This window comes from Camellia sinensis, chromosome 12 (genome assembly GCF_055761805.1).
Source record: "Camellia sinensis isolate YWXY chromosome 12, ASM5576180v1, whole genome shotgun sequence".
Taxonomy (NCBI): Eukaryota; Viridiplantae; Streptophyta; class Magnoliopsida; order Ericales; family Theaceae; genus Camellia; species Camellia sinensis.
This window is the reverse complement of record NC_138972.1, coordinates 78,429,085-78,501,173: the sequence shown is the minus strand read 5'-3', so window position 1 is coordinate 78,501,173 and position 72,089 is coordinate 78,429,085. Positions and strand designations below refer to the sequence as shown.

At 39.1% G+C, this 72,089-nt stretch overlaps 2 protein-coding genes and 1 long non-coding RNA gene across 4 annotated transcripts in view; all 3 read right to left on the bottom strand.

Annotated features, from left to right (window-relative positions):
* Positions 1-35,395: 35,395 nt before the first annotated feature.
* LOC145803688 (uncharacterized) lies at positions 35,396-54,116 on the bottom strand. Its single transcript, XM_082897003.1, has 4 exons — positions 53,926-54,116; positions 36,320-36,467; positions 36,132-36,230; positions 35,396-35,849 (listed from the first exon to the last, which is right to left on the bottom strand). The coding sequence occupies exons 1-4, from the start codon at positions 54,114-54,116 to the stop codon at positions 35,550-35,552; spliced, it is 738 nt and encodes a 245-aa protein (XP_082753129.1). The 3' UTR covers positions 35,396-35,549.
* An 11,099-nt stretch (positions 54,117-65,215) lies between these two features.
* Positions 65,216-66,886, bottom strand: LOC114260751 (uncharacterized). Of its 2 annotated transcripts, none has more exons than XR_014345615.1 (3): positions 66,722-66,886; positions 66,444-66,524; positions 65,216-65,779 (listed from the first exon to the last, which is right to left on the bottom strand). It is a non-coding gene; the product is annotated as an uncharacterized LOC114260751 (long non-coding RNA). The 2 variants fall into 2 exon arrangements; XR_014345614.1 differs by having other exon boundaries at positions 66,719-66,860.
* Positions 66,887-70,114: 3,228 nt separating this feature from the next.
* Positions 70,115-72,089, bottom strand: part of LOC145804590 (GRF-interacting factor 1-like) — a 4,523-nt gene continuing 2,548 nt past the window's right edge. The window contains exon 4 of the mRNA XM_082899020.1: positions 70,115-70,595. The gene's annotated coding sequence lies outside the window, so the exon portion shown is untranslated. The remainder of the gene's footprint in view (positions 70,596-72,089) is intronic.

Here is a 72,089-nt window from a genome sequence, read left to right as displayed (position 1 = left end):
AAAGTAATATATTCCCTCCGTCTTAATGAGTAGTCTTTTTTTGGAATTTAAATTTTAAAAAAATCACTCACTTCGTTTGATTAGAGTTTTTTAAAAAATTTTGTTTTCTTATTTTTTATATTTTTTTGTTTTTATTGAATTTTTTTAATATTTTAAGTAATTTTTTTTTACTTTTTAGACCTACTTAACATAAATATACTTAAAAAGTAAAAAAATTGTGAAAAAAATTCACTAAATATCAAAAATAAAAAAAAATATAAGAATTCAGTATATTTTTTATATTTTTATATATTTATTAATTTTTTAAAAATATTTTTCACAATTTTTTTATTTTTTAGATACATCTAAGTAAGGTGCATCTAAAACAGGAAAAAAAATGTTTAAAATTTTAAAAAAATTCACTAAAAACAAAAAAAAAATACGAAACCAAAAAATTCAATTTTCAAAAAACTTAATTAAAAAAACTCAAATTAAACACACTTATTATTATTGTAATATTATATTTCCAAATTTTTAAATTTACCCCTAATAATTGCTCTACTCAGGGTGGCAGGAAATCAATTCTAACATTTAAAACTATCAATGTGTAATTTGATTTGACCCATTGTAATTTAATTTTTTAACTTATTATTTTAATTCCAAAAAAAAGGAGCAAAATGGAAAAATCACGAAGTTTTATTTATTGATTTTTCAAAATGAAAGTTCATTTTAGAACATTCAAAAAATAAAATAAAATAAAATAAAAAGTGAAATAACAAAATGAGATTGATGAAGTATATAGTAGTAACACATTTATAAATGGATAAGAGTGATATAGCCAAAGTAAGTATAGAGCATTAGATATGTGAAGGAAGGAGCGAGGGGGGGCCAACATTGGTCCCGTTTAGTAAAGTTATGGAAAAGTAATTACAGATTATAACTAACAGATTATGACTTATAATTGTGAACATAAGCTGTTAACCTATTAGGTGTAGCTATGAGATTATAAATTTAAGCAACAGAGTAATGTTTAGTTAATAAGCTGTAAAATAGTTTTTTACTGTATAATTGTCATTTCTACTCTTATATGATATAAAAATGATTATTTTGTTATTTTTTTTTAGTTTTAATTTTCATTAATAAAAGTTAATATAATTAGTATTAATTAGTATCAATTAATATAAAAATTGATACATTTCCTAAAAATGAATGGAAGTATTATTGTCACAATTATTTTCCGTTATAAATTAATTAGTATTAATTAATTGCTTAATTAGTATCAATTAATGGCTTAATTAGTCTCAATTAATACTAAAATTATTAATTAGTATAAATTAATATTAATATTTAATTTTTATTAGTATCAATTAATATTAACAATCAACAATTGTTATTAATTAGTATCAATTAATAATTAATTCATTACAAAAGTATACATTATAATTTATTAATAATTAATACCAATTAATATTGATTTTTTTTCTTTTTCTTCAGAAATATACAATTTTTTATTTTTTAATTAATATAAAAATATACAATATGAATTTATTAATAATTAATACCAATTAATTTTTCAATTAATATTGATTTTTTTCTTTTTCTTCAAAAATATACAAATTTTTATTTTTTAATTAATATTAATATTTGTGTATTGGCGAGGACATTTAAGTAATTTTAACCCCCTCACACAAGCTGCGCACTGAAATAAAAAAATTACGCACCCCCTGATCAGCTTTTGAGATAAGCTGAGAAATAACTTGATTTAAGCTATAAACTGGCTAACTTAAGCTGCACCAAATATAATATTTTAGTTTAAATTAAGCTAAAAATTGAAATAAGTAGCTTATAAGCTCTACCAAACAAGTCTATTAGCCTATAAGACCGCGTAAGTTGTGCACCACTTTTGATCATCTAAACTTGAGAGGGTTAAATTTGTTGGGTCCATTTTGAAAGTGAATGATTTGAACTGGTAACTTTTTTATATTCGTTTAGTAGAATATTCATACAAAAAATTAAGATAATTAGACATTTGAATCATATTTATATTACAAAAATAGATAATTACTTTTAAAATTATAATTATCGTTCATTTTTTAAAAACGAATTTGATTTAAACATTTAATTACTGATATCTGATCAGTTTTATTTTTTATATAAATATTCTACTTATCGAGTCTTACAAAGTAAACGGTTCAAATTATCGAGATCACTCTAAAATAGGTCTACTAAATGCAAACGCTTTTTAAAATTAAATAACCAACTTGAGATTAGGGGTGTGCATAATACCGCCGAAACCGCCGAAACCGCACCGAACCGCACCGCCAAGGCAAATTCGTTATTATTTGCCAATCGAACCGCCGGTTTTTTGTAAGAAAAATGGTAAATTCTAGTGACACTTTTATCAATTCACCGGTTTCTATTTTTCTTCCAAATCGCACCAACCTACACCGCTATTAAATCATATTTTATAAGATTCTAAAAATTCTTTTTTACTTAAGTTTTCTTGTTGTTCTATACCTTAGAATATAATATTTCATTACTGCTCGAGGGGAATTCAAGATGTCAGTAATCCAAAATAAAGTTGAATTCCAATTCACTTTTCAATCTTATTTTTTTCTGGCCATGTTGCAAACTTGCATCAGCTCATTTTCAATCTAAATACTTTTCAACAGTAAACATTTTCAAAATATTGTAAACCCTGAATGATATGTATTGTATTTGATCATTGTAGCTTCTACAGATGCTTATAATGAACTGATATCATAGTCGTTGATATTATCATATTGTTGCTACACTTGCTGCATCAGAAGAAAGCTTCGCAAGATGCTTAACATCACGGTATCTCTCGTCTTTTTTTTACTCTTTGATTTAAGTTTTGTAATTTGAATTATATTTTTTATAAATCGCCAATCCGCCCGAACCACCAAGGCAAATCCGCCATTATTTGCCAACCAAACCGCCGGTTTTTTATAAGGAAAATGATAAATTCTAGTGGCACTTTTATCAATCCGTCACCCGCCATACGATTTCTATTTTTCTCTGAAACCGCACCGACCCGCACCGCGCGCACCCCTACTTGAGATAATCCAATCCTTTACTAGAATATAAAGATGTGAGGATATATTTTCTGAGTACCAACACGTGGCAAGGTGACACCGACGTGTCAGCCGAGGTGCCACGTGTCCTGGTCATAACGCCGAGGTGATCTCAACAAGGCCGAGGTTATCTCCGAAGATATCGGAATCCGAGATAAGCAGATAAGAGATAAGGGACAAGAGTCTTAGAATGAAGAGGAAACTTAGCCAAAGATAAGGATAAAGCTCTTAGAGAGTTTATCTTTATCTCTTGAAGAGTCCAAAGTAAGTACTTAATTGGAGTTCATGGAAGTCAGGCTTCTGGTGGGACTGGGATTAAGTAAATTATAAAAGAGAGGCACCCCCGTGGGTCTAAGGTACGCAATTTTTATGCTTTGAGTAGTGAGTTTAGCACTTGATTATCTTTGAGAGATATACAGACTTGCTCGTCGGAGTGCCCCCGGGTAGAAGAGCCACCGCCGGAGCCTTTTCTTTCTGTTACAGGTTAGCTGAAGCCACCTATTCTGCCGGTGCTCTCTAGTTGATTACTAAATGAGCAGTGTGATCAGAAAATCACTCACACAATTTGGCGCCGTCTGTGGGAACTTAGAAGAATAGATGGCCAGTAACGGACAAAAGGAAAACATTGGGACCGACACTCCTGCTGGGAGTGGCAGACCAATTGACCTTGACGTTGAAGGAGACAACCACAATGCAGAAACTCATGACCAGGGCCACGGAGAGAAAGACGTCGGCCAGGAGGGCGACACTTCGAAGAGGACAGACCAAGGCAAGTACTATAACGAAGATAACCTTCAGGTATGGAGGGATAGGTGCCTACGGAGAGATGATGAAGTAAAAGAATTGGCAAACAAGTTGGCAGACCTATAGTTGGTCGTCAACTTCATGATGCAAAACAATGTCATGCAGCCACCATACCCGCTGCAGGATACGCCGATGCCAGCAACTAATACCCAGAAGGGAGGAAGAAAAACAATCCTCGAAGTCCCTCAGCACACCAGGAGCGGAAGGTGCTCTCACCGACCTTCCAGCAAAGTCGAACGAGAGGAGCCGAGACGAGAGGAGTCCCAAAGAACGTATCACACGAAGGACCCAGAGCCCAAAGAACATCGGCATGTTCAAGGGCAGGCGTTCTGCTTTGACACAACACATGGAGAGAGATCAAAATGAGCCCACCACGAGGCCGAAAGTAGTGTGCCAAAAACATTGAAGTCCAAAGATAGCCGAGCTCCAGGGAGGAGTAAAGAAGACTTGAGAGATTACCTCAAGAGGAAACAGAATGTTGAAGTCGAGGTAACTTCCCCGGTTAAGCCGAAGACACCATTCTTGGTGGAACTGGACAAATTTGAAGCACCAAAGAGATTTAGTATGCCGAGGTTCCAAATATATGATGGTCAGTCAGATCCCAACTTTCACATTGGACTATACCTAAATTTAGTGGCATTATATAGTGGGAACGAGCCGTTACTTTGCAAAGTATTCCCCTCATCCTTCGGAGAAATTGCATCAGATTGGTTCCATAAACTACCGAAAAGAAGCGTAAAGACTTGGGAAGGCCTGACCGAGATGTTTGTGGCCAGGTTTGGGACAAATAAACTACAGCCCTTGAGGGTCGATGCACTGATGGCTTTAAAAATCCCCAAGGATGAAGGCCTTAGGGCCTACGCAAAAAGGTACTATGAGGTGTTCCATCGAATACCCGAATGCAACCAAGAGGTAACAGTCGTGTCTTTCAAGAACGGTCTAAAAGATGATTGTCCACCACGGAAATCTTTGGCAAAGACATTGCCAAAAAGCATGGAAGAACTCATGGCGAGAATTGAGAAGTATGCCAGAGCCGAGGAGGATGCGTCGGGAAATAAAGAAACAAAGCAGGAGAAAGGAAATGGCTCGTCGAAGCGAAGCCGAGGTAACAATGGACCGACCAAACAAGAAACGGAATTTAGGGCTAAACAGGCAGTAACGACTATATTTCGAGTCTCGATCCACAAAGTCTTGGATCAAATACGAAACCAACCCTATTTTAGAGGACCGACAAGAACGCCAGGGGAATTCATGGGAAGAAACATCGGTAGGCGTTGTGCTTACCACAATGAAGAAGGGCACATAACTCAGGGTTGCAGAGCCCTAAAAGCATACTTAGAAGACTTGGTAAGGCAAGGACATCTGAGGAACCTTGTTGATGAGGCCAGGACTAGAGAAGAACAGGCAAGATTGCCTCAAGCACTAGCAGCTCCGCCTCCCCCAGCTCAACAACCACAGGCAGGAGAACCACGGGTGGTTAATGTAATTCACTCAAAAGTGAACGAAAATGACATACGAGGGGAGACCCAGAAGGTAAAACACCTACAGCACGTGAACCAGGTCGGACATAAAAGACCTCGGCCTGAAGAATGCCAGGGACCGACGATAGCCTTTACTGAAGCCGACCTAGAGATGGTCCAGCATCCACATAATGATGCCTTGGTAGTATACCTCCAGGTTGGAGAGTGCCAAGTGAAACGCATCCTGATTGATTAAGGCAGCTCTTGCGACATCATGTATGTTAGATGTTACAAAGAGCTGGGCCTTCATTCTGATGACATGGAGCAATCCAATGGCCCGATTGTCGTCTTCAATGGAACGCCGACGTGGCCACGAGGCGCAACAAGCTTGGAAGTACAAGCCGGCACTAAGAAGGTCAGGACAGAATTCATGGTGATTGACACACCTTCGCCATACAACATCATCTTGGGAAGGCCATAGTTACATGCAATGGGGGCAGTTCCCACAACGTTGCATCAACTACTACGGTTCCCAACAGAGCATGGGATTGAAGAAGTCAGAGGAGATCAATTGCAGGCAAAGAATTGCTCTATGGTAGCAATGAAATCCACCTGTAACATTCGAGAGCCAGAAAAGGTAGAAATTGGAGATGAGGACGTGGAAGTCCTAGAAGACGTCGGCAAAGAACCAGCCGAGAAGAGCGAAGAGGCGCTAAAGAAAATCCTCGTCCAAGATGGGGATGAAGAACGCTTCTTTCTTCTCGGCTCGGGCTTAGCCGAAGAAGAAGAAAAAGAGTTGGAGACTTTTTTAAGAGCAAATATTGAGATGTTCGCTTGGACACCTTACGAAATGCCTGGCATTGACCCCGAGGTCACTTGCCACAAAGTTAATGTTGACAGATCGGCCAAACTTGTAATTTAGCGAGCCAGAAGATCGACATTGATACACGTCGAAGCAGTAGAAGAAGAAGTAGTTAGACTTCTGGAGGCCAGGGCCATTAGAGAAGTACACTACCCAACGTGGCTATCCAATACAGTAGTGGTAAAGAAGAAGAACGGTAAATGGAGGGTCTGCGTAGACTTTACCAGCCTCAACAAAGCCTGTCCCAAAGACAGCTTTCCCCTGCCCAAAATTGACCAGCTAGTAGATGCCACTTCAGGGCATGGAAGAATGAGTTTTCTGGACGCCTACAGGGGGTACCATCAGATCGCCATGTACCCCTCAGACGAAGAAAAAACCGCATTCATCACCCCAAAAGGCCTGTACTGTTACAAAGTAATGTCTTTCGGGTTGAAAAATGCAGGAGCAACTTACCAAAGGCTGGTAATCAAAATGTTCAAACACCTGATTGGCCGAACAGTAGAAGTCTACATCGACGACATGGTCGTGAAAACCAAGGAACCTAAGGGTCATCTTGCCGACCTAAAAGAGGTCTTTGATATACTCAAAACATACCGGCTCTGACTCAACGCATCAAAGTGCGCGTTTGGAGTTGGATCAGGTAAGTTTCTGGGGTACCAGGTAACAAGAAAGGGCATTGAGGCCAGCCTTGATCAAATCAAGGCCATCCAAGAGTTGAAGAGTCCAACGTCGGCAAAACAGGTGCAAATGCTAACTAGAAGGGCCGCAGCCCTAAACAGATTCATCAGCAGGAGTTCAGACAAATGTAAACCTTTGTTCAACCTGGTGAAGAAGGCTACGGACTTCCTATGGACTGAGGAATGTGAGGCCGCTTTGGCCGACCTAAAAAAGTATCTGACCACGGCCCTAGTCTTCTCAACACCTGAACCTGAAGAAGAACTGTTTTTGTATTTGGCAATTTCAGAACACGCATTAAGTGCAATGCTAATCCGAGAGGAAAATGGGGAGCAAAGGGCTGTTTATTATGTAAGCAAAACCTTGGCCGATGCAGAAACAAGGTACCTACCACTGGAGAGATTAATACTGGCCTTAGTAATGGCCTCAAAAAAGTTGAACCATTACTTTCAAGCGCACAAGATTATAGTGCTAACAGAGCACCCACTGAAGTCTTTGTTACAACAAGGAGACTTAACTAGAAGAATAGCAAGATGGGCAGTGGCCTTGGGACAGTACGACCTGGAGTTCAGGCCGAGAACAACAATTAAAGGCCAAGTTTTGGCCGACTTCGTGGTCGAATTCACGTCAGAATCCATCAAACAACGGACTCCCTTGAGCCAAAATGAACGATGTCCAAGCAAACAAGGAGAAACCCAGCCAAAGGCAAAAGAATAAGGAAAGGAAAAACTTAGACCCTGCAGCATTTATATCGGCGACTCCTTTTGCCTGTTTGTCGATAAGAGTTCAAACTGGCAAGGAGCAGGGGTAGGAGTAGTGTTAATATCTCTTGATGGGGAGATATTGGAACAGTCTATTCGATTGGGGTTCAAGGCTTCAAACAATGAGGCAGAATACGAAGCACTGATTGTAGGACTAAAGCTAGCAGTGGCAGCAGAAGCAGATGAGGTAATAATTTTTTGTGATTCACAACTTATAGTAAATCAAACAACAGGAGAGTTTGCAACCCGAGATGAGAGGATGTCGGCATACGCAAAGGAAGTCATTAGGCTGGCAGCCTTGTTTCGTAATTGTCGACTTCTTCAAGTCAGCCGAGATGATAACAACCACGCCGACGCGTTGGCCAACTTAGCAAGCTCAATGCAAACTGGAAAAACAAGAACAATAATGATTGACTATCTGTCAAGCCCGAGCATAGAACAGCCGATCACAGAGCAAGAAGCAATGTGTGTGGACTTGGGACCAAGCTGGATGGATGCAATTGCTGCATTCCTGAAAGAGCGAAAGCTTCCAGAAGACCATAAGGAGGCACACAAGGTCAGATTGAAGTCGGCAAGATTCAATCTGACAGCGGACAGACATCTCTGCAGAAGGTCCTTCACTGGACCCCTTTTAAGGTGCGTACACCCTTTGCAGGTTGAAGATTTTCTATACGAAATTCATGAAGGGATTTGTGGAAGCCACGCTGGGGGCAAATCACTAGCTCACAGGGCCATTACCCAGGGGTATTGGTGGCCCTACATGCAAAAAGATGTAGAAGCCTACGTGAAGAAGTGTGAACAATGCCAAAGGTTCGCATATTTGATACACCAGCCAGCTGCTGACCTGAACCCTGTATCTAGTCCATGGCCATTTGCCCAATAGGGCATGGATCTCATTGGGTAGTTGCCCCAAGCAACTGGGCAAAGGAAGTACTTACTGGTAGCAACAGATTACTTCACGAAGTGGATAGAAGCAGAACCTCTTGCCAAAATCCGATATGTGGATGTCAAGAATTTCATATAGAGAAACATCATCACTAGATTTGGCATTTTAAGAGCAATAGTTGCCGACAACGGAACGCAGTTTGACAGCAAACTTATCAAGAACTTCTGTGCGAAATTCAAGATAAAGAATTACTTTTCAACACCAAATTTTCCCCAAAGCAATGGGCAAGCAGAAGCATCCAACAAAGTAATTCTGGACGGGATAAAGAAGAGACTGCAGGCAGCAAAAGGAAAATGGGTAGACGAGTTGCCCAATGTACTCTGGGCATATCGAACTACGCCGAGAAGATCAACAGGGGAAACCCTCTTTGCCATGGCCTATGGCACAGAAGCACTCATTCCACTGGAGATCGGCATCCCAGGGATCAAAACCCAGGGAGTAGAGAATGGGATGAATGACATACTTCTAGCTCGAGATCTGGATCTCTTAGAAGAAAGAAGGGAGAAAGCTGCAATTCAGCTCGCAGCGTACCAGCAGCAGCTTGCTAGAGCTTACAACAAGAAGGTCAATCAAAGGGATTTTCAGGTCGGCGACCTAGTTCTAAGAAAAGTTGTTGGCAACAAGAAGGATCCTAGAGAGGGCAAGCTTGGCCCAAACTAGGACGGGCCCTACAGAATCACTTCGGTATTTGGCAATAGAGCATACCGACTTGAAGACAATGAGGGTAAAGCATTGCCAAGATCCTGGAACACTTGTAATTTGAAATTTTTCTATCATCAAATGTTCCTTGTTATTTTTTACCGACATCATCAATAAAATTTTAGCAGAGTTCTCCAAAGACTTGTAAATTGATAAAAGATGCATAATGATTGTTTCTGAACAATGAGAACCCAGGTAGAACTCAGGTTCACAATGGGGGCAGAGAGAAGATAGTAATGCTTAATGCTTGTTGAAATTTGTAGCAATTTACAAGTTAAAGTTAAGCCGAGATAATTGTTTATCTTCACTTGTTGAAATTTGTAGCAATTTACAAGTTAAAGTTAAGCCGAGATAATTGTTTATCTTCACTTGTTGAAATTTGTAGCAATTTACAAGTTGAAATTAAACCAAAGTAATGCTTAACCCTTATTGAAATTTGTAGTAATTTACAAGTTGAAGTTAAGCCGAGATAATTGTTTATCTTCACTTGTTGAAATTTGTAACAATTTACAAGTTGAATTTAAGCCGAGATAATTATTTATCTTCATTTGTTAAAATTTATAACAATTTACAAGTTGAAGTTAAACCGAAGTAATGCTTAACGCTTGTTGAAATTTGTAGCAATTTACAAGTTGAAGTTAAGCCGAGATAATTGTTTATCTTCACTTGTTGAAATTTATAGCAATTTACAAGTTGAAGTTAAACCAAAGTAATGCTTAACGCTTGTTGAAATTTGTAGCAATTTACAAGTTGAAGTTAAGCCGAGATAATTGTTTATCTTCACTTGTTGAAATTTGTAGCAATTTACAAGTTGAAGTTAAGCCGAGATAATTGTTTATCTTCACTTGTTGAAATTTGTAGCAATTTACAAGTTAGAGTTAAACCAAAGACAAGAACTTGCCGAGGTATATCATCAGTTGGCATAACCGAGGTGTGTCACCCCGAGAAGGTTACACAAAGGAAGAAGAGTATACATATGCAGAATATTCTAAGTATAGAATCATGCAAAGACAAAAAAGAAAAGTTATATTCATTCACCAAGAAAAGGGCACATTGGCTATACAAAAAGCATACATTGTTCCAAAAGATAAAGAAGCAACAAAATACAAATAAGCAAAAGAAAAAAAATGAAGCTAAGACTCCTCTCTACCCGTTGGTTGAAATTGAAGATCAGATGCTGGTTGAGAAGACATCCCAGCAGCCTTATCCGCCGCTATGTCGGCATCAATTTCTTGCAGAGTTTCTTCAACATTCTTGTCTGCAGAGTAGATGTCGGCTGGTGCATTCTCGGGAACACCTTCTATGGGAACCTCATCACCTTCCTCATCCTGAGTCAAGTTTAGGACTTGCTCATTCTGAGGAGGGGACTTGGCCCCATCAGCATCCTTGGATTTTCTCACCAAGGCCTGATCCTCATCCTTATCATTTTCCTCGGATTCGGATTCGCCGAAGTCTTGGTTTGGAGGTTGAATTGGAGGAAATGGCAGAGGAATGGCATCAAGTTTTCTTAATGGCGAGTCCTCTAGGACATTAAGTTTCTTCAGAAGGGACATCCAACCAAAGGTAAAACCCTTGTTGCATGCCTCATTCACTTGCTGTTCGTAAGCGACAGTGACGTCGACCATACCTTGGGCATATGCCTTTTCATCAGCTTCTTTTATTTCGACGTCCTTGGTGGCTAGAGCCTCCTGAAGCTCGTTTTCAGCCTAGGCCATTTTTTCTTCTGCTTCTCTCTTTTGAGACTCAGCCACTTTCCTGATGGCTTCAGCGGCCTCAGCCTTCTCTTCGGCATTGGTCTGGGCTTTTATTGTAGCCTCAGCTTGGTCCTCCAATTTTTTCATCTTCGATTGAAGACCTTTGTTGGTCTTTTGGAGGGAAGAGAACTCCCTTTTTCATCTCAACAAGCCTTTCCCGATTCTCAAAAGACTGCATTGAAAATGAGTGGGCATGCTGGATGGCCTGAAAGAAAACAGAGGTGTTAAAGAATACTCAAAATATAAAATAAAAGGGAAGGAAAGAGGAAAAATACCAAATAGAAAACATTTACCTGAACAGAGTGCTGAAGCATTAGAGCATAGTTCTCATATTCACTATACTGAGCGTTTCGCTCCAGGTCGCCTGGAAGAAGCAGGGCGGTACTGAGTGCGACGCCGACGTTTATATCATCGGCACTATCACTTGCCATGACAGGCTTGTTTTCCAAAGTAATTGTGGGGGCCCAGGGGGCACCGGGCTTTTTTGATCCCGAAGTTGTTGTAGAAGAAGACCTCGGCTTTTTTGGTTGTTGAGATTCTGATGGTTGAGACTTAGAGCGCCTCTTCCTAGCAGAAGGCTGAGATTTATCACTCTCAGCCAACTTTGAAATAGACAGAGTGTCTTCAGACTCAACCTGAGCTACCTTGGCCTTTGGTTGGGCCTTTTTTATTCTTTTTGGCTTCGGTGGAGGAAGGGTTTGTGCAGGTTGATCGTCAACAGATGATGGAATGCTGGCCAGAAGATCTTTTGCAACTAGTTTTGGGCGGCCCATCTCGGCAGTAAGGACAAGTCGTCGCTGATGTTTTCGTTCTAATATCGGGACCAAATATGGAGCCGAGGTTGATGGCTGATCAGCTGGATTAGATGTTGATCCTTGATCTGTTCGTGATGTGGATACAGTCAATGGAGTTGTAGCAGAAGGTGGAGAGAGGCTTTTTTTCTTCCTTTTAGGGACGTTGGGCAAGGTTGACTTATAAGTTGGGATAAAATTAAGGAACAGAGGCTCCTTTCTTTTGTGGATTGGCAAGTTCAGAAGTTTCTTCAAATCCTTGCTGGGAACAAAGGACTGATGAAAATTTTTCGGTGGCTGACGAACAGCTGTAAGGAGAACAGACGTCAGAAACAGACAAAGTATCTAAGACTTCAAAAGAAAACAGGCAAAGCTGAATATTGGGCTTTTACCCTTGCCCTCTAAAACTGAACGAGGAAGAGAGTAGAGATGGACGTCTTCGTTTGGAGCAAACTCCCAATTTCCCGAGGTAATGAAATAGTCATCTTCAGCTCCCTTGTTGGAGTCTGGGAGGTCGACTACGATTTTGAATTCTGTAGACCTCGGCTTAAGGTAATAAATGTAGCCTTTTTCTTTCAAATTAAGGGCACACATGGTATAGCAGTACTGGATATCGGCTAGGGTGATCCTAACGTTTTCCTGTTTAGCTAAGGCAATAATGTCGTAGATCACTCGATAAGAGTTAATGGCTAGTTGCATGGGATTCAACTTGTAGTAATGAAGAATCTCGCGAAAAAGAATGTTAAGTGGAAACCAGAGTCCACACTCGATAAAGGCAACCGCAGGGAAGGGCATGGAGTTTTCGGTAGGCATGATGGAGTCATCATCCCCAACCAACCTCAGATTGACATCGGCTGGGATTTCAAACTCTTGCCTAAAAAATTCCAGCTTAGAGGGGGTGTTTACCCGATGTTCCCACATACCCATAATGTCGGGATAACTAAAGGTATTGGGTTTCAATAAGCAGATGGTTCAAATAGGGTTATTGGGATCTCGACAAAAAACCTAGGTTTTAGTTGATGAAGAAATTTGAAAGGGATGTTTAAGTTTTGCCCTAAAAATGTGGGTTCTACAAACAAATCCCAAACCTAAAGCTATGAAGATGAAGATCAAAGGCACAAATCTGGAAAAGATACAAAAAACAAAAAACAAATACGAAGTTTCAGAATCAAGAACAGAGATGGACTATCAAGAACATGAAGAATACAAAGGGTTGAAGGCCAAGAACAGTGGAAAGGCGTGCAAGAAGAACTATGAACAGTACATGTATTTAGGGCATAAGCAAAAAGCGAAATCAACACATTCAGGTGTATGAATCGCAAATCAAAAGTTTCAATAGATGCAGTAAAGGCAACATGTAATGAAGAATATTAACAGAATTGAAAACGAAAGGAACAGTAGCTTACCAGAAAAAGTGAAGTCGGTATGAAGATTGCCGAAGTCAAACGAAGGTCGCAGGAGTAACGGAGTAGCGAAAGCTTCACAAAAAGGAAGAACGGAAGACAATTGCAGAGCTTGGAGCTTGAGCAATGGCGGATTCGAAAGAAAGAGTTTTGAGAGAGGAAAAGCAAGAGAAATCAGATGCAAATGTAGAAAAATGAAGAAAGGGGTAAAGATTTTGTCAAAAATGAAAACGGCGGCAAAAAAGTAATCAATACGCCTAGAAAAGCGCATACGTCAGACGGTGCACGTGAGAAAGAGATGACTTATGGGTGCGTCATAGGCACGAGCCAGTAAAAAAGAAACGCATGATTAAAAACGGTTGAATTATGGTGTATGACAGCTCATACGCGTGGAAGGGTTCTTGAAATTCTTGTTCTTCAATAAAAGGATATCGACCAAAATAATGATCTCGGTTGAGATACTGAAAACCGACGTACTGGAAAAATGGAATGATATAGGTTCCATCACCTCAGAATGCTGAGGTAATAGAACCTAGGGGGCAATTGTGAGGATATATTTTCTGAGTACCAACACGTGGCAAGGTGATATCGACGTATCAGCCGAGGTGCCACGTGTCCTGGTCATGACGCCGAGGTGATCTCGGCAAGGCCGAGGTTATCTCCGAAGATATCGAAATCCGAGATAAGCGGATAAGAGATAAGGAACAAGAGTCCTAGAATGAAGAGGAAACTTAGCCAAAGATAAGGATAAAGCTCTTAGAGAGTATATCTTTATTTCTTGAAGAGTCCAAAATAAGTATTTAATTGGAGTCCATGGAAGTCAGGCTTCTGGTGGGATAGGGATTAAGTAAATTATAAAAGAGAGGCACCCCCGTGGATCTAAGGTACACAATTTTTATGCTTTGAGTAGTGAGTTTAGCACTTGATTATCTTTGAAAGATATACTGATTTGATCGTCGGAGTGCCCCCGGGTGGAAGAGCCACCGCCGGAGCCTTTGCTTTCTGTTACAGGTTAGCTGAAGCCATCTATTCTGCCGGTGCTTTCTAGTTGATTACTAAACGGGCAGTGTGATCAGAAAATCACTCACACAAAAGACATTGAATACAAAATAACCGTTAAAAATAATACAAAGCGATGTCACCATTTGTAGGTATACATGAAATATGTTCTCTTTAAGGCCCCATTTGTTTTAGGCTATAGGGAGAGTATTGGGACTAGTAATACCAAGGTATTACTAATGCCTTTGTTTGTTTGCAGAGATAGCCTTGGGACTATTAGTCCCTTGGTATTATTAATATCCTTGGAAGGGGGATTGGTAAGGAGGAGGTAGAGATGGTATTAGAAAATAGTGAAGAGATTAGAAATTTTTTTATTTTTTATATATTAGGAATTTTTTTTTAAATATAATATTTAATTTTTTATATATTTTTATTTTTTTATTATTTTATATAAAAATAATTTAACAATTTTTTATTATCAATTTCCTCACTAATAATCTTCTCACTATCAATTCTTTCCATTCTATCTCCTAAAACAAATGAGACCTAACGGAGTCTCGTGCCCCTCGTAAATAATAACCCGTTGTAGTAGGTACCAGCAATCTACCCTCTAAGATATAATAATAATAATAATAACTTAAAACCAATTGCCAAACAACGTGCATGTATCTTTTAGGTATGATTTATGCCGTGTCCTATAGTAATGCTTTGGATGACATGTGAATCTATATCTATATTATTTACATATATAACCAAATATAGTTGTTAAGTTAAAAAGTTTTAAAATTTGAATCATAAATTTTTATAATTTTGAAAGAAAAAAAATATTACATGACACTATCTTTCACCTCTCTTTTCGTTCTTTAAGTCTTTTCACTCTCTCTCACCCTATATAAAATATAAAATATTAAAATATTCATCCATATCCATCACCAACAATAATATTTATCTCCCAATAATAAAATATTCATCTATATCTATCACCTACAATAATATCTATCTCACTCTCAATCTCAATTTAATAAAAAAAAAAAAAAAAAAAAAAACCCGAAACTCCTATAACTTTCACGGAGACACCTCTATTCAATTTATTCCAATCAAATTCAATCATTTTCTCATCTATCCATCTTTTATTTCTCAGAATAACTCATCTTCTCCATTGTTACATTTTGTAAGTTTGATAATCTGGAAAAATCATTACAAGGTCACTGTAATATTATTTCTTATTTTATTTGTATTTTTTTAGTGTTTGTTACTTTGTGTGTATATATTTCTCTTTCTTAATATTTTTCAATTCATCTACACATCTTTTCATATTCTCCATTTTTATACTCCTAATATTATTTCTTATTTTATATGCATTTTTTAGTGTTTATTACTTTTGTATGTATATATATATATTGCCAATATTTTTCAATTTATCTACATATCTTTCATCTTTTCCATTATTACATTCAGTCATTCTCTCATCTACCTATCTTTTCTCAAAATAATTCATCTGCTCGATTGTTATATTTTGCAAGTTTGATGATCTGTGAAAATCATTACAAGGTCAATGTAATATTATTTTTTACTTTATATGTATTTTTTTAGTGTTTGTTACTTTGTGTGCATATATATTTTTTCTAATATTTTTCAATTCATCTACACATCTTTTCATTTTCTCCATTTTTATGATCCTAATATTATTTCCTACTTTATATGTATTTTTCCAATGTCTATTACTTTTATAGGTGTATATTTTTTCCTAATATTTTTCAATTCATTTACACATCTTTTCATCATCTTCATTATTACATTTTGTATGATTTGGGCTTGCTTTTAAAAAAAAAAAAAAAAATTGTGAATTGCATTTGTTCTTCAATTTAATTAGATTTGAAACTCATCAAATCTTGAATTTAATTTTTTTTTATCTCATATCTATCACACCATCTGTCATGACCCAAACCCGCCCCTATGGGTTTAGCACCGTAATCGGCCAGTAATCCGAGATTACCGAAGGCCTGCTTAATAGTAAGACAGTAATACAGAGTACAGGGGCTGGCGGAAGCCAAAACAGTAATAAAAGATGTCCAATGAGCTGTGACAGTCTGTATGCAAAAAGCTTTTTAAATATATACACATTCAAAACAAACAGTACTATACATACATATACAGAAAATTAGGTTAGGAACCAAATCCCTACCATAACAGTACAGTACGATATCATTCAGTCTATGCAGTAATTACAAAACAGATACAAAAAAAAAGAGAAAACTAAAACACCCCAAAAGCCCTAGCTTGAAGGATTTGGAATCTCTCAGTGAGGCACAGTGGTTGGCTCGACAAAACTGGAGTTTACCCTGACGCTTCTAGCAACGGTCCGGTGCCTGTACACCTACATATATATATGAGCAGTGAGCTAAAGCCCAGTGAATAACATATGCATAAAGAGGTTAAGAATGAATGTCCTTTCAGTATTAAAAACAGTCATTTGTCAGTATATCAGTCATTCAGTTTGTGGCTTATATCTCATGCCATAACAATTATTCAGAAGCTAGAATAGTCATATGTGGTACATCCAATAGCAAAACAGTACAGTAGGTCTTAACAGACTGAGCAGTCAATGATGGCCATCAGTAATGGTTCCAAACATGGAAACCAACAGAGATCTCTGTAACAGTAGCAGTAACAATTTAGTAACAGTAAATTGCTATGGATGCCATGAATACAGCTCACAAATAGGACAAACATTCATTTAGTAAACAATGTCATTTCATAAAGCAGTACAATCATTGTTCAGAAAACAATCTCAATTGAACATATCTTTACAACATTGTTACTCACAGAGTTCTGGGCTACAAATAAGCTAGTACGCGTCCTCGGATGCCAACCCTACACAATTATAGAATGAACACACACTAAGCTACACAGTTGGGAAATAATAACTTAATCCCTATCTTGACTCGGTGTGGTTCTACATCAATATCCTCATTAAGATGCCTTAAACTAGGCCTAGGAATGTCTAGGATGGAATGAGGATGCAAAGATGCACTTTAAAACACTTTTCAGAATTTTCAAAAAACAGGGGTCTTGCTCGAGTGTGGCTTTCTACGCTCGAGTGGACATGCAGACAAATGAGCTTCGCTCGAGCGTAACTTCCGTCGCTCGAGCGGTCTGCAAGCTACAGTAAAAGTACTGGATGCACAAAAATCACGCTCGACGGGCGCTCGATATACGCTCGAGCGTGAGACACAAGTCCTCGCTCGAGCGGACTGTAAACACATGCAAAGTACTGGATATACGCATTTCACGCTCGAGCGCCACTTTCCTCGCTCGTGCGGACTGCATGAACACAAGGATTACGCTCGAGCGTAGAACTGAGCGTGAGTCCAAAATCTGGAATTTCCAGATTTGAACCTCAAGCTCAAAACTCAACTCCAATGCATCAAATTCGATCCTTTTGGGCTAATTTTCTGGAAAACACTTATAAACTCATAGTATAACATGTTTTGAAGATCAATTTGAGAAATCAAAGCCCAAAGGTAGTTCAATTAAAACACAATTTGTAACAAATTCCATGAACATGATGTAAAACATAACATGTATGAATTAAATCAACTACAAAGCTTCTAATTCAAGAACAAATAAGCCAATCCTTTCAAAAACATGAGGAATTCATGGACTAAGCTCAAGATATGAACATGCATGTGGAATTTGATGAAGAACAACCTCAAAATGTAAGACTATGCACATACATGCATGAATTAAGCCTTTATTCAACAATCTACAACCAATTTATGATCTTAAGCTCCTATTTACCATGAACCATGCAACAATTAACTTGAATTCACAAACAAGAAGGTAAATGTCCTACCTTAGGTCTTGAATGCAAGCTAAGGGAGCTCAATAAGCAAATTACTCTTCAATTCCTATAATTTCCAAGCAAAACCTTCAAGTTAAACCCAATTTCTCTCACTCTCTCACTCAAGTCGGTTTTGGTTTCTCACAAATGAACAAGGATGATGTATAGCATAGATAAGTCAAGACTAAACAATTGTTTAGCAAAGCCTACTAATGGCAAAATGGCAATTAAGTCCAACTCTTGTAATTTAGCTTTATTAAATATAATTTAATCATACCAAATCACATTTCAATTAAATATACCATAAAATTACATAAATTCTAATGAGCATAAAACATTAATCAATTTCAGATTCGGCCGTTGATAAGGCCTTCAATTTGCAGTTTAAAACATAAAACACGAACAGATCATTTAATAGTCAAACAGATAGAAATACATTTAACTAACACACTCAATCAATCAGTTCAGATTTTCAGTCAATTCAATTACTTATCATGATCAGTCTCAATTTAGCAGTAATCAGTGGTGTTATCAGTAAACAATAGTGAGGGTTGTCACACCATCACACCCATTAATAGTTTCAGGTAAACTCTCGAAATCAAGAAGATCAGCTATGCATAGAGTTAATCTCACATTTGCTCCTTCAAGCTCTCCCAATCATCTACAACCAATATACATCCAGTTAAATACACACACAAAAAACAGCTTCAAAACCTTAAACACAATTTCTCAATTTTAAAATTTTTAAAAATAAAAAATATATTTGGCTTAAAGTGATATGTACATCTAACAATATTTAATTTTAAAATTTTAAAATGTTTAAATTCTATCTAAACATACCGAATTTAAATTTTTGAATTTTTAATAATATTAAAAAAAATGGTTCAAATCTATTAGTGTATTATCTAAATTTTGAATTAACCCACATGGCATAATCTTACTGGATTTAACATTTAAATTTTAAAATTAACTAAAATGTCTAATTATATGATTAGAGGAATTCCAATACTTTATTTTGAATTTTGAATTTTTTTTTTAATTTTTGCAAAATTTAATGCTAAGTGTTGATTTTTTATTGGCTATCCATGATTTTATCCAAAGTTCTTTCTGTAAGCTATAATGATAACAATTGACTACCATCAATTTTAAAATTTTCTATCAGTGTTTTTTTTTTTTTTTTGAAAAAATCATCATCAAGCTTGCAATTTAAAACTTAAATATATTTTATTCTATTACAACTTTATTAAAAAAGTAAATTTATTTTGCTACTATTCAATAAAATATATATGCCTTTATTTTGATATAACAAACAAAATTAAATTATCTTTTACTCATACGTAATCTCTCATAAATATTTTATCTTTTTAAAATTTTGATTATCAACAATCGAATTCCCACATTTCTCTTTTCTTTTTTTTGTAGGATGTTTATTTTACTTTTATCTTTACTTTTCAAATTAGATTTGATATCTATCTTTTTACCTATGTATATATCTATACTATATATATAAGCAAATATAGTGTGTTCACTAAAATTTTTAAAGTCTCCATACTCAATTCTTACGTAGAGTTAAGATTCTATTTTTTACATGTTGCTCTCTCAAAGTTATGTTTTTAATTTTTCATCCTTATTTTTCTCCAATAAGAATTATTTTTTTTCTCTTACTATTGTTTTTATTTTAAATTTTTAACTTTTAAAATCTTTTTATTATCGAAGACTCCTTATCTCTTTTTATTTATTTTTTATTTATCTTATTCTTCTCCAATATTTTCATTTTTCTTTATTTCTTATTTCTTCCTTTTTAATATGTTTTTTGGTATCCCCAATCCTATCATTATCTCCAACTTTATTTTTATTATATTTTTTGTATGATCCTTTTTTTTTAATTTATTTTAATCTCTAATCTAATAATTATCTTCAAATTCATTTCTATCTTATTTTTCAAATGCTTCACACTTTAGCTATATATTTTAACATGCCATCGAGTTTTTTTAGTGTTTGCATATTGGGTATAAAGTTTTGTTCAAACTCTACGTTTAAGATTCGAGTTACATTCAACTATCGACAACGTTATAATTGGTTAGGCAATTGTAGGATTTTAGGGTTTTGATGAATTTTATTCTCTTCGTATGCCTATATATTTATGTAGTGGGGGCATTTTTTTTGATGTTTTCTTTAAAGGGGCCTTTGAACATTTTTACATTATTTGTAGTAGTATTCATTTTTACATTTTTATATTATTTGTAATGGTATCCACTTTTACATTATTTGTTTTTAAAGCTAGAATAATGTTCGATAGAAATATAGTTCATGCTGTTACATGACCTACTTGAACTAAGATAATTTTATAATCAATGTTCCAAATGAAAAATTGATGGAAAAAATGAATGTATGAACTTAGGTATTAGATAGTTATCATATTCAAAATATTTGTTAGTTATAACTCCCTATTATATTTTAAATTTATAAGAATTTTATATTTTATAATACAAAAATCAGTATAATAAATTATTTAACTTATACATTTCCAATTTCCATGCATAACACGGGTTACCGCTAGTTTTGAAGAGAATATGAATGTGATTATGACTTCTCAAGATTTTAGTGTTTAGAAAGTATTAAATATAACGCCCGACTTTTATTACTTGGGTAATGTGTTATATATATATATATATATTAGATTAGTCCATTTCAATAATAATAAATATCAAGAATATTTAGGAAGAAATAAATTATAATATCTTCTCTTGTGTACATGTAATGAAATACAATATAGGCCCATAGGCGTTACGTCGTCAATTACAAAATAAAGAAATATATAAAACTGATTAATCCTTTTTATAACACATTGGCGTTTTGCCTGCATTGAAAACGCTCCATGGCCAACAATTAATACATTTCAAATCTCGAGCGACTCTTTACTCCATATTTGAAAAAAAATGATTAGTAACGTAGGATGAACACAAAGGTCCATTAAGAATCTCAGTAATCCTAAACAATAACAACATATATATAGATATGATCATGAATGCTCCACGTATATAAATATATATATAAGAAGTGTGACATTTCATACTTCAAAATATTCTTACATAAATACAAATTTTCAAAAAATCCTCTTTGACATAACATAAAACAAAGACCAATTCTTACCTTTAAAAACTTTTCATTTGCATTTAAAGAAATCTCAACCATTCATCACATTATCACGATCTCCTAAGATCGATCTAAGCAATATATTCGTCCTACATTCCAACTCATTACGACTACAGTGACAATTACCATATATTATGGCCTTAAGTACAAATGTAAAATGAACGTTCACAAATACATGTATATATAAGCAACCATAGATGCGTCAACAAACATTACCATATTTTAGCTCTCACAAGCACGGAAAACCAATAAAGTATTTCTTCTCATCACAACACAAGTATGAAGATACACTACGCGTAATTAACACATAACGGACCCCGGTTTTGTCAAGCCATAACCACCATAACTCACTTTACCATGCGCAAGCCAGACAGGAGAGGAACCCATTTCAAAGTGCCAAACTTCACCAGTCATTGAGCCGAAGGGGAGATGAACCCATTCACATTTTATAGGGCGTGAACCGGAGGGAAGAATAACTCATGTCAAAGAGCCAAACTTTACCAAGCGCAAATCCGAAAGGGAGAGGAACCCATATCAATGCGTACTTTCATTCAACTCAACAATTGGCACATTATTCCAAATTTCACAAATTATTCAACAACGTCAATACCATCCTCTACTGATGGCCAAGGACACAATCTCATAAACAACAGGTACCAAGTCTATCATGAATTCAATTTCATCCGCTTGATTTAGATTTTATCAACATTTATACGTTACATAATTTTCATCTTTCAACTCCAATTAATTCAACCTCCAATTCACGTCGTTTTCAAAACTCATAATTAAAGTCTCTTCCATCACTATCATCCCATCTTTAAGATTCAATTCAAAATATTCAAATTTGGTTCAACTAGTAGTAATTCGTTACGAATATAATTATTCACTTGTTTTAAAGAAAGAAAAAAAAATCGTCAACTCCTCTTACTTCTCATTTCACAAAAGTATATAAATGTTTTATTGATTTCCAAAATTTATTTTCCCTTCTCTCCAAACTCCCAATTCCCACAACAAATCATCACATCTTTCTCATTAATTATCAAAACTCAACTAGTAATTTATTTTCATAATCCAACACATATGTAACACAAATTAATCACATCTCTCAAAAAAATAAATACCCAAAGGATTTAGGATTTTTCATCACAACCCTCATAAACGAGATTAACTAATTCACAAATCTTTCAATACACAACATTTACCAATACCCTTTTTATTTCTTTGAAATTCTATTTTTTTGACAATTATTACAACCTAACAATTATAAAACCATAAATAACAATTAACAAAAATCAAATTCATGATAACTTTCTTTATTGTCTTACATACCCTTAACAATTATAAAACCATAAATAACAATTAACAAAAATCAAATTCATGATAACTTTCTTTATTTTCTTACATACCCATTTTCACATTTTTAATATACAATACCCCTTATGGTTCAAATAAAATCAAATCACCAATTTTCTCCTCTTTTTCATAACCCATAAACAATTAATTAGGGTTTTTTTACTCTAATCCTCTTAAACATATTCCTCAAACATTACAATCTCATATATTCACAATAAAACACAAGATTTAACTCTAGATCATAAAATCTTAACCCTCATTACATGCTTTTCAAAAATACCCACATGTCTATCTATAATGAGGTATTGAAAAGAAGCAAAGAAATCCTTACCTCAAACAAAAAAAAGGAAAAAACTCTAAAAATCAACTTCATCGGAATTTGATCTTCACCAGTCGAAATGTAGCCCTTGAGGCACTCATCATTTTTGTATAAGGAACTAGTATCAAAATCTTGCTTGATCTTTGTAGATCAAAGAAAATGTGAGAGTTTATATAGAAGAGAGAGAAAAGAGAAGTTAGAGAGAGAGAGAGAGAGTACTGAGAAATGGTCAAAAAGAGAGAGATGGATCTGATTTGAGTGAAAAGAGCACAAAAAACGATGTTTGGACGCGCAAAATTCGCTCATGTAGATTTTAAGACTGCTCATGTTGATCAACTCAGGGAAAAATAGCTTTCTTGCAAAATTCGCTCATGTGGAATTCAAATTTTCGTTCATGCAGATTTGACCAGACAACTTTTGCTGAGTAACTTTAAACAATCGTATCTCCTTCGTTTAAAAACAGAATATGGTCAATTTTGTGTCTAAATTGAAATCCCGGAAATAAATTTTCCAGCGGTTCTAGTCAAAACGACATCAAGATTTAAAATGTGGAGAAAGAAAAATACAAAATAGTGAACACTACTCAAAACAAATATTTGAATCTGGCATTCTTGGTCTAATCTTGCCCAACCAACAAGTTAACTCATCAATCAAGACTCCAAACAATGAGGAGGTGGTCCCAATTATAATAACTAAAAGGTCGAATGCAACCCATAACTTTTCAAAAGTCCAAAAATAAAATAAAATTGTAAGTATAGAGTAATGGTTACTACTTAACATAAACAAGTCGGGATCAAGACCCGAGACAGTACATTATAATATAAAATTTGATTAATTATTTTTATTAATAGGAATCACATTCTCAAATTATGTAAGTGATTCCTCACTTTCCATAAGAATCTCACATTGGAAAAAGGAAAATATTAAAGGACCTAAATGTGACCTTCTCTAATTTAGTTGATAATGACCCTGTTTGGTAGAGCTGTGGAAAAGCAATTATAACTTATAGCCTAACAGCTTATAGCTTATAGCTGTGAAAATAAACTGATTTTTGACTTATAAATTAAGCTTCTCCTCTCCCACTCAAAGAATAAGTTGATTTTTGACTTACAAAAAGCTATAAGTTGCATTGTTAAACTGAACCAAACACATCAAAATAGCTTAAATTAAGCTAAAAGCTGAAATAAGTCGGAAATAAGCCCTACTAAATAGGCCCAATGACATGATAAACTTATCTATAAAAAAAGAAAAGAAAAGAAAGACAAATGCTAACAAGTGTCTATTGGGTATTGTTTAATGTTAGAAAGTGTGTAAACAATCTCTTAAAATATGTAAAAATGTTAAAAAGTGTATTGACTTCAATAAAAGTTCATTAAAATTAGTGAAAATTGTATTGTATTCTATAAATATTTTGTGTTTTACTTGTGTCTTAAAGATACTTATTAGTAAGACCCTAAAAAACTTCAACTCTCCTTTCAAGTCACTATCGATAAATTTAAAAATTCTAAAAATCTCTTACATTTCACATATCTGACACCAAAATTTTGTAGCTAATAATAAAATTTTAAATAACGAGATTCTCATACCTAACATTTTGAGAAGCAAATCTAATTTTATTTTTTTTATTTTAACAACAATGAGCAAATAGAATATGTTGCTGAATAATTCTGCTGGGTCTTGGTGAGTTGGAATTGCAATGACTACGCTGTCCTTTTTTACTCTGTGTCCCCTCAATAGTGCGGTTTGGAGTTCGACTTTCCCTAATATTTTTATGAGTTTTAATTTATATCCACTGTAGACAATCCATTTTTGACCGCCCTTTCGACTTGGGCACCATCACTTGCACATCTAATGATGAATGTATACGCTTGTCAAGTGCTTGAAAGTCCTCAGCGGAATGCCACAACTCTAAACATCAAAACCCTACAAACCTTGTGCTTTGCCTTTGCACCAAAACCCTAGCCTTTCAAACCTGAAAAACTTAGGACCTACAAGCCCATTTTTGTGGGCTGCTGGCCATTCCTTTTGGCTGCCGGCCACCCTTGTGTCTTGCTGGCCAAGTGTGTGGCCTACCGGCCACAAGTGTGTTTTGCAGATATTTTATGCCAGTTGTGCTAGCTGTTTGCACAGATACTTGCATCTACTCCCACGCGTATGGATGAATGTTTCTAAGGGAGTGGCCTGCTTTTCTATAAATATAGGACCTTATCTTCCATTTTTGAGGGTTAGAAAAATTAGAGCAAAATTAATTTTCTCTTTCAACAATTCTCTCTCTCTCTATCTTGAAATTTCTTGAGCTTTTGCCTAGACACTCTTAACCAAATCCTGCCATCTTTGAGCTGGGGTACTTTTGAGCCTAACTTGAGCTCTCGAGGGTGTGCATGTGTTGAATTTTTGCTTAAAAGTGTTCTTCTCTTCAAGAGGTATACGGCTTTTCTTATTTCATTGCTTTAGTTGCTTCTTTTCCTACCGTTTTTCCACTATTTTTGGTCTGTGTAAACTTTGTATTTTTGGACTGAAACTTGTGGTTTAAGGCCTTAAAGGGTGGAGGGGTGTTTCACCTTTCTCTCCACCTTACTTTTCTAGCCTTTACCCTTGTGTTTCCTACCTTTACAATATCTTTTTTTGAGCTTTTAAATACTGAATTTCAGAGTTATTTCAATGGCTAAAAACATGTTTTGAAGTCCAAAATTGGAGGGGTTAGCCTCTCCTCCTTGTGTCTTGCTTACTAACTTGCCTAGCTCCATGTTGTAGCTTACTATTTTAGCCATTTTTGTCTTGATTGCAGCAGTTCTTTTACATGTTTTAGTACTATTTTAGGACTGTTTTAGGTGTTTATTGCATTTATGCTTTGTTTTGCATGCTTGTAGTGTAGTTGTCCTCATAGGTTTGGTGTTTTAGGCCTTAGCCACCAACCTATTTGAATTGATAGCATTTATTTATGGCTTTTCATACTTGTTTTCACCTCTAATCACCTCTGCAACCTCCCTCCTTTCTTGGCTTTTGCTTTTCTTTGAAAGTTGGTTCAAACTAGTTGCATGTTTAAAGCATGAGATTGAGGTCTTGTGCTTAATGGTTTAATCCCTTTGGAGTTTATTACCAACGGCATGACACTTCTCTCATGCCTAAAACAATTCTTGGTTTAATGCTTCTTTGCATTAGCGGACTTAATCTTCACCTTTGGACTTAATGAATTAAGGAATGGAAAGGTAATTAAAATTGAATAATAAAACATGGACTAAAATGATGCAAGATAATAACTTGGTTTGGATTCAATCGGACGTTAATTGAACCCTTGAGTCTTGGATCGTTTCATACGTGTTAGTGATGTAAACAGTTCAAGAGTCATTGTCAACCACTTCCCTTGATCAATCCATAATAGGGAGGGGGTTTTGAGAGTCTTATTTGTTGCATTTATTGAACTTGCACCCTTTGGTTCGTAGGCCATTATGCAATGAAATTACATCGATTGATGGGTTGTGAATCAAGTTTACTACTCCTTTGAGCTGTTTGATGATAAGGAGGGGTAAGTTGTGCAAACAAACCTTGAGAATACCTTGTGCTTGCTCTGTTTGCTTTCTGTTGCAGCAGGAAAAACCAGGCATCAGTGGTCGGCAGGCCACCACTTCTAGTTTGCCGGCCACATTTGCAAAACCCAACAATGGCTTTTTGAAATGGAACAAAGTTGGTTTTGAGGTGAAAAATAGTGCAAGTGTTCTACTGTGCAACAGAGGAATCTGGCAACAGAACAGTGACTTTTTTTCGGTGGAAATCTGCACGCATGCAAGAGTATCCTTCGCTTCCCGGGGCTAATTAGTTAATTTAGTTACTTGATTTTATGCTTTATTCATGTTGTAATTAATTAGTTAGCTAATTAGAATTTTTTAATTAATTAATTTGTTAGTTCTGTAGAATGGTTAGTTAGTTTATTTGTTGTTGTAATAGTTAGTTAATTCATTTTGTAATAGATAGTTAATTAGTTTAGCTAGTTAGTTTATTCGGAGCCCCTTGCGTGAGGGCACAATTGTAATAATATATATGTCTTTCAACTCTACGTCTTTCTCTATTTTATTTACCTACTTATGATGGTTAGTTTAGGGCATCATGTTTTGTTTAGCATCTCTCATGCCTTGCATGCATTAAGCTCGGTATATCATTCTAACTTGCAATGTTAGTTAAACACTTCTTTGAATAAGTGCTTAGGCCGCATGCTATTAGATTGTGTAGACACCCCATTTTTGACCATCCTCAAGACTTAGACGTCACCGTTTGAACACTCGGTGATCATCCATGTTTGTGTTCGTTTGGAGTTCCCGGAGGTCTCGGCTACGCGCCCTGCCTTAGGATCTCCGAACTCGACCGTTTAGTGTCTGGTTTTGCACCAAACATTTGTGTTTTGCCTTGGAGGGGCAGGGAATGCCTTGTGAGGCATCCCCACACACCACCGGCCATGGCCAGAGGTCCCCGGCTGGTTTTTGCTGCCATCGGCAATTTATATTGCCGGTCGGCACTATTTGTTGCCGGTCGGCACTCTTTTTCGCCAAAATGGCATCTTTGGCCGGCCGATTACTGTGCATCTGCTTTTTCAGATATTTTTTTACAGCTGTCTTGCAGTTGGCTCCCCTCCATACACGTTCTCTCTTTAGAAGCTTGTCTTGTAAGCTTTACAAGACAAAAGGCTCTATAAGAGAGGGTCTTCTCTCTTGGCCTTAGGGTGAGACACTTGAGAGACTTGAGATATTTTTAGACAGCCATTTTTAGGGTTTTGAGTTCTAGGGTTAGAAACCATACACTTTCTATCTCTATATCTCCCTATTGTGTGTGTTTAAGTGCATTTGTGTCTTACTTTTGCACACAAACACATAGTGTTTCACCTTCACTTAGCTACTGAGGTTCTAAGAGGTTGGTTTTGAAGTTTTGGAGCTGTTTTCAACCTAAAAGGAGCTGTTGGAGCATCATTGTTGAAGGGGTCTTCAAAGGTGAGAAACTAGTCCCTTTATTCCCCAATCTTGCATTGTATTTCTACCTATCTTAAAATAATTTTTGAGCTTGGTGTATAATACAAAAAAGTTCTGTTTTTAGGCCCTCTAAATTGTTTGTTTAGAGTGTTTTGTGGTTTGGAGGTGTTTGACCCTTCTTAGACCTTGTAAGGCCCTATTTTGAGCCACTTTGTGCAAGTTTCGAGACTTTGGTGTTTGGGCCTCTTCACCACTGAAATCTTGAGGGATTTCAATGGTGGAGATGGTGCCTTGAAGTCTCTAAAAATGGAGGGTCACCCCCTCTCTTTGTTGTCCTTGAAAGGGACCCTTTTTGGCCTCTTGAGAGAGCACCATGTTAGAGTGTGTATTGATCATGTCTTGGCTATTTTCCATGCTTATTATGCCATGATATAACCTTGTTGTGTGTTGGTTTTGGTACACCATGCATGCTTAGCATACCTACCATGTAATGCCATGTTATTGCCTTAATATGCCTTAGGTTGTTAGCCTTTGCTCGAGCATGTTTTAGGTCTCGTTTTATGAAGCTTGTGTGCTTATTTTGCCATGCTAGAGGTCTGTCCATAGTTGTTTGGGTCGGCCATGGCACGCATTATATGCCCCCTTTGCATTTTGGCACGCTGGCCTCAAGTGTGTGAGTTTGTAGCATGCACTATTTGCTTTATTCTAATGATTTGGCATCATTTTTAGCATAATTTCAGACCTTATAGCATGCTTGTATGTTTGCTTTGGACACCTCTTTGAAGCTTTGGAAGCTTGACTTGCATGCCCCATGTTTTGGCCTTTGTGTATACTTTTGATTTTGGGCCACTTAGATGCCATCTAGGGGGTCCCCTCTGCATGGTTTAGGTCTGCCTTGAACCTATTTTAAGTCCTCTTAGCCTTGTGAGGCTTGGTTGGCTTGGTCAAGGTTCAAGCCCCATTGACTTGCTTCAAGCACTTAGGCCATTTGTCGCATGTTTAGCTTGACTTGTTGCTTGGTTTGGCACCATGTTTTAACATGATTTTCAATGCTTACCTTGCATGCCATATGTCCATGATTACCTTCTTTCAAATGTGTTTGAGAGTTGTCCCATTTGTGCCTAAGTTTTGGCTCCTTTAACATGTGCATGTGTGTATGTGTTTAGTCCTTTATTTTGATTACTTTGGCCACTGTTTTAGGCCTATTTAGAGTTGCCTAAATCATGTATAAGTCCACCTTTCCATCAATTTGCATTGCCTCATGTTTGCTTGTATGCTTGCATAAGTGTCTTGCCATGCCATGTTGCATTCTTAGCTTGTATGCCTAGGTTGCATTGCATCTTACATGCATGCCTTATTCCTTGACTTGGTGATAGGAATTGGGCCTTGGTTTGTTTGTTTGGTTTGCATTTTATTTGACATGAAAGTTACACACTTGATTCTTTGGGCCGTCATGCGTGGAAATGCGTGATTGGCGGTCCGAGAATCGAGACACATGCCCCTTTGAGTCACAAACATGATAAGGGACATGATTGGTGCATACATTGTTTGAATTGTATTGCCATGCAAGTTCTGTCCTCTGCTGCTGTGAGTTGCAGATTCTACAGGCATTCTTTGCCGACCGGCAGTATATATTGCCGACCGGCAGTAAATCACCAGCCGATGGATTCATATTGTGCCGATGACCACAATTCACTGCCGGTGGTAATTCTATTCAGCCGGTGGTGATTCCCAGTATCCAGAGAAGCATCCTTGAGACTTTGGTAGTCTTCAGAGGGGCAGAGCAGGGAAAACAGAGGTAGACTATGCATGGCGGTGCACTTCCGAGCAAGACCCGAGCACGCGCTGCATCTGGCTCTCCTCCCGAGGCGGTTTACTGCTTTTCCTAGCTTAATTAGTTTGTTAGCTGATTAGGAAATTTGTAATATTTAATTAGCTTGCGTAGTTAATTAATTTGTATTATTTATTCGGTCCCTCCGAGCAAGGGCAAATCTGTAATAAGTGTGGGTGAGTGTGTGTATGTCTTCCAATCCCCACTTCTTTCTTCCCTTTTATTTACCTGCTTTGATGGTTAGTATTAGGGCACGTTTAAATTAGCATACCTCATGCAATGCATGCGTGCATTCATACATTTGTCCCGCATGCACCAGGCTCGGTACATCATGCTAACTGCATTTGTACTTCAAATTCCGAATTGAATACATGTTATTTGTGCATCTTCACATGTTATTCATAGACTAGCCGAGCCTACTCTAGTGACATTTTGTATGCGATGCATTAGGCACTTAACATGGACTTGGATCATGCATTGATTACTAACATGTTCCTGTTTTTGGCACGGAGTACGATGTAAGTATTTATGCTTTAGCATCTCGCATGCGTGTGAATGTTGCCATGACAGTATGTTTGCCATGTGGCTAAGTGCTTATATGAGATAAACTGTTTGAATGCCTGCGGGTGAAGGTTGGATTGTTTGAGTTGGAAAAACTCGTTGAAATCCGTGTTTTAGCCTACTTGCGAGTAGCAAATTCCAAAGCGCTTTTTCAAAACAAACGGATATGCAATGCTTGTTTCCAAATTAGGCAATCTAGTCTATACTTGTTTGCTGTGCGCATAACATAGTAATTCTAGGCTAATAAATGGAATAAGAACACATAAAGTTTTCAAAAATGGATATCACGATTAGTAGAGGCCGATCTTCGGATCGGGCGAGAGGGGGTGCTCATAGCTGACCTTCCCCAATCGTACCCTAGCTCCCGAGCCGAGACAACTCCGGTGATGACGGACATGTGGCCTTCGGCACCGAGTCAGGGTTTCCTAAATTCCCCATAAAAAATATTTAGGTGGCGACTCTGTATCTGGCAAAGCAGTCCATGTTTGGCACTTCTTTTCAAAAATCTGTTTCTCAAAACGATTTGCCGGATTTGGACTCTTTGGTTCAGATTAAGAACCGTGACAATTTGAGAGTCCGAGCTGTAGTGACCCCACAAATGAACAGAATGGGAGCTCACCCTCCCGGGGCGTTCGGGCGCGTCTACAGTTTCTGGCGACTCTGCTGGGGAGTTAGAGAGCTTGACTAGAACTCGTGATATCCTGTTTTGATTTCATTTATGTGTCTCTTTGCATTGCATGTGCATAGGTGCGCCTAGGAACACAGTGTGTGCCATCTGCCATTCCTGAACGGTTTGCCGGAGGCTTGTCTTGTCAAGGCATGACCAGAAGGCTGACCGGTTATGGGCTCTGACAGTATGGGAACACAAACCCCGGTTTTACCGGGGCACCCTTTTGACCATTCGACCTAGTGCATATTCGGAATCCATAGTGACCATTCCAAACTAGGACAGGTTGCTTACCCAATGCTAAGTTGTTTGAAACTGCTGCGTGCATAGTGAAACCCTAGTTCCTGACAAAATAGGACAGGGAAACCCTACCCCAGCATAGGGGTGTTTTGGCTCTCTTTACTTGCTATGTGCTTTTAAAGTGTATCTTTACAGGAACGTACATATCAGTTTGCAAGTTTGAACATTGGGCCCGAGGGCACCAGTATCAGTGTCAGTTATGAGAATCAGTTATCTGCGGGTATCAGATTCAGTTTGGGGACAGTGATTTCTGGGAATAGTGATCAGCAGTAGAGTACAGTTGTTCAGCTACACCCGTGTTTGATCTGTTTGGGCTGAAATGTTGCTTGTTGTCTCTTTCAGTACGGACAGCTGGTACAGAATAGCTAGTGCTCCCCCTCGCCGAGGCAAGACTTGTGATGACGCAGAATTCAGAAGAGATCGTGGTTATGACAGCTGCATTAGAGCAGGGGATCACTCTGCAAAGTGAGGCCAACACTGATGTGTCACATCCACCCAGGTCGCCTGTCGCGCACCCGGTTTGGGCCGCCCAGCTATACCAGGCTCGCGAGCCTACTACATTTGAACTAATGGGGATGATAGGTGATCTCCAGAGGTCTGTGGCGGATCTCGCCTACGGAATGTCAGCTTCACCTCCAGCCGCACCATATGCCGGGAGTTTTGTACCCCAGGAGCCCCCGTTGTTGGGGCGAATTGTGATCGAACTTAACCAACCGGAGATGGCCTCCAACTATGGCAATGACATATCAACATCAACCCAAACCCTCGATCAGGCTGAGGCCAGAGGAAAAGACAAAATGAAGGCAGATGCCGATCCCATTGAACAACTGCTGTGGGCAGTCGAGGTTTTGAAAGCCGGGGGGGTGAACAAGCAACAGATATCTGCAGTTGTGGCAAAAACTGTGGAGGATGCTTTCCCCACTCCACCTGAGGGTAGTTCAAGCCAGTCAGAAAATCGGGATAGGCCCCGTCATGCCAAGACAGTTCCTTCTATTCCAGCCCTTGCACTTGGGAAAGATCAGAAAGCTAAGGTGGCGCCTGCCGACCCTTTCGCTTGTGCGGCTAGTAAGAGCGCTCAGACTCCAATGTACCTACCCCGGGGGCGCAGGACCTTTCATGCTCTCTACATGCCTCTGTCCAAGGCACTTCAGATCCTTGCTGAAAGAGGACACCTTAAACCCTTGGAGCCTCGGCCTCTCCCGAAGAATCTCCCCGCTACGCATGATGCTGCTCAGTACTGCGCGTACCACCAGTAGACAGGCCATGCCACCGACAATTGCTTCCGCCTCCGCCATGAGGTACAAGATTTGATTGACAACGAGGTTATCCTCCCGCCTACCTCAGCCAAGTCCGTTACCACCCAGTTATTGGATTTTGAGGACACAGAAGGTAAACCACCTACGGGCGGCATCTGGATGTATTTTGAATGTGGCGTCTGGCACGCATTTTTGAGTGGCTGTGGACGCTAGCTTTGTAAATCCTGGCTTGGGTATCGAGTCAGTCTTTTGTTTTGAGTCTGTCTCTTTGTCTTGAGTCAGTCTTTTTGCTTAAAGGTCTGTCTTGTTGTAGCAAGTCGGTCCCCTTTGTATAGAATACCAGGTGATTCTGGGGTTGTTGTCCCGAACACCGTTTTGTCTTGTAATTACCTGTTTTTGTTTTTGAGTCTGTTTCTGCCGAGGGGCCAGTTATACCAACAAATCTGAATGAAACAGTTGTTGCTATCTCACTTTCATGCTTGCTTTCAGTATAAGTGCCAGAGGATTTGAATGGGCTGACAGTACATCTCGCCTGCTCTCCTGCGCGCCAAGCTCATTGCATTAACCTAAGTTTTTCAAAAACCCCTTTTGAACACCGCGGTGATAAAAACGAAGAGGAATGAATTCCTCGGGTTTTGCAAAATTTTGATCATTTTGAGAGAAAGAGAGGCATGCTAAGCCTTTTTAATGAATGAAATCATGCTTGTCGGCGTGAGTACTGAGAAGGACCCTGGCTTGATCCAGATTGGTTCCACACTATCTTCGGCATGAGCGATTTGTCGCTTTCTTAAAAACTTTCAAAAAATATTTTACACGGCCCTATGAAGACCAGTGTGGAACCGCTCTCGAGATTGTGCAGCCTAGGATCGCTCTCAGCCTCAAGATTCAACCCGCCCGTTTCGATCCTTGAACCCGTTCAGAAAGTTCAAACGGTCAAACGTCAAGGTCTGTATGGCCAGATCAAAAGTAGCCCTAGAACAAAAGGCAACAAAGTTGAATCAAAGAGTAGATCTCACCCAAAGGAGCTCGTGCAGCAGCCATGACGGAGTCTCCTACAAATCATTGCGACAGCCGTTCTCCTGGATACAGAGAGGCCGCAACTCCAAAAACCATTTGGCATGGACTTGTTACACTTTTACCCTTTGAGAGGCTCGCTGGGCCGAAAACCCGGAAGGGCGACCCAGGCAAAAGTTAGAGTAAAAAAAAAAAAAAAAAAAAGTAAAAAAAAAAAAAAAAAAAAAAAGAAAGCAAAAAAAAAATGCAAAAGAAAAGAAAAGAAAAGAAAAATGCAGAAAAGAAAAAGAAATGAAAAGAAGCTCGCAAGGTCGAAAACCCGCATCGGGCACCTTGGCAAAAGTCAGAGCCTGAAAAGTGAAGGTTAAAATACCCGAGTGTACCTTAATCGGAACTACGTAAGGCTTGATTCCCATGTTTGGGATACGTAGGCAACTTCATCATGAAGTCCAGCCCCCAACGCTTTCATAGCGTCTCAGTCCGTGCAATGGTTTCGATTTCATCCCAAAGTCCAGTCGCCAACACCTTCCAAGATGACTGTGTCCATATATTTGTTGTGACCGTCTTCGTCATCTCTGTGTCCAAGAGCTCGACCACCGCCAATGAAGACTGTTTGCGGACTGCTGCGGCACCATCCAAACAAGGGGCAACTTTCCGTTGTCATGAGTCATCGCAATACGCCATTCAAACCAGGGGCAACTTTCCGTTGCCATCCACCCCCCTTTAAGCCAGGGGCAATTTTCCATTGCCTCCGATCCGGGGTTGCGCATCTCAAAGAGTAAGTTCCATGCTCGTTGAGCATTGACTGTTTGAAAAATAGTTTTTGAAAATTTTTACTAAGGTTGACTATTTTCTTGAAAATTGTTCCATTTTCCAAAACTGGACCTTTGTTTTGGACCCAAAAAGGAAAATTTTCAGTGCTTACAGCCTGACTTGCATGGTTCTCAAATTAAAAATCGAACAAGTACGTTAATCCGACTCTCATTTTGATCAAAACTGTTTTAGTAGAAAGCAAAAACAAAGAATGGTTAAAGTGATGAACTAAGGGCACAGTTGAGCCAGGCGCTCTGTCCCCCCCCCGCCATCAACATACTTGCCAGAAGGGCACTCTACCCACCAGAAGAAATAGCCGTGAGCTAATGGCATTGGGCATGAACCCGCAACTTCCTATTCATTCATTGATCACCTTGGGGAGGGACGAAAAATGAGAGAATGAAGAATAGAGAGGTGTGAGTTGAGAGAAAAGTGAGGAAAATGGTTTTGAGAGAAAATCCGAGCTTGAGGGTCGAGTGATGTGAGAATCACAAATCAGAAAGGGTGGGAAACAATATCCAGAGAAACTGGCTCCTTGTGATCAGAGGTCCCCCGTCTTCGTTAACGCGTCTGTATGTCGTGTCTTTTGTTTTGTTTACCTCAACCTTTGTTTTAGGTCTTTTCCGAGCGTGTCTCGTTGTGTTTAGGTCGTGTACCCTTTTGTTTGAGTCCTCCCCGCTGTGTTCAGTTGTAGGCTCGATACCCCGGTTTGAAAAACCCTTATTTAATTTCAAAAATCGTTTATACTCAGAATGCTGTGCCATTCTCTATATTTGAGCATGCTTTAACTCCAACCGGTTCTGCCTTTGAGCTCCGTCTTGTCAGATTGGGCCGTTCGCTCAGAATTTGCTGTGTGCAGAATGAATCGAATGCTGTGTTTTGGGCTGTATGCAGATTAATCCCCAGTAGAGTAAGGGCTGTGTGTGTCCAGAATCAGGCAGTGGGTTGCTTGGGTTTATTTTGCTGTTGGCTGTTCAGTTATCTGATTATTACCGTGCAAAGTGTTCAATTTTCAGGCAACCAGTCAATTCCATTTACATTGAGGTGTAACATGATGTGATGCGATGCAATACATGAGATATGCAAATGTAACACTTTTTAAGCAAAAAGGTTGTTCATTTCATAATCTTTTTCAAGTACAAAGTTTTGAGGAAAACAAAAATCTGCCTGCGGCAGTACAAAGTATCTAACTACTGACAAAAGAAAAAGTACAAAAAGAGAAAAAGAAAAGCAGCAATCTGGGTCATCCTCAGTAGTCTCGGGCTCGGGGATCTGCTCTCGCCCTCTTCCTGGACAAAGGTCCAGGGGCACCATCATCAGCGTCGCCATCTGAGCCTGAGTCTGAGTCGTCTCCAGCCTCCTCAGATGACCCGGCCTCTGCCTCTGCCTCAGACTCATCATCGTCATCAGGGGTCGGCGCCCGAGAACTACTCCCGCCATGAGTACGCCCTCCCCTGGTACGGGGACGTGCAGTGTCTCCACGCCCTCCTCGAACAGGAAAAGAAGGCCCAGCCGGAGCACCACCCACCGGAGGGATCTGGAAGGGAGGCTGAAACACACACAAAGGCAAATGCATCAGTATGCCGTGAGCAGTTTATCGGTACAGAATGCAGTATATGTGTATAGTGTAAGAATGCCGTGGACAGTTTATTAGTACAGAATGCAGTATATGTGTACAGTGTGAGAACGCCGTGAGCAGTTTGTCAGTGTATGAATGCAGTGAATGCAGTGTATCGGATGCTGTGAGATCAGTGTGTTAGGTGTTGTGTTGTGCATCAGATTATGTAAATCAGCTTATGAATGGTTTGAGGCCATTGTCAGAAGAACATGCCGGGATACTGTAGAGGGCCAGGAGGTTAAAGGTCCGCTGTAGCATCCCCATCATGGAGGCGTTCAGCTCCACGGACTGCCGGGTATACTCAGAGGACACCTGCAAGAGTATAAGATGCATCAGTATTCTGCAGAATGTCAAATAAACTGAAATGAAACGTGCAAGATGCAAAATGAAGTAAAACATACCGGAGGCAAGTCAGGGATGCCGGCTAACTCATGACCAACCGGGGGAGGAGCAAAGGGGATCTGGTAGATCACCCCATCCTGCCCTCTATATGACAGTGCAGTGGGCAGGGCAGGCCAGCCAGTCCCCCGTCCCCTCCGAGCTCCGCTCCTGCCGTGCGCTCAAGCCCTCCTCGATGTGTCAGCCCCAGCTCCAGCTCCCGCTCTAGCTGCCGGCGCCACTGGCCTTTCCCCTTCAGCTCGGCGACTGCCGCTCAAGGGTCGCATAATGTAGGTCCGGACGTACTCTGTGTAGTCGCCCTCGCCTCTGTGATGCTCCTCACCCCAGCCAACGGTGTACTCCCTCGTCTCCCTGGTGGTGAACCTCTCTATATCCCTCATGTGGCCAGGAGGTGGACCCGGCACTATCTGTTCCGGTAAGCCTAGGGTATGACGCAAGAAGCGCTCGCCCAGGTACCAAGCCCGACAGACCGGGCCCTCCAACAAAATCCGACAACGGGCCGTCTCCTCTGCGCCCTCATAGTCCTCCCTCACCACGGCCGGCAACGGAGCCCAGGGCTGCCAGGTGATCTGAAAATGAAATGCAGTTTATTATCTACCGTTATTGAAAACATGCGGTGCAAAGCAAAGCAAAATAAACTATAAAAGTTGAACATACCTCCGCGGCGGTAATGGTGTCAAAGTATCGGCGGAAGAAGCTGAATGTCTCTCGCGGCCTCCGGGTGCATCTCCCGTCAAAGCGACGCGAAAAAGGGACGACCAGAGGAGTCTCCGTCTCCGGTACGGGTGCAAGCCGGGGAAAGTAGGCATACACCCATAACTACAGAACAAATATCAGTGCATATATCAGTTAAAGCAGAATACAGAACAAAAGCAGAAATGGCAGAGCCGTGTGTTGTGCAGTGTATTGTGTACAGTGTACAGTGTGAGCAGTGTACAGTCAGTGTAAAACAGAGTATGTGTGTGCCGTGTGTACAGTATACAGCAAGTATAAAGCAGACTACAGTGTGTGCAGTGTGCAGAGTACAGAAAAGATAGAATAGAAATGAAAAGCGGAGAAGAAACGTACCTCCCAGACCCGCCAGAAGCCTCCGAGCAACTGCCCGTTGCCGCGGGAAGCCGAGCTCATGTATCCGTAGAGAGTGGCCAGAGCGGTGCCACCCCAGTCATAATGCAAGATGCCTCGGACGTCCACCAGTGCCCTGAGCAGGCAGAGAGGCACTGTGTTCGCCCGGTCGGCGAAGATGGTCGTCCCAAACAAGAACATGAGGAAGCCGCGTGCGTACCTCTCCACGGCCTCTGGGGTCATCGGGGCTGCATCAATAAGGGTGGGCTGGACCCGGAACTGCACCTCGAACCAAGAATATCGGACGTAGCCCGGACGAGCGAGGGGTGGCACCTCACCGAGCAAGTAGATCTGCGCGGCAGTCCACTCGTCCATGTCGGTATCAAAGGGGATCGGATCACCCCCCACCCCGATGCCTGTGAGCATCGAGAAATCGTAAGGGGTCATCGTCATGTCCCCTGCCGCAGAAAAATGGAATGAATCAATGGTGTCCCACTACCTCTCCACCAGAGCAGCGAGGAGAGGTCTGCACGTAGTAAGCCTGGAGAGTCCCCCGCAGAAAATGCCAAAGCCGGCCTCGTCAACGATGTCGCGAACCGCACCTGGCAACTCGTGCTACCAGTCCCGAGCGCCGGTATTCCCATACCCGCGAATGGTATGGGAATCTCCCTGTAAACAAAAAAACAATAGCAAGGCAACATTCAAAATGCAGTTCTAAGAATCATATAAATGTAGCATGCGTGCAAGTTTAACAGATTTAAGCAAATACCGGGTGCCGGTGTGCTTACAGTGAAGTATAACGGGCGATGTGTCAGCGTGTTCGGGTGGTTCGGTGCAAATGTAGCATGCGTGCAAGTTTAACAAATTTAAACAAATACCGGGTGCCGGTGTGCTTACAGTGAACTACAACGGGCGATGTGTCAGCGTGCTCGGGTGGTTCGGTGCAAATGTAGCATGCGTGCAAGTTTAACAAATTTAAGCAAATACCGGGTGCCGGTGTGCTTACAGTGAACTACAACGTGTGATGCATCAGCATGTTCGGATGGTTCAGTACAGTATAGCATGTGTGCATACGCTCAAACTCAAGCAGATATCGGGTGCCGGTGTTTGCAGTGGAATACGGTGTGTGCCGTGTGTTGAGTGGTACAAGGCTAGTGCAGTGTGTGTGCACGTGTGAGTCTTAAACGGATAATCAGTTGCAAGTGCATTTACAATCAACTACAATATACAGAGTATCGGTGTATTGGAACTAAGCAGATAAAGACTGTAATCAGGTATGACAGCTACGACAGTTTTGTATCCTACATTGCAGAAAGTAAAGCAGAGAAAAGAGAGTTACCTCGGAAGCGTCGAAGGACAGGTGGGAGGTAGGCTCACGCAGTAATAGCTCGGGTGGCACGTGCCTGTCGAAACTCCGAAACTGGCAAAGTCCGTCAGGGGGCAGAACATGAATCGCAGGCCGGTAGGTCGCCGGGTCGAACGGGCGCTCGCTCAAGGGTAGGAGCTCGACCCCGGGATCCATCTCGTGATCCGAGGGAGTCCCACCGCGTGGAATGTCATCCGCCATATCAAGAATGATGAGAAAATAGCCGGAGGAAGGAAAACCAGGCTAGAATATGGAAAGTCAACCGAAAAGTCAACTCCCGAGAAGGTCGAAAATGACCGAAAAAGCCGGGATGTGAAAAGGGCATGGAGATCAAGAGGAAAGCAAGGGGAACAAACCCCAAAAAGGTGGGAACGGCAAAAGAGGCACCGAAACAAAGATTTGTTCGGTTGAAAATGTCCGAAACGCGAAGAAAATCGCGAATCCGACGACGAAACGGGCGTAGAACGCGAAGAAACGGAGGAAAGAGGAGAGGAAAACACTCTAGAGAGAGAAAGTGTGGATTTTCGACGGAGAAGGAAGTGAAAAATAGGGTTTAGAAACCCTATTTTAAAACACACGTGGTGAAATGTCGAATCTGCCCCGACTCAGGAACTTTTTGCCGGTCGGCAACATTTTGTGCCGGCCGGCAGAATATTGTGCCGATGGGATTATTTTTCAGCCGATAGACAGCCGGTGGCTTCCCCTCCCGGCCGGTGGTGTTCCCACAACCTTGTTTAGGCCATATGAGTAGTTTTTGGTCTTCATAGCTCAAGAAAGTGCAAGAAAGTGTATCTCCGACGCTCAACCGGCCTCCGTTTTGACCTCGGACCGCGTCTTCTGTGCGTAGCACTCCAACTCATACAATGGTGTATCCTTTTCGTATCCTTTTAGCTTTTACAAAAGCTCAAAAGTTGCCCCATGCCTACAAAAACAATCGCACTGTTTTGTGCACTTTAAAACAATCGCACTGTTTTGTGCACTTTAAAACAATCGCACTGTTTTGTGCATTTAAAACAATCGCATTGTCTTGTGCATTTCAAAATCACTCGCGTTGTTTAGCGCATCGCACTGTTTTGTGCATTGCATTTCAATAGCGCTGTTTAGCGCATCGCACTGTTTTGTGCATTGCATTTCAATCACGCTGTTTAGCGTATCGCACTGTCTTGCGCATTTCAAATCACTCGCGTTTTCTTGCGCATCGCACTGTTTTGTGCACCTTACTTGCATTTTGCATGCATTCTCTCGCGCTATCTTGCGCACCTCGCTTGTACTTGTTAGTACATTGCATTGTTTTGAATACAAACCGGCTTCGCGTAGCGTATAAGTCCAATTGTCAAAGTCTACATTCCGTGTGGCATGCGTGTCACACTTGCATCATTTTGCATCTTATGAGGCATGCGTGTCTTATTTGTATCATCTTGCATCATGCCTCATTTGCATCGGCACGTGTGCCTCATTTGCATCGGCACGTGTGCCTCACTTTCATCGGCATGCGTGTCTCATTTCCATTGGCATGCGTGTCACATTTTCATTGGCATGTGTGTCGTCATTTACACTAGCATGCGTGCCTCATTTGCATTGTCTTACATTCCTTGCGACCTGCGTTGTCTTGCTTTCATTTTTGCATTGTCACGCACGTTGCTAACGACATTGTACCTGTTAAGTTTGTTTTCCTTTCAGGCACGATATTGTATGTATGGTTCATTTGAGGCTGGAGCGACCAGACGAACTGCACAGGTATAACCACGGTCTAGGAGACCTTAAATCCTTGGAAGGTGCGAAACCTTCGGCACATTGATGTGTGCAGTTCGGTTGCATTGCCAGGCGTGTCTTAAGCCACAGGTATAACCACGGTCTAGGAGACCTTAAATCCTTTGAAGGTGCGAAACCTTCAGCATATTGATGTGTGCAGTTTACCTACATTGTTATGCATTTCTTGTGTAATCTACACGGTCTAGGAGACCTTAAATCCTTGAAAGGTGCAAGACCTTCCACGGTCTAGGAGACCTTAAATCCTTGAAAGGTGCAAGACCTTCCACGGTCTAGGAGACCTTAAATCCTTGGGAGGTGCGAAACCTCCGGTGCATTGATGTGTGCAGTTTACCTACATTGTTATGCATCTCTTGTGCAATCGCCACGATCCAGGAGACCCTAAATCCTTTGAAGGTGCAATTCCTTTGGTGTTTGTCGTGCCCGAACGACTTTCGGTGGTCTGGTAAAGCCACCTGCCTATGTTCGCGTTGAGTTCCTAGAAGACCAACCGGGACGGTGGAAACTAGAGTTCGAACGGCTAGTGCCTAGAACGCAAAGGTTCGGGAGTTCTGAGACTAAAGTCTGGTTGAAATACCCAGGGGTGTATCCTCGGCTTGAAATCTGTATGGAAGCCCCATAGATTGAGGCAGCGTGTCGGCGTCTCAGTTCTGGATACTGAACCAACCTAGTATATCACCCTGTTAGTAAGATAGGGAAAGTCGCAATCGTAGCCGTTGCATTTGCATTGTAGTTTGCATGCATTCATTGCACCACCTTCCATCTATAGCTAGCGCCTTTCCATGTTGAGCTTGGTTTGGTATGTGCCCATACTTCTCGTGTCAAAGCATAGTTCAGTGAACCGTTCTATGTTAGACATGGCTTGTTTGTGTACATGCCTTTCCTAGGCAAGATTTGGTTTGGCCTGCGTGCCATATCCATTGCATTGTAGTTTGCATGCATTCATTACATCACCTTCCATCTATGGCTTGCGCCTTTCCGTGTTGAGCTTGGTCTGGTATGTGCCCTTACTTTTCACGTTAAAGCACAGTTCTGCATGTGTACGCGCCTATTCCACGCTGGTATGTTGGTTTGAGGGTTGCGGCACCTTTTCTGTGTTAGACATGGCTCGTACGTGTACATGCCCTTCCTAGGCAAAATTTGGTTTGGCCCGAGTGCCATTTCCATTGCATTTTAGATTTGCATGCATTCATTGCATCACCTTCCATCTATGGCTTGCGCCTTTCCATGATTGAGCTTGGTCTGGTATGTGCCCATACTTCTCGTGTCGAAGCATAGTTCAGTGGACCGTTCTATGTTAGACGTGGCTTGTATGCGTACATGCCCTTCCTAGGCAAGATTTGGTTTGGCCCGCGTGCCATACCCATTGTATCCATTTCCATCCCATTGCATATTTGTAAATATTGCATTGTAGATTGCATGCATTCATCGCATCACTTCCATTTATGGCTTGCGCCTTTCCATGATTGAGCTTGGTCTGGCATGTGCCCATACTTCTCGTGTCGAAGCATAGTTTAGTGGACCGTTCTATGTTAGACGTGGCTTGTATGTGTACATGCCTTACCTAGGCAAGATTTGGTTTGGCCTGCGTGCCATATCCATTGCCACCTCCCCAGCATATCTACATATATACATTGCATTGTAGTGTAATTTTTGCATCCGGCATTAGGATCATTGTCCTTTCTCCAGTGGGTCGTTTCCTCACTTGTGTCAATCCCCCCCAATACTCGTTCTTGTGTCTGTCTACGATGCTCATAGTTCAGTAGACCGTTCTATGGTAGACAGACTTGTTACCTTCATCAATCCATTTTTGCATTATCATGCATGCTGCTAACAATATTGTACCTGTTAAGTTTGCTTTCTTTTCAGGCACGATATTGTATGTACGGTTCATTTGAGGCTGGTGCAACCAGACGAGCCGCACAGGTATTGTATCCTCCGAGTGAGACGTATCGAGAATTGCATAATTCTCTTACATCCTTTCTGCATTGTAGTGTAGTTTGGTGTATGCTAGCTTAAAACTGTCGCATGTTATGCTTCGTTACAGCTTTCTTTGCATGATCATAAGTTATGCTCGGCTCTGTGCATTGTCTTGCATTTTGCCCCCTGCCTTCGGGCACATATCTTGTTTGTCTTGCATGTTTGTCTAAGTCTTCGGCCTTGTCAAAAATGGGTCGTCTCTAGGCTTTGACATTAACTCCCGTCATTGTTATGACTTTCGAGTTCTGTCAAAGAGGGGCAACTGTAGACACCCCATTTTTGACCGTCCTCAAGACTTGGACGTCACCGTTTGAACACTCGGTGATCATCCATGTTTGTGTTCGTTTGGAGTTCCCGGAGGTCTCGGCTACGCGCCCTGCCTCAGGATCTCCGAACTCGACCGTTTAGTGTCTGGTTTTGCACCAAACATTTGTGTTTTGCCTTGGAGGGGCAGGGAATGCCTTGTGAGGCATCCCCACACACCACCGGCCATGGCCAGAGGTCCCCGGCTGGTTTTTGCTGCCATCGGCAATTTATATTGCCGGTCGGCACTATTTGTTGCCAGTCGGCACTCTTTTTTGCCAAAATGGCATCTTTGGCCGGCCGATTACTGTGCATCTGCTTTTTCAGATATTTTGTCACAGCTGTCTTGCAGTTGGCTCCCCTCCATACACGTTCTCTCTTTAGAAGCTTGTCTTGTAAGCTTTACAAGACAAAAGGCTCTATAAGAGAGGGTCTTCTCTCTTGGCCTTAGGGTGAGACACTTGAGAGACTTGAGATATTTTTAGACAGCCATTTTTAGGGTTTTGAGTTCTAGGGTTAGAAACCATACACTTTCTATCTCTATATCTCCCTCTTGTGTGTGTTTAAGTGCATTTGTGTCTTACTTTTGCACACAAACACATAGTGTTTCACCTTCACTTAGCTACTGAGGTTCTAAGAGGTTGGTTTTGAAGTTTTGGAGCTGTTTTCAACCTAAAAGGAGCTGTTGGAGCATCATTGTTGAAGGGGTCTTCAAAGGTGAGAAACTAGTCCCTTTATTCCCCAATCTTGCATTGTATTTCTACCTATCTTAAAATCATTTTTGAGCTTGGTGTATAATACAAAAAAGTTCTGTTTTTAGGCCCTCTAAATTGTTTGTTTAGAGTGTTTTGTGGTTTGGAGGTGTTTGACCCCTCTTGGACCTTGTAAGGCCCTATTTTGAGCCACTTTGTGCAAGTTTCGAGACTTTGGTGTTTGGGCCTCTTCACCACTGAAATCTTGAGGGATTTCAGTGGTGGAGATGGTGCCTTGAAGTCTCTAAAAAGGGAGGGTCACCCCCTCTCCTTGTTGTCCTTGAAAGGGACCCTTTTTGGCCTCTTGAGAGAGCACCATGTTAGAGTGTGTATTGATCATGTCTTGGCTATTTTCCATGCTTATTATGCCATGATATAACCTTGTTGTGTGTTGGTTTTGGTACACCATGCATGCTTAGCATACCTACCATGTAATGCCATGTTATTGCCTTAATATGCCTTAGGTTGTTAGCCTTTGCTCGAGCATGTTTTAGGTCTCGTTTTATGAAGCTTGTGTGCTTATTTTGCCATGCTAGAGGTCTGTTCATAGTTGTTTGGGTCGGCCATGGCACGCATTATATGCCCCCTTTGCATTTTGGCTCGTTGGCCTGAAGTGTGTGAGTTTGTAGCATGCACTATTTGCTTTATTCTAATGATTTGGCATCATTTTTAGCATAATTTCAGACCTTATAGCATGCTTGTATGTTTGCTTTGGACACCTCTTTGAAGCTTTGGAAGCTTGACTTGCATGCCCCATGTTTTGGCCTTTGTGTATACTTTTGATTTTGGGCCACTTAGATGCCATCTAGGGGGTCCCCTCTGCATGGTTTAGGTCTGCCTTGAACCTATTTTAAGTCCTCTTAGCCTTGTGAGGCTTGGTTGGCTTGGTCAAGGTTCAAGCCCCTTTGACTTGCTTCAAGCACTTAGGCCATTTGTCGCATGTTTAGCTTGACTTGTTGCTTGGTTTGGCACCATGTTTTAACATGATTTTCAATGCTTACCTTGCATGCCATATGTCCATGATTACCTTCTTTCAAATGTGTTTGAGAGTTGTCCCATTTGTGCCTAAGTTTTGGCTCTTTTAACACGTGCATGTGTGTATGTGTTTAGTCCTTTATTTTGATCACTTTGGCCACTGTTTTAGGCCTATTTAGAGTTGCCTAAATCATGTATAAGTCCACATTTCCATGAATTTGCATTGCCTCATGTTTGCTTGTATGCTTGCATAAGTGTCTTGCCATGCCATGTTGCATTCTTAGCTTGTATGCCTACGTTGCATTGCATCTTTCATGCATGCCTTATTCCTTGACTTGGTGATAGGAATTGGGCCTTGGTTTGTTTGTTTGGTTTGCATTTTATTTGACATGAAAGTTGCACACTTGATTCTTTGGGCCGTCATGCGTGGAAATGCGAGATTGGCGGTCCGAGAATCGAGACACATGCCCCTTTGAGTGACAAACATGATAAGGGACATGATTGGTGCATACATTGTTTGAATTGTATTGCCATGCAAGTTCTGTCCTCTGCTGCTGTGAGTTGCAGATTCTGTAGGCATTCTTTGCCGACCGGCAGTATATATTGCCGACCGGCAGTAAATCACCAGCCGATGGATTCATATTGTGCCGATGACCACAATTCACTGCCAGTGGTAATTCTATTCAGCCGGTGGTGATTCCCAGTATTCAGAGAAGCATCCTTGAGACTTTAGTAGTCTTCAGAGGGGCAGAGCAGGGAAAACAGAGGCAGACTATGCATGGCGGTGCACTTCCGAGCAAGACCCGAGCACGCGCTGCATCTGGCTCTCCTCCCGAGGCGGTTTACTGCTTTTCCTAGCTTAATTAGTTTGTTAGCTGATTAGGAAATTTGTAATATTTAATTAGCTTGCGTAGTTAATTAATTTGTATTATTTATTCGGTCCCTCCGAGCGAGGGCAAATCTGTAATAAGTGTGGGTGAGTGTGTGTATGTCTTTCAATCCCCACTTCTTTCTTTCCTTTTATTTACCTGCTTTGATGGTTAGTATTAGGGCACGTTTAAATTAGCATACCTCATGCAATGCATGCGTGCATTCATACATTTGTCCCGCATGCACCAGGCTCGGTACATCATGCTAACTGCATTTGTACTTCAAATTCCGAATTGAATACATGTTATTTGTGCATCTTCACATGTCATTCATAGACTAGCCGAGCCTACTCTAGTGACATTTTGTATGCGATGCATTAGGCACTTAACATGGACTTGGATCATGCATTGATTGCTAACATGTTCCTGTTTTTGGCACGGAGTACGATGTAAGTATTTATGCTTTGGCATCTCGCATGCGTGTGAATGTTGCCATGACAGTATGTTTCCCATGTGGCTAAGTGCTTATATGAGATAAACTGTTTGAATGCCTGCGGGTGAAGGTTGGATTGTTTGAGTTAGAAAAACTCGTTGAAATCCGTGTTTTAGCCTACTTGCGAGTAGCAAATTCCAAAGTGCTTTTTCAAAACAAACGGATATGCAATGCTTGTTTCCAAATTAGGCAATCTAGTCTATACTTGTTTGCTGTGCGCATAACATAGTAATTCTAGGCTAATAAATGGAATAAGAACACATAAAGTTTTCAAAAATGGATATCACGGTTTGTAGAGGCCGATCTTCGGATCGGGCGAGAGGGGGTGCTCATAGCTGACCTTTCCCAATCGTACCCTAGCTCCCGAGCCGAGACAACTCCGGTGATGACGGACATGTGGCCTTCGGCACCGAGTCAGGGTTTCCTAAATTCCCCATAAAAAATATTTAGGTGGCGACTCTGTATCTGGCAAAGCAGTCCATGTTTGGCACTTCTTTTCAAAAATCTGTTTCTCAAAACGATTTGCCGGATTTGGACTCTTTGGTTCAGATTAAGAACCGTGACAATTTGAGAGTCCGAGCTGTAGTGACCCCACAAATGAACAGAACGGGAGCTCACCCTCCCGGGGCATTCGGGCGCGTCTACAAATTGATTCACATGTTATGTTAAGTAGCCGAGCTTATTTAGAGTACATATCGTTTGCGTTGCATTAGTTATATTACATTAGTTAGGATCATGCATTTTTCTAACTCTTTCATCTTTTTGGCTTGGAATACTAGGTGAGCTCTTTTGTACTTTAGCATATCGCACGAATGTGATTGTTGCCATGTTTAGCATGTTCACCATGAGGCTAAGTGCTTAATTGGATGAAGGTTAATTGCTTGAATTGGAATAATTTGAATAATGTACATATGCGATCACTTTTTCAGTGGTACATATTCGAAATAATTTTCAAAAACAAACACGAGATCAAATGTTCTAATTTTGGCAAAATAGTCTATACTTATGTGTGTGCGCATCACATAGTAATGCTAGGCTAATAATCAGAACAAGAGCATATAATGTAGATGAGAATCATATTATGATTAGTAGAGGTTGATCTTTGATCGGGTGAGGGGGGTGCTCAATTCATAACTTTCCCCTTTCATACCTAAGTTCTTGAGCTGAGACAATCTTGGTGATGGCGGACACGTGACCTTTGGCACGGTTCATGGGTTTCCTAAATTTTTTTAAAAATTTAGGTGGCGACTCTATATCTGGCAAAGTGGTCTATTTTTGGAAATTTGATTCAAAATCAATTTTTCAAAAGATTTGCCAGATTTGGACTCTTTGGTGTTTATCTATTTCACATTGCACTTATGAGATCAGATTCAGAACCGCGAGAGTCCGATATTGTAGGGCTTATTCGTCTTCCGAAAGGGGGTATAAAAAGTCGAGCTACACTTTCTAGCGACGCCACTGGGGATTTAGAGAACTTGACTTGAAATTCATGATGTGAAATTTTATCTACACTTATATATTCTTTGCATTGCATTTTGCATTGGTGCGCTTAAGTCACTACTTTTGCCATCTGTTATTCTTGGACGGTTTGTCGGAGGCTTGCCAAGCTTGCCAAAAGGCTGATTGGTCGTGGGCTCTGTCATGTTGGGAACACAACCCTTGGATCTAGATTACTGTTGTACTGTTTGATCCTCCTTTCACTTCTTGATTTTAAGTGTGAAAGGTATATTAAGTAATCCTGCTGAGGTACTGTAGACACCCCATTTTTGACCATCCTCAAGACTTTGACATCATCGTTTGAACACTCGATGATCATCCATGCTCATGTTCGTTTTGAGTTCTTGGGGGTCTCGGTCGCGCGCTTTGCCTCAAGATCTCTCAACTTGTTTGTTTTGTGCTTGGTTGTGGATCAAGCACTTGTGTTTTTGCTTTTGAGGGAATATGGTGGCTTGTTGGCCACCCCCTCAACCCATTGGCCAAGGCATGAAGCCATCGGCCTTGTTTTCTTGCCATCGGCCAAAAGTGTTGGCCGATCGGCACTTTTTTTGGTCGGTCGGCAGTTATGTTGGTCGATTGGCCATATTTTCTGGTCGAGCCCTGTTCATCTGCTTTATGCAGATATTTTATGCCAGCTGTCATAGCTGGCATGCACAATTTACATCCTCCATATGGAGGGATTTGATTCAATTGCTTAGCTTGCTCAACAAGCTTAGGAATTGAACTTCTATAAAGAGGGAGCTCCTCCTCCCTTTCCAGAGGTTCAGAAAAATTAGGATTAGAGTGATAGATATAGTTTTGTATCTATCTTGCCTTGCTTCTTCATTTTGTGCTTCAAAAGTGTCATTTTGTCTTACTATTGTACACAAACACACACTAGAACACCATCCTCTTGGAGCTGAGGTCCCTTGAGGTTGATTTTAGTGTTCTTGGGCTGGTTTTGATCAGAGAAGGCTGCTGGAGCATTGTTCTTGAAAGTGGTCTTCAAGGGTGAGTTCCTTGCTTTTAAACTCCCATTTTTGTTTTAGCTTTTAGACCTACTTACTTATTGTTTTAAGCTTAACTCATAACTGATAAAAGTTCTATTTTTACATGCTTTAAATCTTTGGTTGAGGTCACTTTTTGGTTGGGGGTCATATCCTCCCTCCAAGGCCTTGTTAGGCCTTGTTTTAGGCCATCTCTTTTGGCCCTTGTTTTAGGTTTTGCATGACTTTTCTACCACTGAAATCCAAAGGATTTTCAGTGGTGGAAAGGTGGTTTTGGAGTCCTAAATAGGAGAGGGTCATCCCCTCTCCTTATTGTCTTGTATGCTTGCATAAGTGGCTTATATTGGTAGCATGTTGGCTTAGCTTGTTGTAGCATCATTTCAGTATGTATTAGGCTTTGTTTTGCTATGATGCAACACTCTTTTTGCTTGGTTTTGTCATTCCATGCATACCTAATACACTTGTAGTGTAAATCACACAAACTAGTCTTATATGCTTCATGTTTGAGCATGCCTTTCTAGCTTATGTTGACTTCGTTTTAGTGGGTTTTTGGTGTTGTTTTAGCATGCCATGACTCTTTTTTGGGTGGGTTTAGTTGGCTCTTACATGCTTCATGTACTTGTCTTGCAATCCTCTCATTTGCCTTAACATGCATCATGCCTTAACATGTCATTCTAGCATGCTTTTGGCTTAACTTCAAGAAACCTTTGTCCATGTTTTAGCATGCTCTAGCTTTGATTTAGGTTGTTTTAGTCAAGCATGACTTGCTTTGTATAGCCATGGTTCAATCTAGCTTGTTAGCTTTGAGTTTTGAGTCCTCTAGCATGTATTACTTGGCTCATTTCAATGATTTGGCACCATTTGTTATGTTATTTCAGTCCATGTTTCATGGTCATACAGTTGCACTTATCACTCCTTTAGTGTTTTAAAGAGTTGGTGTTTTATGCCTTATGAATGGACCATTGTGTATGCCTCCATGCTTAGGTCTTTGGGATGCCATCTAAGTGGGTTTTGGGGCTCATTTTGATATGCCATAACCCTGTTTTTCATTGGATAATTCATACCATGTTTGGTTTTGATAGGTGTAGTGTAACACCCCTTTGTAGCCTTGCATGCCTCATGCCTTTTGGAGTTATATTCTAGCTTGTGTTGGCTAGTTTCGAGCATGTTTTTGGTATTGTCTTGACCTGCCTTGGGACTGTTTTGAGTGCCCTTGGCCCTTTGGGGCTTGATTCTTGTGGCCATGGTTTGAGTCCCTTGGCTAGCCTTAAGCTTTGGGCTTTCTTGTATGCTTTGTTTGCTTTGTTTGGTTGGGTTGACACCTTTCCATGCATGATTTCAGAGCTTATAATGTTTGTCACATGTCCATATTTGTCCCCTTTTAAGTGCTCTTGAAAGTTGCCCTCCTATGCCTAGGTGTTAGACCATTTACATGTGCATGTTTGTTTTTCATTTTCATGCTTCCAATTCATAACTTTGGCCACTGATTTTGGGCATGGCATGGCTGAGGTCTGTCCATCTTTAGTTTAAATCCATTTACCATGTTGTTCAAAGTTGCTACTTTACATCATGCTTACATGCTTGTTGCATGCTTGTCATATTGCATGTTGTCCCATGCTTGCTAATTGACATGTTGTTGCATGCTCATCTATCTTGCCTTGTATGTTGTCGCATGCTTGTTACATATTTAGTACATTATATGTTGTTGCATATTAGTTCCATTGCATGCTTGCTTGCATGCTTAGTTTGCATAGCATTGTGTGTGCATTGCCTTGCCTCTTAATCACACATGATAGAGGTTAAGGTCCCTTATGTGTTTTGTGCATTTCATTTGATATTGAATTGCACACTTGATTTTTTGGCTATCATGCATTGAAATGTGCGATTGATGGTCCGAGGGTCGAGAACTACACTCCTTTGAGTCTTAAACATGATAAGGGTTGTAGTTGCAAACATTGTTTTGTAAATGCATTATCATACTCTGTTTGTCCTCTGCTGCAGCAAAAAGAGCATTTTACAGGAAGGGATGGCCATCTTCAGTACCGGTCGGCTACAAGTGTTTGGCCGATGGCTTCATATTTGGTCGATGACCTGTTTATCTTAGCCGATGACCATGATTTTTGGCCGATGGCCTCCCACTGTGCCCATGGGGTGAATCAGAAGTGTGTTGGGAATTTTCACACTTTGCAGAGGTACAGAGCAATGCAAACAGAGGCAACATGAGGCATGACAACGGATTTTCGGGCGAAGCCGACCGAGCATGCATTTGTCCCTCTTCCTGAGGCCTCTTTACTTTTTTTCGTAGCTTAATTAATTTGTTAATTATTTAAGTGTTGTAATAATTAGTTGTAGCTAGTTATTCATTTGATTGTGTAATAATTAATTAGCTTGTTAGTTAGTTAATTAGATGGTTTGTATTATTCTTTCGGTCTCTCCCTCGAGAGAGCTAATTGGTGTAATAAGTGTGTGTGTGTGTGATGCATGTCTTCCAACCCCCATTTCTTTCTCCCTTTTACTTAACCGCTTACGATGGTTAGTTTTAGGACATATTTCATTTAGCATACCTTATGCTCGCATGTTTGCATCCATTTATCTGTATTGCATGCACTAGGCTTGGCGCATCATACTAACTGCATTGTATTTCAGTCCCTATTTGAATACATGTATCGAATTGTCGCATCTCATATGCCATCTTAAAATAGCCGAGCCTATTCTAGTTGCATTTTGCCTATTTGCATTACCCATCTTGACATGAATTAGGATCATGCATTGATTACTAATTAGTTCTTTGTTTTGGCTCAGAGTACACTGTGAGTGTTTTTGCTTTAGCATCTTGCATGTGTGTGAGTGTTAACATGACAGCATGCTTGCTATGAGGCTAATTGCTTATGTGATATAACTGCCTGAATGCCTATGGGTGAAGGTTGGATTACTTAAATTGGAACGATTCATTGAAATCCGTGTTTTAGCCTATTTGCGAGTAGCAAACTTCAAAACCATTTCCAAACAAACGGATATGCGATGCTTTGTTCCAAATTAGGCAATCTAGTCTATACTTGTGTGTTGTGCACATCACATAGTAATTCTAGCTAATTAACCGGAATAAGAACGCATGTGTTTTCAAAAACAAGATATCATGCTTAGTACAGGCCGATCTTTGATCGGGCGAGCGGGGGTGCTCATTTCATGACCTTCCCCTCTCGTACCCAAGTTCTTGAGCCGAGGTAACTTTGGTGATGACGGACACGTGGCCTTAGGCATGAGTCAGGGTTTCCTAAATTCTCCCAAAATAAAATATTTAGGTGGCGACTCTGTATCTGGCAAAGCAGTCCATGTTTGGCACTTCTTTCTTAAAAATTAGTTTTCCAAACGATTTGCCGGATTTGGACTCTTTGGTGATTTATCGGTCTTGCATCGCACTTTGCGAGATTAGATTCAGAACCATGACATTGACTTCGAACTGTAGTAGCTAGAGAACAAAATGAGATTTTCTCGGGAGTTCTTCAGGCGGTCTACAAGTACCCTTTCGCACCAATTGGCCTAGTGCATATAGTACGCTCTAGTGACCTTTCAAAACTAAGGCAGGATGCTTTCCTTTTTTTTTAGGATGTTGTGATACCGTTTGTTTGAGTAGTAAAGTTGTTGATCACTCCAAAAGCTAGGACATGGAAACCTTACCCTCTCATAGGGGTATTTTGAGTGCTTTGTGCAAAATGTGAAATCTTTTGAAATGTGTGATGCAAACCTGGGAGAGTCTGAATGTCGAGGCAATTCCTTTCAAACTTGAGGATCATATCAGAATCAGATTTGGGTCGAAATCTAGGGGTTTGTGTTTGATATGGTGAAAAAATATTAGAACTAGGGCCAAAATTGTATCTTGCTTTGCTTTGCTTTGACTGGCATGCCCAGTATCCTAATCTGATGAGGCATTTGTTTTAATGTCAGGTTTGTTTAAGCCATAGAAGGAGCAGTACCCGCCTTAACCCATCATAATCCATCCAATCCTAGAAAAAAAAAAAAAAAACCCACTCAGCAAAGGTCTAGTCCATTTGATCCCAAAAAGCCAGCTCAGAAAAGATCCATCTAATGCCAAAAGACCCATTTTAAAAAGCCCAATCTAGTCATACCTATCAAGACTAATCTAGCTCAGACACATCAAGTATAACCAGTTCAAAATCCTTGTTAGTCAACTCTCAGCTTACACTCATCCATTTTCCCAATTGCCAACTCAGCAGACCCGTGGTGACATAGAGTCCAGAAGAAGTTGTGGCCATGATAGCGATGTTAAACCAAGGAATTGCCATGTAAGATGATACCAATGCTGAAATGCAACGCCCATCTGGGGAATCTACTACACATCCAATCTTGAGCCCCCAGCCCAGCTTTGATCCACCTCTACCAAACGAAGATTTGCAAGGTCCGGATCCTAGAGAAAGGTTGGCTCAAGCTCGAGTTTTCAGACCCCTGGTGCAACCTAATGGGGGGCTTTATCCCTTTGATACTAATGATCTCGATCCGACCTTGGTAAAAATTGCTAACCTTGAGAAGTAATTCAAAAAGGCACAGGGCCTTAACTCCATTCCCAAAATTGAGGATGGGTACACCGAGAATGCCGTAAGGCTCCCAGATAGATTCAAGATGCCACCCATTGACTGTTTCGACAGGTTTGAAGATCCTATGATACATATCCGGCTTTTTTTGGATGTCCTAAAACCGATGGGTCTGACTAAATCTCAGAAACTCTCTATGTATGGAAGAACCTGTCGGGCATAGTAGCCACTTGGTACGCTAAGTTGAAGGATAAAGTGAAGTAGAACTGGAAAGATTTGGTTAAGGCGTTTTTCAATCAGTATTCTTACAATACCCAAATTGAAATGACCACCCAAGAGCTTGAAGCAACCCACCAGAATCCTAAAGAACCTTTTATGGAATTTGTTTCAAGGTGGAGAGCAAAGGCAGCACAAATGACAGATCGACCTTCTGAGAGGGACCAAGTGCGAATAATGATGCAAAACCTTGAGCCTGATATGTTATAGAAGTTAATAGTCGCTCCACTATTCATTTTAAAAAATTTGCATAAATTGGGGGTTCAGATTGAGAGTGCATTCAACAAAGGATTATTCCCAGAACAAGCGAACCAACAAGGAGGGTGCTTTTTGGGAGCACTATTCCCAAACCTACTGAAATCAATACAATCACCACTACCGACCCTTTTGCCAAATCCAGCCCACAAATAGCCGGCCCAACTCGAGCTCAAGGTAGAACTTTCACCCCCTTCTATATGAGCCTAACCAACGCACTAAAAGTCCTGATAAGAAAAGGGTATCTCAAAGACCTTTGATCCTTGATCCCCAACCTCTTCCTGACCCACTTCCCACCAGACATAACCTCATCAAATACTGTGCGTATCATCAGCAACGCGTACCGATCGTTGCTACCGCCTTCGTCATGAGGTTCAGAATCTCATCGACAACCAGATAATAGCTCCACCTCAAGACCCCAATGTTATCACCAACCCACTTCCCATCCATGACCAAGTATCTTATCCTTACCTTAACCTCATCCATATACTGCTTCCTACCTTCAACCTTAGCATATACATCACCCCGACCCATTTACCAAAGCCTGAGATGTTCATGCTAGAAAGTACTGATTTGTGCATGATAGATGCACCCAATCCAGTTCGGGTACACCAAGAGTGCCCAATGGTCGAACCCACTACTGCTGAGATGTTGAGAATCATTGAAGATCTTCAAGGAACAGTGGAAGATTTAACCTTTGGGGTTTCGACCCCATCAAAGGATTCTTCAATCTTGGGACAAGCCAAAGATAGAATGGGCCAATCAAAAATAAACAGGCCTTGCTCAGATATAGCCGTCTGACTCGTTGATATGACTGAAGCAAGTTGCAAGATCAAGGCTAGGACAAGTATTAATCCCTATGCACATCTTCGATGGGCTATTGAAACTTTGAAGGTCAAAGGGTTGAACAAACAGCAAGTCCTCGTTGTTGTTGCAAAGATTGTGGATGACACTTTTATCGCTCAGGTTGAGAGCGTTGTGAATTAGGGGGCAAACAATGAAAATGAATGCTTTACCAAAAACACCCATCCTAATTCCAATCCCAAGCCCATGAATACTCGACCAACACCTACCGACCCATTTGCCAATGTTTCTAAACCTAGTGCTTCCTCCTCTAAAAAACAAACCTTCGCCCAACTCCATATGAGCCTAACTTGTGCATTGAAGGTACTAATGGAGAAAGGGTATCTCAAACCGCTCAATCATCGACCTCTTCCTAACCCTCTCCTATCTAAACATGACTTTACCCAATATTGCGTATTCCATCAGCAGTACAGTCACTATACTGACCATTGTTTTCGCCTTTACCATGAAATTCAAGACTTGATTGACAATAAGGTCATCACCCACCTGAAAATCCCAAAGCTGCCAATAACCCACTCCCTGACCACAATAGATTGTCACTCCGTAACATAAAACCCACCCATAGTTTGCCAACAACTAACCATTACCCTAGTTAACACAGCATACCCGCCAATGAGCCCAAACCCACTGTGTTCATTCCTAAATCTTCTGATTCCAATCTTGGTGAGTTCAAGCTTGATGAAGCAGTGATGCCAGCACTAGTGGTTGGAATAATGAATCTCAATCTCAGCTAGGGTAATTGTCAAAAAAACTTGGGAAGGACCTTCTGAACTAGGGACATGGTGTGAAGAAGCAACTGTTTCGGTCAAAAAGATGTGCGGGGACAACGTAATTATGAGATTCAATCTGTGAGACCCGATTTGAAAGTCTGAAATCAATCCTTCTAGGTATGGATGTGTATTGCTAAATTGAAGGCAGGTCTAGACCTTCCTGTAGGCTACTTGAAGTTGTTTTTGAAATTCTGCAGATGGACTTGGAGAAGGGAAACCCCTTTTTTTTGTCTCAAAAATGCTTATTTTGTTTTGAGTTGTGTCTTACAAATAGTTGTGTTGTGAGTGTTATTTTGTTTGTTTTTTCTTGCATTGTTGCATCAGTTGAGTCTTTTCCTTTAAGTCTCTCTCGTGTACCCTCAAGTCTTCATCTTTATAAGAACGTGAGAGTCAAGTTTCTGATCATTTTATTATGCCCGTAGTGATGTATGTGTGACATTTTACAAATAGAAAAAGGCTTTGAATATGTTTTATGAATGAGATTCTGTTAATAAGGTCGAATGTTGAGAAGGATCTCCCAAATGGTTTGAGTGAATTATGACTTATAGGCGCAAAGTCGTTTATGATTTCAAAATTTTAAACTGTTTCTTTTGCAAAACTTGCGAAGATGGGTTCAGAATTGTGCATGGTATTCTACATCATCTTGGGGATTCTCCTCGCCGTTAGGCGACCATTTTGGCAAGCACAAGGCGGTTTTCAGACCTGCAAGTACAAAATAGCTTTTAGACCTCTCAATCGTAGAATTTCTCCCCTTGGTGTTTTATTGCTTCCAAAAGAAATAAGCAAAAGAAACAAGAAAAGCAAGAAAAAAATGAAAGAAAAAATAAAAAAATAAAAAAGAAACAGAAAAGGAATGAAGAAAAGAAAAAGAAAAAATAAAAAGTCAACCCCCAAGCCAGGGGTATTCTTTGGAATGAAATCCAAGTAACTGTGAGGAAGGGAATTTTGTCTGAATTCAGGGAAGCCAATACAAGAAGGTACCACACTGGGGAAAGAACCAACTTTCAGAATGGAGCAAAAAAAAGGACAAAGACATAAATAAAAGAATGGAGAACAAAGCTCAAATCAAGGCGAAGCTAGTTCTAGTGTTAGGCCAAAGATGACTATTGATCAAATTCATCGCAAATGTTGTAACGCTATCCTTGAGAGGCTCGCTAGGCCGAAAACTTGAAAGGGTGACCTAGGTAAAAGTTAGAGTATGAAAAATGAGAAATCAAAAAATATAGCTCACAAGGTTGAAAACCCCAAAATGGCGACTTTGGCAAAAGTTAGAGTGCAAAAAGAGAGTGTCAACACCCGAGAGAACCTCAGTCATGAACTACGTTGACCTGATTCCTATTCTTGGGATACGTAGACAACTTCATCCTGAAGTTCGGTCTCAGTCATATCCATCTTATTCATCTCAACTCCGATCATCTTGCCCAATTCATGTCGACAGCTTCGTATTAATCCATGAGCTACACCGATTGTTGCGTATATCACATACTTGCGTTGGGTAAGAAAGAACTAACTTGAATCAACAAATTAAGCAATTTTTAATACTCGAACTTGTTAGTGGAATCTCTATCTTGAGCAAAAAAAGAATCAAAAATTGGGTTTTGCGAAATTAAGTTCTAAAGGGAACATGAGTAAAACTAGGGGCACTATGAATGATTAGTTACTTTGAGTCTTTTTCTACTTTCGAGTCAGTTGTGAATTTAGTTGTGTCATACCTAGTGTTTGTCTCAGTCTGTACTCTCCATCAAGTCACCATAACATGTATGTCGCTCAAAAGCATTCTTCATCGAGTCACCATAGCGTATCTGTCGCTTAAAAGCGCTCTTTATTGAGTCAACCTAGCAAGTTTGTCGCTCAAAAAAATTCAACAGAGTGGCATGGTCAAATATCCATACATGAATGTTCACTCCAAACTCGAAAACAAGTCCATGGGTGGAATTCATAAACGAGCTGAAAGTGTCCATACAAGGGTATCACATTCATGATCATTGTAAAGTGTATATGAGGAATCTGTCACTGTTTCGGAGGGGACTGGAGTAAGTTCTCAATATGTCAACAGAAAAGCATGAATCTGATTAATTGGCAACTATTCTAGGATCTAAAGATCCCTATCACACGTGCCTGCATAATGTTGAAAAATGTGGCCAGTGACTGGACACTATAGGTAATTTTCAGTACATCTGGTTAAGCCATCATTCGAACAAGAGGCATGAACTCAACCGGTGCCCAATGACTGGACACTAGGGGCAATTTTCAGTGCATCTGACTGGGTCATCAATTAAACAAATGGCATGAACCCAATCTATCTCTCAATCTCCCAAGCCATTTGTTGGGCACTTTCCCTTCTATTAGGGTGGGCTCACCTCCATGATGATTCTGATATGATTCAGTTTTCGAAAGTTGTCTCCAACCATTTCAAAACTCTTTTGGGATTGTCATCTTCCCTCTGATTAATGCATGTGCTTTAGATTATACCTGCATGCTTATACGCTCTGGTTGAGTTGAACTATGTGATTGGTTGCTCTTGCTCTTGACTTTGTTCTGCACTTAACAGAGTTTTGTCGAGTTACCTCTCTTTGTATTATATTTCAATGAGTTGTGGCAAGTTGCCCTACACTCATTTCATAAGGTACATGATGCACTACTCTATGTACTGCTCAATTCCCTCTACATACCATTCAAATTGTATCACACTATTTTGTGCACCTTGCATCATACTGTTTTGTGCATTCAACTCGTATCGCACTATTTTTTGCACCCATATAGCACTGTTTTGTGCATTCATCTTATATTGCAACTTACATCGTACTGTCTTGTATATGTCACCTCACATCGCACGATCTTGTGTACCTGCATCGCACTGTTTTGTGCATTCTACCTGCATCACACTATCTTGTGCACTTACATCGCACTTTTTTGTGCATTCTATCCATATAGTACTATTTTATGCATTCACTCTGTATCGCACTATCTTGTGCACCCCGTATCACACTATCTTGTGCACCCTGAATCGTATTATCTTGTGCACTTTGTATCGCACTATCTTATGCACCCTGTATCACACTATCTTGTGCACTTTGAATTGCACTATCTTGTGCACTTGTATCGCACTATCTTGTGCACCCTCTATCGCACTATCTTGTACACTTTGAATCGCCCTATCTTATGCACTTGTATCGCACTATCTTGTGCACCCTGTATCGCATTATCTTGTGCACTTTGAATCATACTATCTTATGCACCCCATATCACACTGTCTTGTGCATTCACATCTATTTCATGCATTTTACTCTCACTTGCACTGTCTTTTGCACCTATTTGCACTGTCTTGTGCATTCACCCTCACCTACACTGTCTTGTGCACTCACTAGGTCTAGGAGACCCTAAAGCCTCTAAAGGTGCAATTCCTTTAGTGTTTGTCGTGCCTGAACGACTTCTGGTGGTCTAGTATAGCCACCTGTCTATGTTTGTGGTGAGTTCCTCGGAGATCAACTGAGGCAGTGGAAACTAGAGTTCGAATGGCAATGCCTAGAATGCAAAGGTTCTGAATTTTCGAGACTAAAGTCTGGTTTAAATACGCAGGGGTGTATCCTCGGCTTGAAATCTGTATGGCAGCCCTATAGGTTAAGGTGGCTTGTATGCGCCTCAATTCTGGATACTGAACCAACCTAGTCTGTCACCCTGTTAGAGAATAGGAAAAATTGTAAACATAGCCAGGGAGAAAAGTAGTATCCATGGTTAGGAAACGCAAGATGAAGGAAGAAGTCTTGAAACCAAGAAAAAGTGGAAGATCCTCAGTAGCATGAGGTGAGTCATCGTCAATTGCCCTTGCCAGGTACTTTTTAAGGCACCACTTCCTAGTTGGTACATCATATCCATTATTATCTAGTACTTCTATCACATTGCATATAGAATTTATTGCATGTATTTACTACACTATGTGTTTTATCGCCTGCATCCTTTCCATGTTAAGCCTAGTTTGGCATGTGCCCATACCTTTCCCTCGTTGAAATATGGTTCTGTCATGTGTAAGTACCCATGTTGCACTGAGGCTAGTATTGAGGGTGTCAACACCTTTTCTGTGTTAGACGTGGTCTGTTTTGTGTCCATGCCTTTTCTAGATAACACGTGGTTCAGTCTGCGTCCCTTATTCACTGCATCTATTGCATCGTACTTTGTTTTGTTTGTATTCATCATTCAACATTATCTTTCCCCAGCAGATCATTCCTCACTTATATCATACCACCCAATCACTTGTATTCTTTTTCTTTCTACAAAAACATAGTTTTTCATATGCTTGCACCCCTTTCACGTTGAAACATGGTTCTGTCATATGTAAGTATCCATGCTGCGCTGAGGCCAGTATTGAGGATATAGGCACTTAGCCTGTGTTAGGCGTTGTTTGGCTATGCCCACTTCTTTTCTATATAAAACGTAGTTTGATTTGTATCTTCATTCCTTTATGGCATTTATGTGTTATGCACTGTTTGTGGTTTGATGATTTCGTTACATTATATATCATTTGTATGATTTCATTACAATTGTGTATCATTTACATCTTGTCCCTAAATTATATTGGTTTGATTCCTTACAACGAGATATGTAGGCAACCCTCGGGTTCAACCAATTACATCTGTATTTTTTTTTTTTTTGCCCAAGTCTTACGGCCTTATTAAAATAGGTCATCTTCGGGATTTGACATTCACTCACATCATTTTATGACTTTGAGTTCTACCAAAGATGGGCAAGTGTAGACACCCCATTTTTAACTGCCCTTTTAACTTGGGCACCATCACTTGCACACCCAATGATGAATGTATATGCTTGTCAAGTGCTCGAAAGTCCTCAGCGGAATCAAAAACCTGCAAACCTTGTGCCTTGTCTTTGCACCAAAAGCCCAACCTTTCAAACCTGAAAAACTTGGGACCTGCAGGCCCATTTTTGTGGGTTGCCAGCCATCCCTTTTGACTGCCGGCCAAATGTGTGGCCTGTCACCAAAATTAGTGGCCTACCGGCCACAAGTGTGTTTTGTAGATATTTTATGCCAGTTGTGCCAACTATTTGCACAGATGCTTGCATCTACTACCACGTGTATGGATGGAGGTTTCTTAGAGAGTGGCTTGTTTTTCTATAAATATAGGACCTCCTTTTCCATTTTTGAGGGTTAGAAAAATTAGAGCAAAATTAATTTTGTCTATCTACGATTCTCTCTCTCTCTCTCTCTCTTTGAAATTTCTTGAGCTTTTGCCTATACACTCTTAACCAAACCTTGTCATCTTTGAGCTGGGGTACTTTTGAGCCTAACTTGAGCTCTTGAGGGTGTGTATGTATTGAATTATTGCATAAAAGTGCTATTCTTTCCAAGTGGTATAAGGCTTTGCTTGTTTCATTGCTTTGGTTACTTATTTTCCTACTGTTTTTTCACTATTTTGGGCTGTATAAACTCGGTATTTTTTTACTTAAACTTGTGGTTTAAGGCCTTAAAGGGTGGAAGGGTGTTTCACCTTTCTCTCCACCTTGCTTCTCTAGCCTTTACCCTTGTGTTTCCCACCTTTACAATATCTTTTTTTTGAGCTTTTAAATACTGAATTTCAGAGTTATTTCAATCACTAAAAACATGTTTTGAAGTCCAAAATTAGAGGGGTTAGCCTCCCCTCCTTGTGTCTTGCTTACTAGCTTGCCTAGCTCCATGTTGTAGCTTACTATTTTAGTCATTTTTCTCTTAATTACAGCACTTCTTTTACATGTTTTAACACTGTTTTAGGTGTTTATTGCATTTATGCTTTGTTTTGCATACTTGTAGTGTAGTTATCCTCATATGTTTGGTGTTTTAGGCCTTAGCCACCAACCTATTTGAGTTGATAGCATTTATTTATGGCTTTCCATACTTGTTTTTCACCTCTAATCACCTCTGTAACCTCCTTCCTTTCTTGGATTTTTCTTTGCTTTGAAAGTTTGTTCAAACTAGTTGCTTGTTTAAAGCATGAAATTGAGGTCTTGTGTTTAATGGTTTAATCCCTTTGGGGGTTCATTACCAATGACATGACACTTTTCTCATGTCTAAAATAACTCTTGGTTTGATGCGTCTTTCCATTAGAGGACTTAATCTTCTCCTTTGGACTTAATGAATTAAGGAATGGAAAGGTAATTAAAAGGGAATAATAAAACATGGACTAAAATGATGCAAGATAATAACTTGGTTTGAGTTCAATTGGACATTAATTGAACCCTTGAGTCTTGGATCGTTTCATACTTATTAGTGATGTAAATGGTTCAAGAGTCATCGTCAACCGCTTCCCTTAATCAATCCATGATAGGAAGGGGGTTTGAGAGTCTTATTTGTTGCATTTATTGAACTTGTACCCTTTGGTTCATAGGCCATCATGCAATAAAATTGCATCGATTGATGGTTTGTGAATCAAGTTTACTACTCCGTTGAGCGGTTTGATGATAAAGAGGGGTAAGTTGTGCAAACAAACCTTAAGAATATCCTGTGTTTGCTCTGTTTGCTCTCTATTGTAGCAGGAAAAACTAGGCATTAGTGGTCAGCAGGCCACTTTTTGTGGACGGCAGGCCACCTTTTGTGGCCGGCAGGCCACCACTTCTAGCTTGTCGGCCACATTTGCAAAACCCAGCAGTGGCTTTTTGAAATGGAACAAAGTTGGTTTTGAGATGAAAAACAGTGCAAGTGTTCTACTATACAACAGAGGCATCGGGCAACAGAATAGTGACTTTTTCAGGTGGAAATCCGTGGGCATGCATGAGCATCCCTCACTTTCCATGGCTAATTAGTTAATTTAATTACTTTATTTCATGTTGTATTCATGTTGTAATTAATTAGTTAGCTAATTAAAATTTTGTAATTAATTAATTAGTTAGTTCTGTAGAATGGTTAGTTAGTTTATTTGTTGTTGTAATAGTTAGTTAATTTATTTTGTAATAGATAGTTAATTAGCTTAGCTAATTAGTTTATTCGGATCCTCCTGCCCGAGGGTACAATTGTAATAATGTGTATGTCTTCTAACCCCACGTCTTTTTCCCTTTTATTTACCTACTTATGATGGTTAGATTAGGGCATCATGTTTTGTTTAGCATCTCTCATGCCTTGCATTCGTTGTCTTGCATGCATTAAGCTCGACGCATCATTCAAACTTACATTGTTAGTTAAACACTTCTTTGAATAAGTGCTTAGACCGCATGCTATCAGATTGATTCACATGTTATGTTAAGTAGCCAAGCCTATTTAGAGTATATATCGCTTGTGTTGCATTAGTCATATTACATTAGTTAGGATCATGCATTTTTCTAATTTTTTCATCTTTTTGGTTTGGAGTACAAGGTGAGCTCTTTTGTACTTTAGCATATTGCACGAATGTGATTGTTGTCGTGTTTAGCATGTTCACCATGAGGCTAAGTACTTAATTCGATGAAGGCTAATTGCTTGAATTGGAATAATTTGAGTAATGTACATATGCGATCACTTTTTCAAGTGGTACATATTCGAAACAATTTTCAAAAACAAACATAAGATCAAATGTTCTACTTTTGGCAAAATAGTCTATACTTATGTATGTGCATATCACATAGTAATGCTAGGCTAATAATCAGAACAAGAGCATATAATGTAGATGAGAATCACATCATGATTAGTAGAGGCTAATCTTTGATCAGGAGAGGGGGGTGCTCAATTCATAATCTTTCCCTCTCATACCTAAGTTCCCAAACCGAGACAATCTTAGTGATAATGGACACGTGGACTTTGGCACAAGTCATGGGTTTTCTAAATTTTCCAAAAACATTTAGGTAGCGACTTTATATCTGGCAAAGCAGTCTATTTTTGACAATTTGATTCAAAATCGATTTTTCAAAAGATTTTCTGGATTTGGACTCTTTTGTGTTTATCTATTTCACATTGCGCTTGTAAGATCAGATTCAGAACCGCGGGAGTCCGATACTGTAGGGCTTATTCGTCTTCCGAAAAGCGACACAAAAAGTCGAGCTACAGTATCCACCAAAATGAATTTTCTATTTATTTCCATCAAAATACATATTTTTAGACTGTGTTCAATTGGAAAATTTAATTAGAGAAATGAGAAGAAAAAGAGAAAGGGAAAAATTTGATACAATTCGAATTTTAAATTGTGTTTGGTTGAGTTGTAAAATAGAAAAAGAAAAGAGTCTAAAGTTGTGTTTGATTGGAAGATTTGATGAAAGAAATAGAAACAAAAAGTAAATGTAGGGGTGTAAAAATGGCCCACAGCTCGTGGGCGGCCCGAAGCCCACCCGCGGCCCGAGATGAGCCCGGCCTGTTTAGGCCTGCTTGGGCCTAGGCCTGAGCCCCTAGGCTAGGGCCTAGGCCATTGTTTTAAAGCCAAGCCTGGCCCGGCCCATGGGCCAGGTCCGAAGCCCGTTCTGCCCGGCCCGCCCAAGGCCCAGTGTATTTTTTAATGAAAAATAATAAAATTTTGGTAGAAAAAAATTAAAAAAACAAAAAAAAAATGATTAGCCCCATCCAAGACTAGCCCAAGCTCGAGGTCAAGCCCAAGCCCATTAGGCCGGCCCGTCCAAGGCCCAAATACCCTTGGGCTTAGGCCTGGGCTTAATTTTTTTAGCTCGTGGGCCGGGTCGGCCTGAATTTTGGTGGGAGCCTGCGAGGACCGACATGGGCCTGGCTCGGGCGGACCAAATTTACACCCCTAAGTAAATGCAATCTCACTTTTTGTTTGGTTATAATGAAAAATATATGGAAAAGAATGTGAGAAGGAAATGCAATCTCACTTTTTGTCTTTTGAGTTCACTTACGTTGTGTTTGGTTGGAGATTTAGGGAGGGATTAGAAAGAGAAAGAGAAAATGTATATGAAATTAGGTGAAATGTTGGTATATTTTACTCATATTTTACCTACTTTTTTCCATTTTCTTTTCCAAATCCCCCCTCAAATCCTCCAACCAAACACGGCATAAAGCTCTTTTCTTTTTCCATTTCTCAACTCACCTAAACATAATTTAGAATTCGAAGCTTATCAATTTTTTCTCTTTTTTTTCTATTTTTTTTTCTTTCTTTCTCATCAAATTATCCAACCAAACACAATCTAAGTGAACTTAAAAGACTAAATGTGATATTGCATTTTTCTCACTTTTTTCCCCTGTATTTTCCATTATAAGCTAACAAAAAAAGGGATTGTATTTTCTTTTCCTTTTTCATTTTTCTCATCAAATCTTTTAATCAAAAACAGTCTTAAATTCTTAAATTGATCATTACTTCCCAAGTTCAAAAGGAAAAAAAAATAAAAATCAATCTTAAGTGGCATTGGAACAAATAACGGAACAACCTTTTTTTTCATCTTTTCGTCCAAAAATAAAGAAAAGAAATACATAATCTTCTACCAAAATAATGTGTAATAAGTTCTTTGTCATAAAATAATATACAAATTTTTAAAACTTCTTGACATATGTTTTAATATTAACAAAATTCTTATTTTATATAAATTTTATATTTATATAACAATACTTTTCGATTTCATACTAGCATGCGTGTTAGGGGTGGTCGCGGGTCGGTTGCGGCCACGGAACCTCTAATCCGCCATCTGTCCGCCGGATTGGCGGATTTGAGAAAATCTATCCACATCCATCCGCCAATCCGGCGGATGCGGATTGAGCGGATTGGCGGATGGATGCGAATCGGTTTGGCGGTTTAAAATTTTTCGCTGGACTAAGAACCATCATCATCATCTTTTGATCTAAGTCTTCCAAACAGAATAGTAAAGAAAGAATCTAATATTTCCCCATCAAAAGTTAAAAGCAACTATGGTTACCACATTATCAGAAATATGAAATTGGACGCTCTGTGATCACCACTAGCTTTTGTGGTGGAGGAAAGGTAAGGGTAATCACAAAAGGGCTAGAGGTGATAGCAGAGCAGAGGGATGGTAATTGAAGGCAGTGGGCGGTGGTGTGGTCACTGGAGATGAGTAATGGCTGCCCAGATACAGCTATAAATTACAGGAAAGCTTCAGTAAAATGCATGGAAGGAGGACCCAAAAAGTTTAAAAAAAATTCAATTCTTGGGCCCCCACACAAAGGCTAATTTCACAAATCAAATTATAACACTGCATTCAATAATTGAAGGAGATTTTTCATCATGAATGGCCTTTCCAAAATAATAAATAAATAAATACTACCATTCAGCTACAAGAAGCAAGAACCCTTTCAGGTGAACAAACTAATACTTACTTATAGACTACCAAACCAATCATAGGGCTTTGAACAAAAAACAAAAATAAATCTCTGTTCAGTATATACACAACAAATCTATATGCATATGAACACAAACTAGTTTGCCATTCAAAGCAAACAGCCCTCTAATTGGTGACAAGGAGGCTGTTGAGGGTCCTGTTTGGTTGTGTTTTCATCTTCTTGGTGGCTGTCTCTTTAACAAAAACAAACAAACACTATGGTTGATCAATCTGCCAGTGTGTGCTGTGTGTGCTAATTTGCTAAAGACAAACAAATAGTGTGTGCATTGCACATAGGTGGGCACAACCTGCTCAGTGTGTGTGCTAAATAAACACAAACAAATAATGTGTGGCAAGCCTTTAAAAGGATGTTTTTGTACTTAAGAGCCTAAGTCCAAGAGTCATGGAACAAACAGTGTGTGGCAGGCTCTAACCTTAAGAGTCATGGAACATGGAACAACCTGCTCATATACAAAAACAACCTACTCCACAGGCTTAATTAGTTACTGGTCACTTAATTAGTTACTTAAGACTATCTTACACATATGAATATCTCCACAGGCTTCAGATTCATTCAGACTTCAGATTCATTCATTCTCCACTGACCAATTCTCTAAAGAATTTTAGTGTTAAAAAACAAATTCAACAATGCTTATCAAGCTAATCAATCTCAACACCACTTAATTATGAGCTTCTTCACACTGTTTATAACCTCTAAGTAATGAATATCAAGCTAAGCAAAAACTATAATTATAATTAAAACCATAAATAAAAACAAATTTGTCATTTTCCATTTTTCATTCACAAATTTGCCATTTTCTAAGTAAATACAGAAAAAAATTTCATTCACAAATTTTTCATATCATTTTTCATTCACAAATTTGGATATTGAATTTGCTGCACTATTATGTAAAAACAGGTTTGTCATTTTCTAAGTAATGAACCTCTAAGTAAGTAATTTTCCATTTTTCATTCGGATCACATTCAATTGTAAAAAAAAATGTCAAATAATAGATTCAGCCTTCAGGAGCTACATCATTTTTCCGTCTCTGATCTGTGAGCTTTTTAACATTGTAAACAGATTCAATGCATAATATAGAGAGGGAAAGAAAATAGGAAACTTACATTTTTTTTTCCTCTCTGTAACCTTCTTCACACTGTAACCTCTCTTCCACTGGTTTGGTTTCACTTTAGAACTATAACAAACTGGAACAAAAAAAAAAAAAGGAAAATAAGAATGAACAGATTTACAGAACAAAAAAAAAATTATTGAACGAATAGATTTACAAACAGATTGCAGAAAATAAGAACTTTAGAGGAAGTCGAAGTCGGAAAAAAAAAATTACAGAACGAACAGATTAGAGAGGAGAATAAGAGAAGAAGAGAAGACAATATCTCACCACCACCACACCACAATCGTCGATCGCCGATGGCTATTTCAGTGTAGATCGTCTCTCGATCGTCGTTGCCGTCGGTATGGGTAGGGTAGGGTTCTGGAAGAGAGAGAGAGAGAGAGAGTATCGAAGAAGAGGACTGAAATATTAAGTTAAGTGTGGTGAGATAAGATCAGAAAAGGGGGGAAAATAATAAAAAAATAATAATAACAAAAGCGGGCGGGTCGGGTATATTGGGTAAAGAGGCGGGTCAATCGCAACCCGACCCGAACCCGCGAAAAGCCAAATAATGCACCCGCGCCCGCCCGCCACGTGTCACACATCCATCCATATGGTGTCGGGTCGGACGGTTCAGGCGGGTCGGTGCGTCCGTTGACCACCCCTAATGCGTGTTGCCTCATTTACGTTGCATTAGAAAATGAACAAATAGGGAAAAAACTATTCTTTATATGAAATTATTCTGAAATTCACTTTTATTTTTCGATCACAAAAAAATTGAAAGGTGTTGAGAATATAAATAATAAACTTGCTTCTCTCTTTAATAGTTTATTAAGTTTTTTGATGAATTGATAGTTAACAATTCAATATAGTATCAAAGAAAATAATAGGCAGTGTTTAGTTAGCCTCTCGAAATATATTTCTACCCCATGTTTTGCACATGACGTTTGTTTAGAGTTTTCAAAATGTAAAGCCACACTTAGTTTTGAAAACTCTGTCAAAGGCGGAAAAATTTGAGCTAACCGGTTGTCCTATCGGACGTCCCACCGGACGTCCCATCGGTCGTCTGGCCCATTGACTGGAACAGTGCAAATTTTTAATTTTTTTTTGGCAATTGACATATGTTAATTTTTATATATTTGAAAAAAAATATTTTCTGAATTTTTTAAATTTTTTTATGTGTTTTAATAGAATTTTGAGTTGTATGTTTGGTTATGAGTTGTAAATTTTTGTATCAAATATCATATAGCACATCAAAAATTCTCCACTCAATTCAAAACTCTTTTCAGAACTCTTTTCAAAACTCTTTCACCAAACAAATTTTCCACACTCAAATCATAATTCCAAAACTCACAAACTCAAAATATAACTCATACTCTCAAATCATAGTTAGAAAGCTCTACCAAACGTAATAAGTTCTTTGTCATAAAATAATATACAATCTTTTTAAACTTCTTGACATATGCTTTAATATTAACAAAATTTTTATTTTATATAAATTTTATATTTATATAACAATACTTTTCGATTTCATACTAGCATGCGTGTTGCCTCATTTACATTGCATTAGAAGATGAACAAATAGGGGAAAAACTATTCTTTATATGAAATTATTCTGAAATTCACTTTTATTTTTCAATCACAAAAAAATTGAAAGGTGTTGAGAATATAAATAATAAACTTACTTCTCTCTAATAGTTTATTAAGTTTTTTGATGAGTTAATAGTTAACAATTCAATATAGTATCAAAGAAAATAATAGATTTTGTATTCGAATCTCATCGCTTATCAAATAATTTGGACTCGGTGGTGTATTTTAAATTTTGGATAAATTACACGAACTTCCTCTGAAATTTGGAGAAAATATAACAATTCTTACAGTTTTGACATAACTATATTAAGCTTCTTTAAGGTTTTAATTTATATAATATTTACTCTCATTTTCATTAATAATTCATCAGTCAAACAGATAGAAAAAAAAAAATTTACTCTGAAATATATATTTTCTTTATTTATTCTTATGTCTTTGCACCATTAATATTAGTTCTGGTTCATTTAGCTTTATTAAAAGAGATATTAGTGTAATTATACCAAAATTATGTGGCTTATTATATTTTCTCCGAACCTTAGAACAACTTCAACACTACTCTTTATTTTTCACTAGCTAAAGTACAAACAAAGAATACTCTTTATTTTACCTAACTACTTTTTTTATCTACATACTCTATCGCTACTCTTTATTTTACCTATATATTCACGCAAGCTGTTTAAAAAGCCTTTTTCAAATATAGTTAGCTTGAAAAAAAAAAGAAAAAAATTGGGTTAAAATGGCTTAGTATAGTATAGCTAGCCCGTTGGAGGAAGTAAAATAGGAGGAGACTAGTTATAATAGCTAACATACCTCTCTTAAAGAACCCAATAAAGATGCTCATAGGAAAAGTCAGTGTAATTTATCCTAAAAAAATTAAATAATAAAAGGGCAAATTACATTAACAGTCCCTGTAATTTGGGATTTGTGTTACTTTGGTCTCTGACCTTTCAATTGTGATACATTTGATCCTAAATTTTGAATTTCGTTTCAAATAAGTACAATTGAAGACATTATTGCTTCATTTCAAGGATAAAGCTGTCAATTTGATAAAATATAAACTAGTTTGATAAAAATAAATGGCAAAAAATTATTTTTAAATTTTTAAAAATTATTTCTACTCACCAAAGATAAAATTATATAAAAATCATAAATCTTTTCCATTTTTTAAAAAAATTTTACCAAATTAATTTTTAGTATGTGTTTAGATGATGATCATGTAATGGATGGTTGTTTTTGTTTATATTTTTTATGGTTACACTACAGGAAATGCCACTTTTGGCGACCAAAATATTGGTCGCCAAAAGCCCCATTTTTGGTCGCCGAAACAATTAGCGACTAAAATATTTTGTCGCCAAACTAGTCGCCTATACGCTGTCGGCGATAGTATTGGCGACTAAAAAATTTTTGGTCGCTGAAAGTGAACGTTTTGGCTACTAAACTCTGGTTAGTCGGCAAAGGTTATCTTTTGGCGACTAAAATATTAGTCGCCAAAAGTGAACATTCGGCTACCAAACTCTGAGTAGTCGGGAAAGGGTATGTTTTGGCGACTAAATATTTAGTCGCCAAAAGTGTTGAAATAAAATAAATTAAATTTTCAGCGACTAAAATTTTTTGTCGGGAATAAGTTTTAGTGACAACATTACTACATTTAGGGACTAAAGAATTTAGTCGCCAAAAATATTATTTTTCATTTTATTAAACTTTTGGCTACTAACCATTCAGTCACTAAAAGTTCTACCTTAGGCGTGGTGACTTTTGCCGACTAAAACTGTTCGTAGCCAAAAACCTATTAAGATTCATTTCTTTACTTTTTGCCACCAAAAGTTTTAGTCGCCAAATGATACCATTTTTTCCGTGACTAAAAAATTTAGTAGCCAATAGTTTATTTCTCTCATTCTCAAATTTTTTAGCTACTAATTATTTGGTGGCAAAAACGTTTTGGGTTATGTTTTTGCTACTAAATTATTAGTAGCCAAAACTTTTGATTACCTATTTGGCTACCAAAACATTTGGTGGCCAAATAATTTTATGTTTTTTTTTAAAAAAAAAAAAAAAATTGTAAACAACCTGTATTCATTTATATTACATGTACCCTGTATAAATAATATAATCCATCAACACTAAAATATATTATCAACCATTAAAGCATTCAACATAATACATGAATAACCATGATTTAAATCACATACATAATACATGAATAACCAACGTCAATAATTTAAATTACAACCTGTAAACATAATACTTTCTATTACATTTGTAATTAATACAGCAATGATACACAAACACCAGAGAAAATCAGACCAGCCACCTACAACGAGGAAGATTAGTGATTTGAAGCAGCTTAATTACGTCCTATAACACCCAAAGCAAGAGAGATTTAGTCTTCTGTCCAGCTCTGCTCAACAATTTCACGCACCCTCCGGTTGTATTCACGCTTGTTCTCACAAAACAACAATGCTGCTTCTGAATTTGCAGGTGAGTTTGCATTTGGATCACAGAGCATTGACTGAAATGAGAAAAAGGGGAAACCTGCATTTGGGCTTGGGTTTGGGTTTGGATCACAGAGCAATGACTGCAATGAGAAAAATGGGAAAAATCAAAAAAACATCATACCTGAACTAGTGACCAGTAGCTTTGTGGAATCAAAACATTCCTAGAAGTTATATCTATTTGGTATGGTAGAGTCATGCTTGAACAATTGACAAACTGCTGAGTTTATTACATGCATTTGCCAGTTTTGCTCATTTATTTATTAGTAAAATGATTGCACAGTATGAATTTAATACACACCACGCATAAACACGTGCCCCAAGTTGTTATGTTATATCTATGAGCCTGTTAACAATTAATGAAACGTTGGCTGCTATTTTGCCACACTAAATCCAAGGGATAGTATGCATGGAGTGGCCAACATGGGTTCAAACTATAAATGAAACTATAAATGAAAAAACACATCTGAGAATGTCGTTACTGAATTATTACTGAATTATTACTGAATTATTACCTTGCCATTAAGACTCTATTTACTGAATTATTACCTTGCCATGAATGTCGTTAGTCATTTGAGCATTAAGACTCTATTTACATTATCAATTATAACTCATTTCTCAATGATTAATTCAACAATTATGTTGCTAGAATATATATAAAACCATCTAAATAATAGAAAACACCTATGAGAACCTTACAGAAAATAAACCTACTTTGCTGTCCACATCTCTATGGTTATCAATCATTTCATCCTCTGTTATTAATCTTTCTAATTTTCTCACTTTACAGCAACAACTAACATCTATCAGATCCGAGTTTGGATAGAAAACAAATTAATACAGTTATTACATAACATAGGTTTAACTAACATAGGTTTTTGCATAGAGAAAAAAGAAAAAGAAATTAAGACACAAAGGTCATTAATCACAAATGCAAATGAAAGACAGGGGAAAAGAAATTAAGGAAAACCTGAACAGATGCAAATGAACTACAAATAATAATAATAACAATAATTGACTAACCATGAAAGAGATTATACAAAGCAATTCAAAATAACTATACCAATGCCATGACCCATGAGCATAACAATTCAGCGAAGTAAATACGTTTCAAAATAATGCAAATAACCATGGAGGCATAGCAACATAATGACAATCATAAATGCAAAAAATCCAAGAATATATGGAAACCTAAAAGCAGACTCTAAAAACATTAATTAAAACAAAAGACCAAGTTTGAAGCCATGCTCTCTCTCTCTCTCAATTAATCTATAACTAAGCTTGTTTAGTGTCCCAAATATTTGACATGAATTGTTTTACAATTTTAGTGAAGTTTATACCCATTAATCACGAATTGAATGTTGACTAATCATATTCTATAACGAATATACTTGAGAAATAAAGAAATAAAATTTCAAATCCAAATCGATTCATGTAGTAATTTTCCCAAATTCAAAAGAAGAACAAACTCACAAAATTAGGCATAATCATCACTTGAATGAATCATTCACAGCAGTTTGTTGTGAGAAGAGTAAAGCTGAAGCAAAACACATTTTAAAACACATTTTCAAAACACA

Coding starts and splice junctions, on each gene's coding strand:
- LOC145803688 (XM_082897003.1), bottom strand. CDS start 54,116: ATGATTCTCAACATCTCAGCAGTAGTGGGTTCGACCATTGGGCACTCT. Junction 36,468..53,925: donor AGTATATGGATGAGGTTAAG/GTAAGGATAAGA, acceptor AGCGCACGGCAG/GAGCGGAGCTCGGAGGGGAC. Junction 36,231..36,319: donor GCATCCCTGACTTGCCTCCG/GTATGTTTTACT, acceptor ATACTCTTGCAG/GTGTCCTCTGAGTATACCCG.